Source organism: Mirounga leonina, unplaced genomic scaffold (assembly GCF_011800145.1).
Source record: "Mirounga leonina isolate KUSES-001 unplaced genomic scaffold, KU_Mleo_1.0 Mir_174, whole genome shotgun sequence".
In the NCBI taxonomy this organism is placed as follows: Eukaryota; Metazoa; Chordata; class Mammalia; order Carnivora; family Phocidae; genus Mirounga; species Mirounga leonina.
This window is the reverse complement of record NW_023270451.1, coordinates 378,384-450,472: the sequence shown is the minus strand read 5'-3', so window position 1 is coordinate 450,472 and position 72,089 is coordinate 378,384. Positions and strand designations below refer to the sequence as shown.

Genomic DNA, 72,089 nt, shown 5'->3' with positions numbered 1-72,089 from the left:
GAATACAACGGGGAGGAGCCCAATGCGGGGCTCGATCCCAGGACCCTGGGATCATGACCTGAGCCGAAGGCAGAAACTTAACTGACTGAGCCACCCAGGTGCCTCTTGTGTTTTGTTTCTAATGTTTTCAGGAATAGTTGCCCTGTGAGAGTAGAAGGTTACCCCAGTTACCACACTGATATTCTACTCTGAACTGCTTAAAATGCCTATCATTCCTAGAATCTTGAATGAGGCAAGACCTAGGACAAGACATTTTGGGGAGGAAGATGGAAAGGACCTAAGAGGGTCCTGTGCTCTCTCACTAATACAGAGTGGCCTTTCTCCTTAGAAGATAGAGGTGTAACTATGAGGTACAAAAATATAGAGGGGAATGGAGTCAAAGCATGGTAACAATAAACTTCAGGAAAGAGGTAGCACAGCCTCTGCAGAGGGAAGCCATATTAAAATGAAATGCCTTACGCAAACAGACATGATAGGCTCAGTGTGGCAGGAGTGAAGGGGACTGGGTGCAACAGCATTTTTTTCTCCATGGATATACTAGTTTTTCAAATCTTGGGGGAAATAAAGGTTTTTTATCTTCAAGGGGGCAATCTTTTGGAAAGATGAGATGGTGGGAATAAGTCCAAATTGGTTTACTCTCTGGAGACCACGGCTAAACCATCTATTTCAGCCAGCTTTCAGCTTCACATGGCCACGTAATTATAGCATAAGGTGATGGGTCATAGTTTTATGCGATCTCAGCTTCGACCATGGCTCTCACTAACCATTCAACCTCTGGAGCTCCTGCTATTTCCATCTTCTTATCCCCAAGCTCTTTGAAGGCTATTGTTCACTAGAAACAACATCTTCCCATTGAAGCTAGGATTTTGCATGATATTATTTTTCCATATTTTTACTATTAACCTATGTATTTGAAGTTTCTTATAGACAGCATATAGTATTGAGTCACATATTTTTATCCACCTTGAGAATCTCTGTCTTTTAATTTGTGTGCTTAGACCATTAACATTTAATATAATGGTGGTATTTTTGCCATTTCATTGTTTATTTTCTGTTTGTTACCTTTTTATTACATGTTTCCTCTTTTCCATTTCCTTAGGGTTATGTGAATTTTTTTTGGTGTTTAATTCTACGTATTGTAAATTCTACTATGTCTCTTCATATAGAATTTTTTATTGGCTAGTTTAAGGATTATAATATACATACTTAACTTTTCAAAGTCTACGTAAAATTAGTATTTTATCACATCAAGTAAAAAGTAGAAACAATACAATAATATGGGTTTTACCCTCCTCTCTTTACATTGTAGTTGTCTTTTGTATTATATCTATACATACTGAAAATTCCATCAGACAGTATAAATGGTCTGTCACTTACAGTGGTTCAACATGCAATTTTTTGACTTTATGATGGTGTGGAAGTAGTATGTATTTAGTAGAAGCCATACTTAGAATTTTGGATTTTGATCTTTTCACAGCTAGTAATATATGATACAACACTCTCTCATAATGCTGAGCAGTGGCAGCAAGCCACAGCTCTCAGTCAGCCATGCAATCACAAGGGTAAACAACCAATACACTTACAACCATTCCATAACCATACAACTATTCTGTTTTTCACTTTCAGTATAATATTCAATAAATTACATGACATATTCAATAGTTCATCAGAAAATAGGCTTGTGTTAGATGATTTAGCCCAACTGTAGACTAATGTAAGTGTTCTGAATATGTGCAGGGTAGGCTAGGCTAAGCAGTTATATGTGTGGTGTAGGTTAGGTATGTTAAATGCATTTTTGACTTATGATATTTTCAACTTATAGGTTTATCAGGATGTAACTCCATCATAAGTTGAGAGAGATGTATATTACAATTTTTGCTCTCAACGATCAAACATGTTTGAATGAACTCAAGAGAAGAGAAATAATTAGAATTACCCAGATATGTACCATTTCTGTTGCTCTTCTTTCATTCCTGTAGTTCCAAGTTTCCTTCTGTTATTATTTTCCTTCTATCTGAAGAATTTTCTTTAGCAATTCTTTTAGTGCAGGTTTACCAGTAATAATTCTCTTAGTTTTCTCTCAGCAGACAATGCCTTACTTCATCTCCATTCCTGGAAGATATTTTTGCGCATGTAGAATTCTGGATTGACAGTTCTTTTCTTTCAGCACTTAAGAATTGTTGGGCCACTTTTTTTGTGGTTTCTCCATGGTTTCTGATGAGAAATCCAATTATTAAAATTACTGTTACTTTGTATATGATGCACTGTTCATCCCTGGCTATTTTCAAGACATTTTCTTTGCCTTTAGTTTACAAAACTTGGTTATGTTGTGCCTGGGTGTGGATTTTTTTGGCTTATCCTGTTTAACTCACATGGGAAGACAACAGAGGCCAGTGCTGAGATGACACAGGTGTTGGAACCATGAGAGACTATGGACTCCGAGAAACAAAGTGAGGGTTTTAGAGGGGAGGGGGGTGGGGGGATGGGTTAGCCTGGTGATGGGTATTAAAGAGGGCATGTACTGAACAGAGCACTGGGTGTTATATGCAAACAATGAATCATGGATCAGTACATCCAAAACTAATGATGTATTGTCTGGTGTCTAACATAACATAGAAAAAGAAAGAAAAAGAAGAAAGAAAGAAGAAAGAAAGAATGAAAAGAAAGGAAAGAAAGAAAGAAAGAAAGAAAGAAAGAAAGAAAGAAAGAAAGAAAGAAAGGAGAGAAAGAAAGAAGAAAGAAAGAAAGGAGAGAAAGAAAGAAAGGAGAGAAAGAAAGAAAGAAGCAGTCCCAAGAAGAGTAGCAAGCACCCTTCCTGGCAGTGCTTAAGTTTTAGAAATCCCCATTAATGGGGATCAGTGCTATTCTACAAAGCAGTAGTGGCAAAATCCAAAATTCTCTCACACTACACATAGCACTTCCCTTGTTCTGCAAATAATTTTTAACACACAATTTCCATGGAATAAAGATCTCAAATCATTAAAATAAATAAATAAATAAAGCCTTTGCAAAGCTCTTTAGATCTGTCTTGAATGTGTGCCACCCAGTGGCCAATCTGGGACATGGGCAGTGGACTATCTCTTCTTTCAGTTCTTAACTGAACTGTTGGTGGGCTATTTAAATCAGATTCATGTATGTGCAGGGTGGGAGTGAGCCCAAGAGTTTATAAATTTACAGGGGTCACTTACCCAAGCTCCTCTACCTCCATGACCTATCTGTCACATTTTGGTTTCCTGTGGCTCCCTTTTTCAGTCTTCCAGACAGAAATCTAGGGTTTTATCCGCCCTGCTCTGCTGCACACTTTCCATAGCTACACCTGTATTTCAGCTAAGAGGTAGGAGAACAGAGAAGAAGAAAAAAGCAATGAGAGTTCACCTCACTCCCTCGAAGCCATGGGTCTTCTCATTGGAGAGTTAACATCCTCTTCCCTCAGAATTGAAGGCACCTGCAGGCCTCTGCTGCTGTGGCTGTCCTTACTGCCAATGCCATAGAGATGGGGTGTGAGAGAAAAAAAATAAAACCGAAAGAAAAGTAAGGGATTTTCTCAACTCCCTCTGAGCTCTCAGACATCCATTTCTCATGTCTTAGACCAGAACTGGAGGACTTTTCCTGTAGCTCTCTCTGTGTCAACATCCACCTCTGGGTTTCAGGCTGTCTTGAGTCCAGACTGTGGGATAGTGGAAAACAAAAAATGGTAAACTCACTACTGGTTTTGTAGTGTTTCAAATTCTGGTCTTCCCCAATCTCCCTGCTATTTTCTACTTTCAGTATCTTCAAATAGCTGCTGCAGACATTCTGTACAAGTTTTATGAGTGCATTCAGTTGGAGAGATAGGGTGGAATGTACTTTGTCTTAGTCCAATATTTTTTTAATAACATGACACAACATAAAAGCAAGAATGAAGTGAACAGTGTTGCATGCCAGAGTCAGTTGCAAGTAAAAAATTGACATTTTAGTTCTAGAAGCTAAAACTATTTGAATGTTTTGCTTTCTACACTGTAAGTAGTGACAAGAGCCAGATCTGGATTTCCTAGTTCCTCAAGGTCGTGGAATTCCCTATAAAACCCAGCATTCATTAGGTTAACTAAATTAACTTACCTGCTTAGGTTTCCTGAGTAGTTTTGTCTTGCTTTGGATTTGCTCTATGCTGGGCACTTTCACATACCAGAAATCATTTGATAATCACAAATCCCTGATTAGGTGGTGGGAATCACCTTCAGATTAAGTGACTTGCTTATTAAGTGACTTATTAAGTGAAAAATGCTGCCAGATGGATGGGGGGGGGGATGTGATTGACCTACTGAGTGGAAATCTGGGAACTAACAGAAGTAGGAGGATAACTAAGCCTTTTTCTCACCCATGGAATTAAGAGGAATTTACTTATTGGCATTTATTTTCTATAATAATGGGCAGTCCATATGCTGCATACAGTATAAATGGATAGAAAACTAACTACCTCTACTGGATCAGAGTGTACTGACCTTGCTCACCACCCCAATTTTTCCTTAGACTTCTAGACTCTAAACTCTCCATGTCTGCTAGCTTCTCTCTGCCTTAACTTGATCTGCTGTTTCACATGATCGACTTCTCTAGAACTAAATGTTACTCAGTACGTAGTATTTTCATGGTCACTTTTGTTTAGTGTTTAACAAGGAAAAAAAAAACTACTCTGGGTTAGAATTAAGTGCTTATGAAACCAATGAAAGCCTAAAGTAGAAAAAGTTGGTGGTTTTAGGTTTGCTGCTACAGAGAGAGAGAGTTGCTGCCACCCACACAGCAATCTGCAGAAATCTGCCACAGGTTTCAGAGCTACTTCATGGCATCTAGAATGGTGAATGGCAGTAGAATGCAGAAACTGCTACAAAAACTCATGCTTGGGAAATCCACACCTTCACGCATGCTCACAGAGTAGAGCATGAAAGTATATCTCATTGGTGGAATCTTGAACAAATTCAATACCCCGTTGGTAAGGGAGTCTTGGAAGTGTAGCTCCCTCCCAGGGCTCCTGGCCCTGACCATGTAAGAGAACTAAAGCGGTATGAAGAATATTGAGTGCCAGCAGTTAATAAAACTAGTAGTGTTTAATTCTAGGATGTAGCATTCTGTTGTTGGTGTTAAATGATCTGTCTGCTACAAACTATGGTGTGGAAAACCCCTAAGATACAAGGAGTCTATAAATGAAATTAAATATCTGGAAAATAGTGGGAAACATCTGAATTGACTGTAAATTGAGTTAATGTGGATATTTGTGATAAACAGTTTTATTTAAAGTCAGTTAAAGAATAAAATGCACCCAGAATTCAGAGTAAAATATGCTAATTATAGAATTACCACAAAGAAAGCATGATGCATGTGTGTGTTTTTTCTGTGAATAAGGCCAATATTTTTTTTCAATTTTAAAAATCTGAGCAAAAATAAAGGAAAAGTATTTTTAACTTGTGGGTATTTTATTCCTATAGATGTACAAATTCCAGTGGTTTTGAGTAACACTCACTGCACACTTGAATTTAACTACTTAAAATCTATTATGATTTAAAATCTTGATAAATTAAAAATAATTAAAAATTATTCTAGCAGCCTCAAAATGAATATTTAGGTACTTTCTCAGTCTACTAAAGTAGGACAGTACCTCATTTTCTATTATATGAGAGAATTACTGAAACATTAAGTACAGAATGGAAGATGTATATACATACATATATATGTAATACGCAGGTGATTTTGAAATTAAAATACCTTCTGGAGGAATGTTAATACTGAAAATAAGATGCAGTGATTTCACTTCAATTAGAACAGTATAAAATAACATTTAGAAAGAATGGATATCATATTACTAAATTTATATGTACATTGATTTTTTTTTAGGCTTTACATATCTTTATTTTGTTTACAGTTTGCTTCAATTTAGGGTCAAGGACTTCTACAGAAATATTTTAGGGGGTCCATGTAGGAGAAAGACTTCCGCAGAGATATTCATGTACATTTTTTTTATTGTTATGTTATGTTAATCACCATACATTACATCATTAGTTTTTGATGTAGTGTTCCATGATTCATTGTTTGCGTTTAACACCCAGTGCTCCATGCAGAACGTGCCCTTTAATACCCATCACCAGGCTAACCCATCCCCCCACTCCCCTCCCCTCTAGAACCCTCAGTTTGTTTTTCAGAGTCCACAGTCACTCATGGTTCGTCTCCCCCTCCGATTTCCCCCCCTTCATTGTACATTGATTTTTTAAAAGGGACTATAGCAACATGAAACATAATTTGTGTCTCTATAGATCAAAGTAAACTAAGCAATGGACAAACGTGTAAAAATTTTATTTTGGTGTAAATACGTTCCTAGACTTTAACTTAAACAAAACTATACACAGCTTGACATTGTCTGTTATATATTGACTTAATTGATCTTGGCAGTTTGTTTATTCAATATGATCTTCACAGTAAAATTGCCTTCTGGAGTCATTTCATACTGTTTGCCCTAACCACTCTACAGCAAGTGTTGAATGATCATTTTCTACTCTGCATTACTAAAAGTCTAGGTGAACCATACCTTGAGCAAATTGCTAAAGATCATTAAAAAGAAATTGTTACCCAAGTTAAAAAAAAGCCATTCAGGATACAATATATCAACCAAGACAGTACTAACTAAATGTGACCTCTAAAAAAATTTCTTAAGTTAGTATGTCATATTTCACATTTTAGACTTCAGCCTATGCATCCTAAATCTTGCTACTGTGGTTAAGTTTGGAAATGAGGTTGGCAGAGTTGTTAAGATGGCATACAAAAATTAACATATTAATTCACAGAAATAGTCTCATATTCAAAATAGAATCTTTTGGATATACTTAACTAGAACTATTTTTATGCTTCATGCTTCTTTAGTTCTCCCTGTGAAGAGGTCTACACACGCCATATCCACATGACCTGTGTTCTGTCTCTACTCTTCAATTTCAGTGGATGGTCCACATCTACTAGGGTTTCAGAGCATGAAACTCAGAATTGAAGGGACTGGATCTGAAGCTAAAAGTTCTCATATGGCAGTCCAATAAATGGTGGTTGTAATCATCACTATTCCTTTAAGGACTGTTGGACTTCATGGAAAAAATCTAGCATGGGCCCAACCTATGAGTTGTGGTGTCAGTGCGTCCACCTGTACACAATCATTATGCCCTTTGATTTATTGCTTAACCCAAAGACCTTCCTCCTTAATTTATAGATCTTAGTCCATCCAGGTAGGCAGAGCACCTTGTGATCTTACACTACAGACTTCTATAGCCTCAGCAGACCTAGCTCTGACCCAGGACTCCCAAAAGTTTGAAAACTCTGTTAACATTGGTGGTGACAAAGAAGAAAACATTTCAGATGAGAAGTGTCCTGTTTTTTTTTTTTTTTTTCAGAAATATGAGCATATAAAGTTTCAGTTAGAGGAGCCTTTTCTTCCCATTGATTCTAGAGATTCTGTGAGGCAAATGTTTACCTGATAACCCCTCCAAGAAAGGGCAATAACTTAATTATCTGACATTAGATAGCAAATAATGGTTGGTCTTGAACATAGAGCTCCTAACTCAAAGATCTCATGATCTGTCCACTACTGATAGTGGTTTTCAGATCTTGTTTCCATTTTGCTGACAACTCATATTTAAATCCACTGAAAGAGGCATTAATATTTCCCTACTCTACCTTTAAAAAATTCCCCTAAGAATTTCTTTTAAGCATACATGAAAACTACCCACAAGTCACAACTCCAATGAAGAATGCTTTTCTATCACATGGGGATGCCTCTAATCATGTTCCCAGTAGGGCTTGGGGAGCTATTTGGAGTGTGTTTATAAAGCCAACAATCATGGAATTACTGTGGCTAGCCTCTCAGTCTTGACACATGATGACCTTCTACTCTACTCTGTAAACAGCACTTTGGTAAATTTCTGAATGTCACCCCTTTCCTTTGTACTTTTAGAAAGCTGTGGAGAGTTCACAGAATCTGGTTCAATGAAAATGAGCTCCTAAGCAGCAAAGTAATTACACGATCAGAAGAAGCTGGCACTTCTGATTACCTTCCAGTTACCTTCTAATAACGTAGTGATTAAGAATCCACGAATTCTTCAGAATTCCCAGACCCAAATCAAGTTTTAGTCATGGCCTGCATTCATATTTTATTCCAACCTTCAATGGGAATATTTCCTATATTTTATTGTTAAGGATAATATTAAATGTTGACTGGTTCTTTATCATGTTAAGAAAAGAGCTCTCCATTCATTTTGTATAAAGTTTACAAAAGGAATGTTTGTCTTATCAAAGGCCTTTTTTTTTTAAAGATTTTATTTACTTATTTGAGAGAGAGAGAATGAGAGAGAGCATGAGAGGGGGGAGGGTCAGAGGGAGAAGCAGACTCCCCGCCGAGCAGGAAGCCTGATGCGGGACTCAATCCAGGGACTCCAGGATCATGACCCGAGCCGAAGGCAGTCGCCCAACCAACTGAGCCACCCAGGCGCCCTCAAAGGCCTTTTTAGGATCTTGATTGACTTATACATTGTGCTAAATTCCTAATCCTAAACCATTTTAGTAGTAAATCTTTACATAATCATATTTTCATTATTTTTTTTTAGATTTTATTTATTTATTTGAGAGAGAGAGAATGAGAAAGAGAGCACACGAGAGGGGAGAGGGTCAGAGAGAGAAGCAGACTCCCCACCGAGCAGGGAGCCTAATGCAGGACTCGATCCAGGGACTCCAGGATCATGACCCAAGCCAAAGGCAGTCGCCCAACCAACTGAGCCACCCAGGCGCCCATATTTTCATTATTTTTTTTAAAAAGATTTTATTTATTTATTAGAGAGAGAGAGTACGAGTTGGGGGCAGGGACAGAGGGAGAAGGGGAAGCAGACTTCCCACTCAGTGGGGGGCCTGATGCAGGGCTAGATGCCAGGACCCCAGGATGAGATCAGAACCGAAGGCAGATGCTTAACCGACTGAGCCACCCAGGTGCCCCTCATATTTTCATTCTTTTAATATCCAGCTTCCTTTATGTCATTTGTGCCAGCTTCATGAAATAAGTAGGAAACTTCCAGATTTTTATATTCAGCAACATTTTCAACATTGAAATTATTTTTTTAAGATTTTATTTTGATGCAGTTGATATCAAAAACTAATGATGTATTGTATGGTGACTAACATAACATAATAAAATAAAATTTAAAAAATAAAAGATTTTATTTGTTTTTGAGAGAGAGACTGTATGCGAGCTTGAATGGGGGGGAGGGGCAGACGGAGAAGGAAAGAATCTCAAGCAGACTCTGCACTGAGACTGGAGACTGATGTAGGGCTCAATCTCATGAACCTGAGATCATGCCCTGAGCCAAAATCAAGGGTCAGATGCTCAACTGACTGAGCCACCCAGGCGCCCCTCAACATTGAAATTATTGCATAAACATTACAAAGAATTCATCATTAAGTCTAACCTTGGTGTATTGGATGTGCTTTTTTGCTATTAATTGTCCAATTTATATTTTCATCCTTGCTTATTATTCTCCTGTATCCTTGCCTGAGTCCCATAATACTTTTGTTTTCTGAACCTTTTATTTATGCCTTAGTTTTAGTCTCCTCTTTTGGGGGAATCCAGTCTAAAACGGTATCTTTCAACCGAGCAGGGGACTGGATATTTATTTATTTATTTTTAAAGATTTTATTTATTTGTTTGACAGAGAGAGACACAGCAAAAGAGGGAACACAAGCAGAGGGAGTGGGAGAGGGAGAAGCAGGCTTCCCGCGGAGCAGGAAGCCTGATGCGGGGCTCGATCCCAGGACCCTGAGATCATGACCTGAGCCGAAGGCAGACGCTTAACAACTGAGCCACTCAGGCACCCCCTGGATATTTATTCTTTAGAAAGAATGAACCAAATAGGTTTTAGACCATTGCACCCCAGCCACGGTCAAAGAAAAGTGAGTTTCTGTACAGAAAACAGGAGGTTTAAATGAAAGTTAACATGATGAATGGTGAAACCTGGAGGTCTTCTCTTTGACTACATACCAGGATCTATTATCTCTCCTTATACATTGTATATAGAGGATTGAAAATTTTATTTTTAGGGATGATTTTTTATGACTAGATAAAGAAAAAAAATGCTTATAGATATTGACATTGTGGATGCCCCAAAACACTTTCAGTAGAGTTTTATAATTTTCAGCATAGAGATCTTATACATATTTTCTTAGATTTATATCTAAGTGCTTCATTTTAGGGTGCTATTATAAATGGTATTGTTTTTAATTTCAAATTCCAATTGTTCATTGCTGATATATAAGAAAACAATTGACTTTTGCATATTAACTTGTACCCTGCAAACTTGCTATAACCAGTTCTTAGTTCTAGGACTTTTCTTTCTTTCTTTTTTTTTTTTTTTTTTGGATTTTCTACAGAGACAATCATGTCATCTGTGAACAAAGACAGTTTTATTTCTTCCTTCTCAATAGATATACTTTTCTTTCTTTGTGTTATTGAGCTACCTAGGACTTCCAGTACTACATTGAAGTGGTGAGAGAAATTTTTTACCTCATTCCTGATTAGGAGGAAAACATCTAATTTCTCACTATTAAGTATGATATTAGCTGTAGGGTTTTGTTTTTTTTTTTGGTAAATTTTTTTTTTAATGTTATATTAGTCACCATACAATACATCATTAGTTTCTGATGTGGTGAGCCACGATCTTGGTAAATGTTTTTTTATCAAGCTGGGGATGTTCCTGTCTATTCCTACTTTGCTGAAAGGTTTTTTTGTTTGTTTGTTTGTTGCTTTTTTTTTTTTTTTACTGAATGAATGCATGTTGAATTTGGTCAAATGCTTTTTCTTCATCTATGAATATATTATATGATTCTTCCTGTCAAATCTTCATTGTGCAAAATTTGGGGAGATCCTGGAGTTAAAACTCCTGAAGTGTGGGGGAAGCCATTAAGACTGGACTGCCAGGATTTTTTATTTTTTTAACTCTCATGCTAGTTCATCTCAGCCTCCAGCAATTTGTTAAAATTAACATTTTGATCTTGTTACTAGCATACAGCTGTAGCATACAGCTCTCTTCTTAGAGAGTTGGTTTCAGCTGTGATTCTTTATATTCACCTGTCTCTCAAGATTTCTGTCTTAGAGTGGCAGTCTGCTCTGTGACCTTAGTTCTCTGGTGAGTCTAATAAAATTCACTTTAGTTTGTTTTGATTTTTTTAAATAATGTTATCACCGGTAAATCCTATCAAACATTTAAAGAAGATTAATTCCAGTCCTTCTCAAACTCTTCCAAAAAATAGAAGAGGATGGTTCAATATCCATAAGTCAATTTGATACACCACATTAACAAAATGAAGTATAAATATCATATGATCATCTCAATAGATGCAAAAAAAGCATTTGACAAAATTCAACAGCCATTTATAATAAAAACTCTCAACAAACTGATAGAGGGAACATACCTCAACATAATAAAAGCCATTTATGACAAGCCCACAGCTAATATCATACTCAACAGGGAAAAGCTGAAAACTTTTCTTCTAAAATCCAGAACAAGACAAGGATGTTCACTCTCACCACTTTTATTCAACAGAGTACTGGAAATCCTAGCTGGAATGATTAGGTAAGAAAAAGAAATAAAAGGCATCCAAATTGGAAAGGAAGAGGTAAGACTCTATTTGCAGATGACATGGTTTTATATATAGAAAACCTAAAGACTCCACAAAAGAACTGTTAGAACTAATAAACAAATTCAGTAAAGTTGCAGGATACAAAATCAATATACAAAAATCAGTCGTATTTCTATACACCAATTACTATTGGAAAGATGAGTTAAGAAAACAATCCCGGGCGCCTGGGTGGCTCAGATGGTTAAGCATCTGCCTTCGGCTCAGGTCATGATCCCAGGGTCCTGGGATCGAGTCCCACATCGGGCTCCCTGCTCCTTGGGAGCCTGCTTCTCTCTCTCTCTCTCTGTCTCTCATGAATAAATAAATAAAATCTTAAAAAAAAAAAAAGAAAACAATCCCATTTACAATTACATTAAAAAGAATAAAATCCCTAGGAATGAATTAAACCAAGGAAATGAAAGGTCTGTACACTGAGAACAATAAGACATTGATGAAAGAAGTTAAAGAAGACACAAATAGATGGAAAGATATTCTGTGTTCATGGATTGGAGGAATTAATATTGTTAAAATGTCCATATTACCCAAAGCAATCTATAGATTCAGTGCATTCCTATCAAAATTCCCATGGCATTTTTCACAGAAATAAAAAAACATAATCCTAAAATTTGTATGAAACCATAAAAGACCCCAAATAGCCAAAGCTATCTTGAGAAAGAAGAACAAAGCCAGAGACATCACATGTCCTGATTTAAAACTATACTACAAAGCTGTAGTAATCACAACAGTATGATTTTGGCATAAAAATAGACACAGAGATCAATAGAACAGAATAGAGTCCAGAAATAAATGTATACAGATATGGTCAATTAATTTATGGCAAAGGAGTCAGGAGTATACAATGGGGAAAGGATAATCTCTTCAACAAACGGTGTTGAGAAAACTGGACAGCCACATGCAAAAGTGAAATTGAACCATGATCTTATACCTACACAAAAATCAACTCAAAATGGATTAAATACTTGAACATAAAAACTAAGCTCATAAAACTCCTAGAAGGAAACATAGGAAACTCCTTGACATTTGTCTTGGCAATGATTTTTTGGACTTAACACCAAAAGCAATAATAAACAAGTGAAACTACATCAAACTAAAAAGCTTTTGCACAGCAAAAGAAACCATCAACAAGATGAAGAGGCATACTACCAAATGGGAGAAAATATTTGCAGACCATATGTCTGATAAGAAGTTAATATCCAATATATGTAAGAACTCATATAACACAATAGCAAAACAAACAAACCAGTTAAGAAATGGGCAGAGGAACTGAATAGACATTTTTCCCAGAGAAGATGTACAAATGGCCATCAGGTACATAAAAAGGTGCTCAACATCACTAACCATCAGGGAAATGCAAATCAAAACAATGACACATCACCTCACTCCTGGTTGAATGGCTATCATCAAAAAAAAAAAAAAAAAAAAGACAAGAGGTAACAAATGTTGGCAAGGATAGAGAGAAAAGGGAACTCTTGTACACTGTTGATGGGAACATAAATTGATATAGCCTCTTTGCAAAGCAGTGTGGAGGTTCTTCAAAAAATTAAAAATGGAACTACCATATAATTTTGTAAGCCCGCTTCTGGATATACTTTCAAAGGAAGTAAAAACAAGTTATTGAAAATATATACCATATTTATTGCAGCATTATTCACAGTAGCTAAGATGTGGAAACAACCTTAGTGTCTGTCAACAGATGAGTGGCTAAGAAAGATGTGGTATATATAATGGAATATTATTCAGCCATGAAAAGAAGGAAATCTTGGCATATGTGACAACATGGTTGGACCTTGAGGGCATTATTCCAAGTGAAATAAGCCAGACATAGAAAGAAAAATACTGCATGGTATCAATTATATGTGGAATCTTTTTTTTAGAAGATTTTATGTATGTATGTATATACATATGTATGTATGTACATATGTATGTATGTATGTATTTAGAGTGTGAGAGCTGGGGGAGGAGCAGAATGAGAGGGAGAGAGAAATCTCAAGCAGACTCTGGACTGAGTGCAGAGCCTGACACAACGCTTGATCTCAGGAGCCTGAGATCATGACCTGATCTGAAATCAAGAGTCAGACGCTTAACTGACTGAGCCAACCAGGTGTCCCACATGTGGTGTCTTAAAAAAAATAAAAAGATAAGTGTGTGAGGTGATGGATGTATTAATTACCTAGATGGAGGAATTCTTTCCATAATGTATACATATATCACCATGATGCACACTTTAAATATCTCATAATTTTATATACAACTATACCTCAATAAAGCTGAAATTTAAAAAAGAAAGAGGAGAAAATTAGAGAATCTGCAGTGATAATGCTTTTTAGAAGTATTAAGGAAGAGGTCCAAAAACTAGCATAAAGGATTCATTAGATACTCAGTGTCGTAAAGGAATTCTTTTAGTAGCCACAATAGGGTGGTGTATCAGTCCTTTGTCTTCATTTCTAAGACCCTACTATGAATAGAGAAGGACTTCACAGTCTCTCATGGGTGGCCATGATTTTTCCCATCTGGAGCTGACCAGAGCTGATCATCATGATCTAGAGATATAATTGTGATGTTTCCTGGGCTGTAGAGCAGTGAAAATTACACTGTTGCTAATGAGCAGTCAGGAAAACACCAGACAACCAAGAAACATCTGTTTTCTCAGGCTCAAACCTCTGGAGAATCTTCCTAGATCTATAATGTGGTGATCATTCTAAACACCCCAATATGCTGAAACCTCTGCCAAAAGTGGGTAGGGGCACATAATTCACATTTCTTGATAAGGCTCCTGGAAATCTAAAGTCATGATAATCTTATTTAGCTCATTCCGATGTTAAGCTTTTTTCCTGCCATACCTCTTTTATCTAAAATACTGCTGTATCGCCACTCACTTCCTTCTCTACCTTTGTGTTACCTGGAGTCTATTTTTTCTTAGTGTTAATCATGTAAGGAAAGTTTAAAAAGCTAAAGTAAATCTGTAGACATTGTTGCTTCTGCCAAATAAAAATCCCATACAACCCTAGGCACCTCCATTATCTGGTGTCCCATCTATTCTTCCCAAGATCTTAATATATGTCATATATTGATCCCTGAAGATCTGAGTAAAGGCTCTTCTGTCTGAGGTAACACTTACAATTTGCTTGCTCATTTTACAGCTTCTACATTTTCTTGCAAAAAACTAACTCTGGAAGTTTGATGAGATAAAATTTAAAGAATCCCAAATCCAATCCTGTCACATTCTTTTTTATCATATCTAGGTAAATGCCCATTTTGGCCTATCTATAATAGAGAAGGTAGAATATTTTTCAACAAAGGTGACATTATTTCAAACCCTTTATCTTCCGTGCTCTCTTCAAAAGCACCACTAAATCACCTGTTCACACACATCTCTTCTTATGGAAAGAAAGTTATGGTACAGGGCAGCATTTTAGGTGACTATTGAATTTTTTCCCTCAGTTTTTGGTATTTCAATAGTAGTTGGCCTCAATATTCACAATGCTTTATCAGTGTCTCAAGTTATGTTTGAAAAAGAACTTGTCCAAATTCTCCACTTCGCCTCCACATCATGCAGCTGGTGGTGTCATGGAAATTCTCTTCCAGGTAAACATGAATAAACCCTAAGGCCTTGCCCTTCAGTTGGAGTAATTACCTGGCCTTTACCAATTGTAGACCTTTGGGTGTTGAGAGGAATCATTCAACAGGTTCTTTTAAAAATAGGCAATGATCTTTAAAGGATGAAACCCCATTTCATAACATGCAATTTTGTAAACCACTCTGTTTAGAAAACCGGGCTCCCTCTGGTTTCCCAGCGCCGGTAGCTTCGCTTGACGCATGAGGTTGGGGCTGCATCGGTCATGCCACTTTAGATTACTGGATCTCACAGGATGCTACAAGGCAGACACACCCCGGGCTGACTCACTGAGTGGGAAGTTTAAAAAGATGGTTTTCCTCAGCCGTCAATTAGATAAACCACATTTTCCAGGAGAAAAACAGCATCTTGAAAAGTTCTTTACAAACAAAGCTCTCTTGCTCATAATGCCTTTGGTCATGTTTTCTTGTGAAGGGAAGTATGACTTTAACCTTAATTGCACTTACAAATTAGCAAGTAAGATATAATGCCACCCTTTTCCCTTTCCTTCCTTCCTTCCTTCCTTTTTTTTTTTCCTCAGCAGGAGACACTTTCATGATTTTAGCCCTGGTAAAATTAGAGTATTCTTCCTCTTTGTCTTTCTCCTCAAAGCTGTGGTTTTGACCAACCACGTGGTGAATAAATTATAGATGCAGGCCTGGGTTCTGTTTCTTCTGTCCTGATTACTCTTCTTTATACGTTTTCTTTCTACCCTTTATTGCAATATTCTTGAAAAGGCATGAGGAGAAGGCATTTATAGATTGTGCCTTTTTGAAAATGGTGATTTGGATTTAAGATGTATGTCAGGAAGAATCAAGAAGCAAATAGTGATTTGAATCTTCTTGTCTCCTGTTTTTCCAGTGCCGGCTGCATGTGTGGAAAGTATTGGGTAAGACTCTCCAGTTGTACTATACGATTCTCAAGGACATAGGACAGACATATTTGTGGTTTCTATCTCCTGGTGTACAATGTACCTAATGCACATTGAGTGACATATTCAAATGCAGACCTTCTTTATCATGTAAAAGAATAAGAGAAAAACCACGCACTCAAATATTTTGCACAAAATAGGACATAGGAAGCATTGTCCTGTTGGACAATAAATGGGCAATATAGTCACCTTGCAGTGGGTGCTTACCTGAAGGGAAGGATGACCCATGGACATCCTTAGGTCAGCTCACAAAGGACTCCATGGTGCTATATGGTGCTGATGGAGCAAAGGCTGAGCAGACTTTAGATACTGATTTTGCTCCTTTCCTCCAAGTTTTGAAGGTCCATCATAGGCATCCATCCTACCTCCTCCATCTTTTTCTCTCTCCCAGCTAAGATAATCTACCAAATACTTATGATTAACTGATATGCTCTTCCAGGCAGCTGTAGGAGTCTGTTTTAGAAGTCAGTGCTGAACACTGTTTTTGATGAATGTTTCATCACAACCATCCTAATATTCTCCAAGGTAATAGATGGACTGGGGAAATTCATGAACAAGGAAAAGCAAAGGAAAAAAAGAAAGTCACATTAATAGGTTCTAAAATATCACAATGTACCCATGACCCCAGAGGATCTAACATAAGCTTTTTTCCACAATACATTTGATTTTGAGTAACATGATGTTAACATCATGTTTTCAAAAATTGTTAGGTTCCCTTAGACTCTCTCCTGACTTTTGGGCCAGCATCCATAATTGGTTAAGACATCCACTAAGAGGTAACAGGTAGGTTTTTAAAAAGTAACTAAGGTGGTTTAGCAATAAATGGTAGCATTTTTGGGTCCTGGACCCCAAAACAATGACCTATTATTTAATGTTATGTCAAAGAAACAGGTGACCTTGATGAGGGACCTAGCTAAGACCTTAAATAGCTAAGACCTCTGACTGGGTAACTTCTCTTACTAGTTAGTTAATGGTTACTTTTTCTTCCTAAAATGTTACCACTCTGGGTCATAACCTATTTTGAGTTGTCTATAGACTAAGTTTTCATTTTTCTTCACAATAGAATTTTGCAGTGTCCTTGAAAAGCACTACTGGATAATAAATTGGGAAGAATGAAACAACTGACTGCCCATTCCCTTCCTGGGAGTTCCCTATACAGACCCTCAACACTGCTCACTCTACCATCCCAAATCTCAGATCCATCCAGTTGTGTGCTCCTGGAAATCCACATAATCAAGACAACTTGGCCCATTTAAAGCTTGTTGTCCAACTGCAACTTGATCCTGAATACTTTTGGAAATGATGTTCTACTCCCAACTTAGCATTCCTCCTTAACCATCCTACTTGCCTGTCATCACTGTCATTTTGTTTGTCTTTCAGAATATAGTTATAACATGACTTCCTTATTTGTTCTGGGTAATTGATATATTAAGCACTTACTACGTTCTAGTAGCTATCAATCAAATGATGCTTGAGATAGGAACCATTATTATCCATATTTTACAGATGTGGAAGCTAGTTTCTGAAGGTCACTAGTAAGTGGCAGCTAGAAGTGGCAGAGTTGGCTTACTAACCATGGTTGTCCCTCTCTAGGATCCCAAGCTCCAAAGCACCTATTAACTATATGTATCCTTCTTTATTCTCTTCTGATAAAAAATAGATGTATCTTGAGGGTACATGTGGTGGTGAGCACAGGGTGTTATATGCAACTAATGAATCGTTGAACACTACATCAAAAACTAATGATGTATTATATGTTGGCTAATTGAACATAATTTAAAAATAGATGTATCTTCTCTGAGCCCTGTATGTTACTTATATTTTTATTATATATTTGTTATCAGAATCCTGTTCTCTGAAATTCTTAGTAATTACATTTGTCTGTCATTGTGAAATGATTTTTTTTTTTTAAGTAGGCTCCATGCCCAGCATGGAGCCCAGTGCAAGGCTTGAACTCACCATCCTGAGATCAAGACCTGAGCTGAGATTAAGAGTCGGACACTTAGTGGGCTGAGCCACCTAGGTGTCCCCTGTGAAGTAATTTCTAATAAGATGCTAGGAATTCTGCTATAGAAGCAGAAATATTCAGTAATCTCTAACCACTGTTGGTGGAAATTCAGTAAGTATATTCTCTCCCGTAGATAATGATGTTGGTATAATTTGGTAAAGTAAAACTATTATGATTCACCTGCCAGTGAATTAGTGTCTCAGAAAATACCAATTTTCCTTGAGTAAAGATGATTCAAAGTCAATAAAAATTGTTTCACAAAGAAAACATCAGACCCAGACAACTTTACAGAATAGTTCTACCACACATTCAAGGGAAAAATAATTTCAGTCTTTCACAAAACTCTTCCAAGAGAATAGAGAAAGAGAAAATACATCCCATCTCATTTTATGATGAGCATTTTGATGTTCAAGCCTGACCAGAACAGTCAAATTATACAAATTACATAACAACTACACTTTTGAACAAAAATGCAAAATATTAGTAATTAAATAAAATATTAGCAATCTGTGTATAGTAAGATATAAGAAGTGAAAACATCATAAGGTAGGAAAGTTAATATTTGGGTTGCAATGTTGGTTTAATAATAAATCAATTAATATAATTTATCAAGTTGTTAAAGGGAGAAAGACAGATAATTACCTTAATAGATACAGAAAAAGCATTTAAGGGGCACCTGGGTGGCTCAGTTGGTTAAGCGACTGCCTTCGGCTCAGGTCATGATCCTGGGGTCCCTGGATCGAGTCCCGCATCGGGCTCCCTGCGCAGCGGGAAGCCTGCTTCTCCCTCTCCCACTCCCCCTGCTTGTGTTCCCTCTCTCGCTGTCTCTCTCTCTGTCAAATAAATAAATAAAATCTTAAAAAAAAAAAAAAGAAAAAGAAAAAGCATTTAAGAATTCAATATCCATAAAGACCTAAATGTGAGAGCTGGTATCACAAAACTTCTAAGAGAAGACATAGGCAGTGATCTCTTGGACATCACCCTTAGCGACATATTTATGGATAAGTCTTCTTATCCTTATAAAGGAAATAAAACTCCTGGGACTACACCAAAGTAATAAGATTTTGCACAACAAAGGAAACCATCAATGAAACAGAAAGAAAACCTAGTGAATGGAAGAAGATATTTACAAGTGATATATCTGATAAGAGATTAATACCAAAATATATAAAGAACTTACACAACTCGACACCAAAAAAAAAAAAAAAAATCTGATTAAAAAACTGACAGAGGACCTGAATAGACATTTTTCCAAATACGACATACAGATGACAAAAAGATGCTCAACATTACTAATCATCAGGGAAATGTAAATCAAAACCATAATGAGGTATCATCTCACATCAGTCAGAATGGCAAGTATCAAGAAATAACAAATGTTGCTGAGGATGTCGAGAAAAGGGAACACTTGTGCACTGTTGGTGGGAATGGAAATTGGTGCAGCCACTCCAGAAAGCAGTTTAAAGTTTCCTCAAAAAATTAAAAATAAAAATACCATATGATCCAGTAATTCAGTAATTTGAAAAGATATATGCACCCCTATGTTTATTGCAGTGTTATTTACAATAGCTGTGATATAGAAGCAACCCAAGTGTCCACTGATAGATGAATAAAGAAGATTTAGTATATATTATATATATATAATGGAACCTTAATCTGCTATAAAAAATGAGATTTTGCCATTTGTGACAACATGGATGGAAATAGAGGGATTACGCTAAGTGAAATAAGTCATACAGAGAAAGATGAATGACATATGATTTCACTTATACATGGAATCCAGAAAACAAAACAAATGAACAAACAAACAAAATCCAAAAAGGCTCCTAAATACAGAGAATAAACTGGTGGCTTCCAGAGGGGAGGAGGGTGGGAAGCTGAGCAAAATAGATAAAGGGGGTTTAGAGGTACACACTCCCAGTCATAAAATAAATAAGTAACAGAGATGAAAAGTACAGCATTGGGAAAGTAGTCAATAATACTGTAATAATGTTGTATTGTGACAGATGACTACATTTATCGTGGTGAGCACTAAGTAATGTATAGAATTGTTGAACTGATATGTTGTACATCTGAAACTACTATAACATTGCATGTTAATTATACTTTGATAAAAATATTTATTATGCATACACGATTTAAAAAATATTTTTATAGCTATAAAATAGCTATAGATGCAGTGAACGTCCAATAAAAATCACGAAAATGATTGTAGATGGCACTGTGGGGCTGCAGGGCCAAGTCAGGATGTATCAGTAGGAGGTGGTAGAAGACCCATGGAACTGGACTCTGAAGGTGCTGGATCAAGTGAGTCAGATTATAGAATTTGATAAGAGAGAGTTTTTTTATTTGGGAACACATTTCTACCTTAGACAACCTAATCCCTTAACAAGGACTCTAGGAGACAATGTTAATACACAGCTAGGATAATTCTTGGATGCCTAGAAAAACCAACAACACCTACCAAGTGAGGTAGATGTGCCAGAATTGCCATAGCAGGAAGTGGAGAAAGTGGTCAAAAGTTCACAGGAGTAGACACTCAAAAGTAGATATAGTATAAAGACCAAAAATCCTATCAGCTGACTATTCTACAGGAGGGTCTGGAGGACACTCCATTTATTAGAACAATAAAGAATGTGCTAATGAGATAGACACCAGCATCACTGAGGAGCTCTTTCTCTTTAAGCTTGAAGTTGTCATTACAGACCTGGGCTCACAGATAACAATGGGGATGATCCCAAAATACTAGAGGCCATGAGGTGTGGCTTAACCATCAGAATGGAGGTGGGCACAGTTACCACAAACAATGGCAGGTTACAGTGACAGCCAGGAGCAGCCACGGAGATATTTAATAGAAAACAGTCTTCCTAGGTGCCCAAGAGATGGACACTACTCTGACCCAGACATATTGGGCTTAAGTAGAGGCTGGGTGACTAGAAGATAGGATCCTACACCACCACAGCACTCAGTAGTCATTTTTCTAGTCTTGCCTCAAAAGATGTAAAAGCCATTTACCAGTGGGGTAAGGAGAAAACCCAAACATATAGAGGAATGTTGGGCACAGGGACTGAGTTGACATGAAGTGGTAAATAGTTCTCCTCTTGGGATGAGGGTATACAAAAGTTAAGTAATAAGAGGAATCCTGACCCAGGTCCAGCTCACAGAGTGTCCACTGAGTCTATGGATTTTCAGTCAGTGATCATTTCTCTCAGTCCTGAATTTAAAATGGAAACAGTGTACTTGGTAGTTGGCTTAACCTTCACTCTATTTTTTGATCTGTAGAAGGCCAAGTTGAAACCTCTGAATGTTCTCTCCTTTCTCCCACCAAAATAACAACTTACAAACAATATTGTGTCTTAGAGTTGAGGGCGGATGCCAGACATGAGTGCTGCCCTTAAAGTCCTAAAGTGTGCAGAGTTGCTGGTCTCTGCCATACACTCATTTTTTAAAGATTTATTTATTTTATGGGGGAAGGGGGAGAGGGAGAGAGAGAGAAAATCCCAAGCAGAATCCCTGCTGAGAGTGGAATCCCATACGGGGCTCAATCTCAAAAGCCTGAGATCATGACCTGAGCAGAAATTAAGAGTTGGACACTTAACTGGCTGAGGCTGCCAGGCACCCCTGCCATACCCTCATTTAATTCACTTTTGTGGTCCTTACAAAAACTAGATGGATCTTGGTGGATGACAATAGTCCACTGCAAACTCAACCAAGGGGTACTCCCAGTCACAGGTGCTATGTCGGATGAGGTATCTTTGCCTTAGGTACATGGTATTTTAAAAAAATTTTTAAATTTTATTTATCTTTTAAAGATTTTATTTATTTATCGGAGAGTGAGAGAGAGAGCACAAGCAGGGGGAGCAGCAGAGAGAGAGGGAGAAGCAGAGTCTCCACTGAGCAGGGAGCCCAACTCGGGGCTTGATCCCAGGACCCTGGGATCATGACCTGAGCCAAAGCCACTTAACTGACTGAGCCACCCAGGCACCCCTGTACATGGTATTTTAAATTCACATGATAACACCTATCAGTGAGCATTTCCAATATAAGAAATGCTAATGGCCAACAGATGAATGGTGTAAACAACAGACCCAGCCAGCCTCTGCCATTGGTCACCTCAGTGCTAGTGTAATGGACTCAAGAATGAAGTAGTTTGTGGTGGCAGGGATGGAGGCTGTGCATGGGTCCAACACCAAGTGCTCTTACTCACCAAGGGTGGGCAAGCTACTGCTGCTACCAGATGTTCAACCTTTTAGCAACAGAGAGCTATCCTAAACCCCCAATTCATGGAGAACATATCATGAGGAACAAGCAGCCACTTGGAGGCAAATTGATTACAGTGGATCTGTTGTGGCTTGAATTGTGGTTCCCAAATATATATGTTGAGGTTCTAACATGTGGTATCTGTATATGTGTCCTTGTTTGGAAATATGGTCTTTGAGGGTGTAATTAAGAGGTAAGTTAAGACGAGGTGGAGTAGAGTGGGTCCTTAACCCAATATGACTGATATCCTTATAAGAAGAGAAAAAGAGACACAGAGGCAGACACAGAGAGGAGAACACATGTGAAGACAAAGACACATGGGGGTAAGATGGCCAGGTGATGACAGAGGCAAAGATTAGGAGTTATATAGCCATAAACTAAAGAACGTGAAGGATTGCCAACAATCACAAGAAGATAGGAGAGAGACTCGCCACTATTGTTTAACATAGTACTAGAAGTCCTAGCAACAGCAATCAGACAACAAAAAGAAATAAAAGGTATTCAAATTGGCAAAGAAGAAGTCAAACTTTCTCTTTTCGCAGACGACATGATACTTTATGTGGAAAACCCAAAAGACTCCAACCCCAAATTACTAGAACTCACAGCAATTTAGTAATGTGGCAGGATACAAAATCAATTCACAGAAATCAGTTGCTTTCTTATACACTAACAACGCAACTGTAGAAAGAGAAATTAGAAGAACAATTCCATTTACAATAGCACCAAAACCCATAAGATACCTCAGAATAAACCTAACCAAAGAAGTAAAGGATTTATACTCTAGGAACTACAGAACACTCATGAAAGAAATTGAAGACACAAAAAGATGGAAAAACATTCCATGCTCATGGATCAGAAGAATAAACATTTGTTAAAATGTCTATGCTACCCAGAGCAATCTATACCTTCAGTGCCATCCCGATCAAAATTCCAATGACATTTTTCAAAGTGCTGGAACAAACAATCCTAAAATTTGTATGGAATCAGAAAAGACCCCGAATCGCCAAGGAAATGTTGGGAAAAAACAAAGCTGGGGTCATCACACTGCCCGATTTCAAGCTATATTACAAGGCAGTGATCACCAAGACAGCACGGTACTGGCACAAAAACAGACATATAGACCAATGGAACACAATAGAGAGCCCAGATATAGACCTTCAACTCTACGGTCAAATAATCTTCAACAAAGCAGGAAAAAATATGCAATGGAAAAAAGAGTCTCTTCAATAAATGGTGCTGGGAAAATTGGACAGCCACATGCAGAAGAATAAAACTTGACCATTCTCTAACACTATACACAAAGATAAACTCAAAATGGATGAAAAACCTCAATGTGAGACAGGAATCCATCAAAATCCTAGAGGAGAACATAGGCAATAACCTCTTTGATGGCAGCCACAGCGACTTCTTTCAAGATACATCTCCAAAAGCTAGTGAAACAAAATCAAAAATGAACTTTTGGGACTTCCTCAAGATAAAAAGCTTCTGCACAGCAAAGGCAATAGTCAACAAAACAATGAGGCAACAGAATGGGAGACAATATTTGCAAATGACACTACAGATAAAGGGCTGGTATCCAAGATCTATAAACAACTTCTCAAACTCAACACCCAAAAAACAAATAATCAAGTCAAAAAATGGGCAGAAGACATGAACTGACACTTCTCTGAAGAAGACAAAGAAATGGCTAACAGACACATGAAAAAATGTTCATCATCATTAGCCATCAGGGAAGTTCAAATTAAAACCACATTGAGATACCACCTTACACCAGTTAGGATGGCAAAAATGGACAGGGCAAGAAACAATAAATGTTGGAGAGGTTGTGGAGAAAGGGGAACCCTCTTACACTGTTGGTGGGAATGCAAGTTGGTACAGCCACTTTGGAGAACAGTGTGGAGATTCCTCAAAAAATTAAAGGTAGAGCTACCCTATGACCCAGCAGTTGCACTCCTGGGTATTTATCCCAAAGACACAGATGTAGTGAAAAGAAGGGCCATATGCACCCCAATGTTCACAGCAGCAATGTCTGCAATAGCCAAACTGTGGAAAGAGCTGAGATGCCCTTCAACAGATGAATGGATAAACAAGATGTGGTCCATATATACAATGGAATTTTACTCAGCCATCAGAAAGGATGAATACCCAACTTTTACATCAACATGGATGGGACTGGAGGAGATTATGCTAAGTGAAATACGTCAAGCAGAGAAAGTCAATTACCATATGATTTCACTTATTTGTGGAACATAAGGAATAGCATGGAGGACATTAGGAGAAGGAAGGGAAAAATGAAGGGGGCGAAATCGGAGGGAGAGATGAACCATGAGAAACTATGGACTCTGAGAAACAAACTGGGGGTTTTAGAGGGGAGGGGGTGGGGGATGGGTTAGCCTGGTGATGGATATTAAGGAAGGCATGTACTGCATGGAGCACTGGGTGTTATATGAAAACAATGAATCGTGGATCACCACATCAAAAACTAATGATGTATTGTATGGTGACTAACATAACATAATAAAATAAAATTTAAAAAAAGAATATAGGAGAGAGCCATGGCCCTGCAATACCTTGATTATAGACTTGTAGCCTGCAGAATTGTGGAGAGAATAATTTTCTGTTGCTTTAAGAAGTCCAGTTTGTGATAATTTGTTACTGTAGCCCTAGAAAACTAACACAGGACCACTTTCACCCTTGGCAGGGGCAGCGGTTTATCTCATCTAGAATTGATATATATTATGGGTATAGTTTACCTTTCCTGCCTGCAGGACTTTGGCCAGCACAGCTGAAGGCTCACAGTGACTGAGCAGCACAGAACAGAGAATACTACCTAATACTGTCTTGGACCAAGGGCTCAACTTTACAGCAGTAGACACATGTCCATGGGATCTATGGGTCCTATCACAAAATACACTCTCCAGAATAGACTGGTCTAGTAGAGCAACTGAATGGCCTTTTGAAGGTACAGCTGAGGCATGAACTTGAAGTTGATACCTACAAATGATGGAATGCCATCTTCCATAATATATCTCTGCAACTCGTAGGTCTAGAGTTTCTGTTTCCCAGAGGAGGAGTTTCCATTACAAAACAAACAGCTAGAGTTCAATTCAACTTTAAACTATGGCTACTGCCCAGTTCCTGACTTCTTGTGTCAAGACAACAGCAGACAAGAAAAAAGCATAATCAACTTTAATCATATTCAGGAGGAGGTAGGGCTGCTGTTATACATTCAAGAAAGAACAAGTTTGCACTTAGGTAAAACACTCTATAATCTTTTGCAACCCACTTACCCAGTTTTGACAGTAAATGGACAAGCATAGGAGCCACGTCCTAGGAAGGCCTTGATAATCACAGTCTCAAATATTTATGGATAAGGGTCTGAGTGATGTTTTCCGTAAGTCACCTAGACTAGCAGAGGTGCTAGCAGAGGAGGAGAGGAATCTAGAAAAGATGGTGGAGAAAGGGAATTATAAGTTACATCTTCAAGTAACTTAAATAGTTGAATAATTAGCACAGTCTATAGTCAATTTCATTAGTCTTCCTTTTGGGAATTCCCTCAGAAAAGAGGACAAGCAGAATCCTGAAAGGGCTCAGCTATAGTGGATGTTGAAGTATACTACCTAAAACCACAAAGGCACTCATTCCCCCACACTGCTGGAGTATTGAGCACTGACAGTTTATAATTGGCTCTCTCTGTAAGAATTGCTTTTGGCTGAAGGGAACTGCCTTACCCAATGTTATATTCCCTTTGCATAAGTAGTCTATGTGCAACATTTGGTAGATGTGGGCATTAAAAGGCCTGGTTCCTTTACCTCAATTTGGGATATCTCTGAAGGACACCCTAGCTCCAGGGCTCCCTATGATATCCCCTGAGGCCTCTAACAAGCTAAACCACAATTAAACTTCTTCCTCTGCCCCATCCTGCTTGTCTTGCTCCTTCTCAGGTATAGACAGCAAGGCATAAGCTCCTGCACATGAATCCCCATCTCAGAGTCTATTTCCCAAGAAAACCCAGGCAGACCAAGATAAGATTTATTGTATAGGAAAGATATTCCATGCTCATAGATTGGGAGAACAAATATTGTTAAAATATCTATACTACCCAAAGCAAACTATAGATTTAATGCAATCCCTATCAAAATACCAATAGCATTTTTCACAGAACTAGAAAACATAATTTTGCAATTTGTATGGAAGCATAGAAGACCCTGAATAGCCAAAATAATCTTAAACAAACCTGGAGGTATCACAATCCCAGATTTTAAGATATATTACAAAGCTGTAGTAATCAAAATAGTATGGTACTGGCACAAAAATAGACACATAGATCAATAGAACAGAATAGAGAGTCTAGAAATAAACCCATGATTATATGGTCAATCTACAACAATGGAGGCAAGAATAAGCATTGAGAAAAAGACAGTCTCTTCAATAAATGGTGCTGGGAAAACTGGACCGCTACATGTAAAGACCACTTTCAGGAGGAGCAAGATGGTGGAGGAGTAGGAGACCTAAATTTCGACTGGTCCCAGGAATTCAGCTAGATAGGGATCAAACCATTCTGAACACCTATGAACTCAACAGGAGATCAAAGAAAAGAATAGCAGCAACTCTCTGAACAGAAAAGCGACCACTTTCTGGAAGGTAGGTCGTGCGGAGAAGTGAATCTCAGGCGATATTCAGGAAGATAGACGGCGGGGGAGGGGACCTCCGATGGCCGCTTCTGGCAAGTGATAGAGCCACAGAGCACAAAAATCTGAACTTTTAGAAGTCAGCTCCACTGAGGAATGTCACTCCAGTGGCTAAGCGGGGAGCTGGAACCCTCTCAGGGACAGTGTGGTCTCAGGACCCTCAGGGTCACAGGAAGATGGGGGGTTCCTGAGTGCAGCAGAGCTCCCAGGTATCAGAGTGGGGAAGCTGGCTACAGAGACAGAGCTGAAGAGTGGGCTCTTAGCTCGGGATTGCCATAAACGGTGATCCGAGGCACAGTTGGGCCACTGCTCCTCCAGCAGGGACCCAACAAGTGGCAGATCCAGGGAGACTCCCCTACCTCCCCCGGGAGGAGTGGCACGGGAGCTCACCACAGGGATCTGCTGGGTTTGGAGACTCCACACGGGGTCGGGTGCCAGAGACAGAAACACTCAGTCACAGGCTAGGTGAGCATGGAGTGCAGCCAGAGACTGGGGAGACGGGAGTGATTGATTGCTTTTCTCTGGGGGCTCACTGAGGAGTGTGGCCCCGAGTTCTGGGCTTCTCCAGGGTGGAGATTGGGAGGCCGCCATTTTCACTCTCATCCTCCAAAGCTGTATGGAAAGCTTACAGGGAACAAAAGCTCCTGAGAGCAAACCTGAGCAGATTACTTAGCCCGGACCGGCAAGAGCTGGGCAATTCTGCCTCCAGCAAAGACATTTGGGAACCATGGCAACAGGCCCCTCCCCCAGAAGATCAGCAAGAACAGCCAGCCAAGACCAAGTATACTGATGGATGAGAATGGCAGAACTCCAGCCCTAGGGGAATATAGCACATAGAATTCATGGCTTTTTCCTCATGATTCTTTAGTCTTTCAAAGTTAGTTTTTTTAATTTTCTTTTTAATTTTTCTTTTTCCCTTTTTCAACCAACATCTTATCAAATCGTTTTTTAAAACAATCTTTTTTATTTTTCTATTTCAGAGTCATATTCTATCCCTTCATAGTAGTTAACCTTATTTTTGGTATATTTGTATAAGTTGTTCTCCCCTTAAAATTTTGGGATACAGTTTCTTCTAACAGACCAGAATATACCCTAAATCTCTAGTGTATGGCTTTGTTCTAGTCTCTTGTGTGGTCACATTCTCTCCCCCCTTTTTTTTAAACCCTCTTCTTTCTTTTTCAACCAACTTCTTATCAATTCTTTTTATAAAATCTTTTATAATTTTCATCTTTATAGTCATATTCCACCCCTTCATCGTATTAACCCTTATTTGTACATATATAAGTTTTTCTTTCTTTAAAATTTTGGGAAGCACTTTCTTCTAACAGACCAAAATACGCCCAAAATCTAGTGTGTGGCACTGATCTATGCACCAGCCTGATCATATTTGATCATATTCTGTTTTTTGTTTTTTTTTTAATTTTTTTTTCTTTTTCTTTTTTCTTTCTTTCCCTTTCTTTTCCCCTGGTTTCAGGTCTCTTCCGGTTTGTTTAGTGTATATTTTTCTGGAGTCGTTGATACCCTGTTAGCATTTTGTTCTCTCATTCATCTATTCTCTGGACAAAATGACAACATGGAAAAAATCACCTCAAAAAAAAAAGAACAAGAGGCAGTACCGACTGCCAGGGACCTAATCAATACAGACATTAGTAAGATATCAGAACTAGAGTTCAGAATGATGATTTTAAAGATACTAGCTGGGCTTGAAAAAAGCATGGAAGATATTAGAGAAACCCTTTCTGGAAAAATAAAACAACTAAAATTGAACCAACTCGAAATGAAAAAAGCTATTAATGAGGTGCAATCACACATGGAGGCTCTAACTGCTAGGATAAATGAGACAGAAGAGAGAATTAGTGATATAGAAGACCAAATGATGGAAAATAAAGAAGCTGAGAAAAAGAGAGATAAACAACTACTGGATCACGAGGGCAGAATTCGAGAGATAAGTGATACCATAAGATGAAACAACATTAAAATAATTGGGATCCCAGAAGAAGAAGAAAGAGAGAAAAGGGCAGAAGGTGTATTGGAGCAAATTATACCAGAGGACTTTCCTAATTTGGGGAAGGAAACACGCATCAAAATCCAGGAGGCACAGAGAACCCCTCTCAAAATCAATAAAAATAGGTCAACACCCCAATATCTAATAGTAAAATTTATGAGTCTCAGAGACAAAGAGAAAATCCTGAAAGCAGCTCGGGAGAAGAGATATGTAATCTACAATGATAGAAACATTAGATTGGCAACAGACCTATCCACAGACACCTGGCAGGCCAGAAAGGACTGGCAGGATATATTCAGAGCACTAAACGAGAAAAATATGCAGCCAAGAATACTATATCCAGCTAGGCTGTCATTGAAAATAGAATGAGAGAGAAAAAGCTTCCAGGACAAACAAAAACTAAAGGAAGTTGCAAACACAAAACCAGCCCTACAAGAAATATTGAAAGGGGTCCTCTAAGCAAAGTGAGAGCCTAAAGGCATCATCGACCAGAAAGGAACACAGACGATACACAGTAACAGTCACCTTACAGGCAATACAATGGCACTAAATTCATATCTTTCAATAGTTACCATGAATGTAAATGGCCTAAGGCCCCAATCAAAAGTCACAGGCTAACAGATTGGATAAAAAAACAAGACCCATCGATATGCTGTCTGCAGAATACTCATTTTAGACCCAAAGATTGAAAGTGAGGAGGTGGAAAACCATTTACCATGCTAATGGACACAAAAAGAAAGCTGGGGTGGCAATCCTTATATCAGACAAATTAGATTTTAAACCAAAAACTATAATAAGAGATGAGGAAGGACACTATATCATACTTAAAAGGTCTGTCCAACAAGAAGATCTAACAATTGTAAATATCTATGCCCCTAACATGAGGGGAGCAGCCAATTATATAAGGCAATTAATAACAAAAGCAAAGAAACACATCGACAACAATACAATAATAGTGGGGGACTTTAACAGCGCCCTCACTGAAATGGAAAGGTCATCTAAGCAAAAGGTCAACAAGGAAATAAAGACTTTAAATGACACACTGGACCAAATGGACTTCACAGATATATTCAGAACATTCCATCCCAAAGCAGCAGAATACACATTCTTCTCCAATGCCCATGGAACATTCTCCAGAATAGATCACATCCTGGGTCACAAATAAGGTCTCAACCAATACCAAAAGATTGGGATTATTCCCTGCATATTTTTAGACCACAATGCTTTGAAACTGGAACTCAATCACAAGAGGAAAGTCGGAAACAACTCAAATACATGGAGGCTAGGGAGCATCCTACTAAAGAATGAATGGGTCAACTAGGAAATTAAAGAAGAATTTAAAAAAATCAGGGAAACAAATGAAAATGAAAACACAACTGTTCAAAATCTTTGGGATGCAGCAAAGGCAGTCCTAAGAGGAAAGTATAGAGCAATACAAGCCTTTCTCAAGAAACAAGAAAGGTCTCAAATACACAACCTAACCCTACACCTAAAGGAGCTGGAGAAAGAACAGCAAATAAAGCCTAAACTCAGCAGGAGAAGAGAAATAATAAAGATCAGAGCAGAAATCAATGAAATAGAAACCAAAAGAACAGTAGAAAAGATCAACAAAACAACAAGCTGGTTCTTTGAAAGAATTAACAAGATTGATAAACCCCTGGCCAGACTTATCAAAAAGAAAAGAGAAATGACCCAAATCAATAAAATCATGAATGAAAGAGGAGAGATCACAACCAACACCAAAGGAATACAAACAATTACAAGAACATATTATGAGCAACTATATGCCAGCAAATTAGACAATCTGGAAGAAGTGGATGCATTCCTAGAGATGTATCAACTACCAAAACTGAACCAGGAAGAAATAGAAAACCTGAACAGACCTATAACCACTAAGGAAATTGAAGCAGTCATCAAAAATCTCCCAACAAAGAAAAGCCCAGGGCCAGATGGCTTCCCAGGGGAATTCTACCAAACATTTCAAGAAGAATTAATACCTATTCTTCTGAAACTGTTCCAAAAAATAGAAATGGAAGGAAAACTTCCAAACTGATTTTATGAGGCCACCATTACCTTGATCCCAAAACCAGACAAAGACCCCATCAAAGAGGAGAACTACATACCAATATCCCTCATGAACATGGATGCAAAAATTCTCACCAAAATACTAACCAGTAGGATCCAACAGTACATTAAAAGGATTATTCACCACGACCAAGTGGGATTTATCCCTGGGCTGCAAGGTTGGTTCAACATACACAAATCAATCAATGTGATACAATACATTAATAAAAGAAAGAACAGGAACCATATGATCCTCTCAAGAGATGCAGAAAAAGCATTTGACAAAGTACAGCATCCTTTCTTGATCAAAACTCTTCAGAATATAGGGATAGAGGGTATATACCTCAATATCATAAAAGCCATCTATGAAAAACCCACAGCAAATATCATTCTCAATGGGGAAAAACTGAGAGCTTTCCCCTAAGGTCAGGAACACGGCAGGGATGTCCACTATCACCACTGCTATTCAACATAGTACTAGAAGTCCTAGCCACAGCAATCAGACAACAAAAAGAAATCAAAGGCATCCGAATTGGCAAAGAAGAAGTCAAACTCTCACTCTTTGCAGATGATATGATACTTTATGTGGAAAACCCCAAAGACTCCACCCTAAAACTGCTAGAACTCATACAGGAATTCAGTAAAGTGGCAGGATATAAAATCAATGCACAGAAGTCAGTGGCATTCCTATACATCAACAACAAGACAGAAGAAAGAGAAATTAAGGAGGCGATCCCATTTCCAACTGCACCCAAAACCATAAGATACCTAGGAATAAATCTAACCAAAGAGGCAAAGGATCTGTACTCAGGAAACTATAAAATACTTATGAAAGAAATTGAGGAAGACACAAAGAAATGGAAACGCATTCCATGCTCATGGATTGGAAGAACAGATATTGTGAAGATGTCAATGCTACCTAGAGCAATCTACACATTCAAAGCAATCCCTATCAAAATAACATCCCCTTTTTTCAAAGAAATGGAACAAATAATCCTAAAATTTGTATGGAACCAGAAAAGATCCCGAAGAGCCAGAGGAATGTTAAAAAAGAAAAGGAAAGCTGGTGGCATCACAATTCCGGACTTCAAGTTCTATTACAAAGCTGTCATCATCAAGACAGTATTGTACTGGCACAAAAATAGACACATAGATCAATGGAACAGAATAGAGAGCCCAGAAATGTACCCTCAACTAATCTTTGCCAAAGCAGGAAAGAATGTCCAATGGCAAAAAACAGTCTCTTCAACAAATGGTGTTGGGAAAATTGGATAGGCACATGCAGAAAAATGAAACTGGACCATTTCCTTACACCACACACAAAAATAGACTCTAAATGGTTGAAAGACCTCAATGTGAGACAGGAGTCCATCAAAATCCTAAAGGAGAACACAGGCAGCAACCTCTTTGACCTCAGCCGAAGCAACTTCTTCCTAGAAACATCACCAAAGGCAAGGGAAGCAAGGGCAAAAATGAACTATTGGGACTTCATCAAGATAAAAGAAACAGTCAGCAAAACCAAAAGACAACCGACAGAATGGGAGAAGATATTTGTAAATGACATATCAGATAAAGGGCTAGTATCCAAAATCTATAAAGAACTGATCAAACTCAACACCCAAAGAACAAAGAATCCAATCAAGAAATGGGCAGAAGACATGAACAGACATTTTTCCAAAGAAGACATCCAAATGGTCAACAGACACATGAAAAAGAGCTCAATATCGCTCGGCATCAGGGAAATCCAAATCAAAACCTCAATGAGATAGCACCTCACACCAGTCAGAATGGCTAAAATTAACAAGTCAGGAAATGACAGATGTTGGCGGGGGTGCAGAGAAAGGGGAACCCTCCTACACTGTTGGTGGGAATGCAAACTGGTGCAGCCACTCTGGAAAACAGTATGGAGGTTCCTCAGAAAGTTGAAACTAGAGCTACCATACAAGCCAGCAATTGCACTACTGGGTATTTACCCCAAAGATACAAATGTAGGGATCCAAAGGGGTATGTGCACCGTGATGTTTATAGCAGCAATGTCCACAATAGCCAAACTATGGAAAGAGCCAGGATGTCCATCGACAGATGAATAGATAAAGAAGAAGTGGTAATATATACAATGGAATATTATGCAGCCATCAACAGGAACAAAATCTTGCCATTTGCAACAACGTGGATGGAACTGGAGGGTATTATGCTAAGCAAAATAAATCAATCAGAGAAAGACATGTATCATATGATCTTACTGATAGGAGGAATTCTTTATCTCAGGAAAGAAACTGAGGTTTGCTGGAGTGGTGGGGGTGGGAGGGATAGGGTGGCTGGGTGATGGACATTGTGGAGTGTATGTGCTATGGTGAGTGCTGTGAATTGTGTGAGACTGTTGAATCACAGACCTGTACCTCTGAAACAAATAATAAATTATATGTTAAAAAAAAAAAGAAGATAGCAGGAAGGGAAAAATGAAGGGTGAGGGGAATGGAGGCGTAGACAAACCATGAGAGACTATGGACTCTGAGAAACAAACTGAGGGTTCTAGAGGGGATGGGGGTGGGGGAATGGGTTAGCCTGGTGATGGGTATTAAAGAGGGCACGTACTGAATGGAGTACTTGGTGTTTTATGCAAACAATGAGTCATGGAACACTACATCAAAAACTAATGATGTAATGTATGGTGATTAACATAACATAATAAAAAAATAATAAAACTTAAAAAAAAAAAAAAAAGAAACGGGACCACTTTCTTACACCACACCAAAAATAAATTCAAAATGGATTAAGGACCTAATGTGAGACATGAAATCATAAAAATCCTAGAAGAGAACACAGACAGTAATTTCTCTGACAATGGCCATCGCAACATTCTTCTAGACATATATCTAGAGGCAAGGGAAACAAAAGCAAAAACATACAAACAAAACCTCTTGGGACTACAACAAAATAAAAAGCTTCTAAACAGCAAAGGAAACAATCAACAAAACAAAAAGACAACCTACTGAATGGGAGAATATACTTGGTATATATACTTGGAATATATTGGTTAATGGGTTAGTATCCAAAACATATAAAGAACTGATACAACTCAATACCAAAAAACCCAAACAATCCAATTAAAAAATGGACAGAAGGGGGCTCCTGGGTGGCTCAGTCGGTTAAGTGGTTGCCTTCGGCTCAGGTCATGATCCTGGGGTCCTGGGATTGAGGCCCACGTCCACCTCCCTGCTCGGCGGAGAGCCTGCTTCTCCCTCTCCCTCTGCCTGCCACTCTGCCTACTTGTGCTCTCTCTCTATCTCTCTGTCAAATAAATAAATAAAATCTTAAAAAAAAAATGGATAGAAGATATGAAAAGACATTTCTCCAAAGAAGACCCATACAGATCACCAACAGACACATAAAAAGATGCTCCACATCACTAATCATCAGGAAAATGCAAATCAAAACTACAATGAGTTATCACCTCACACCTGTCAGAATGGCTAAAATCAAAAACACAAGAAACAAGTGTTGGTGAGGATGTGGAGAAAAAAGAACTCTCGTGACTGTTGGTGGGAATGCAAACTGGTATAATCTCTGTGGAAAACAGTATGGAGGTTCCATAAAAAATTAAAAATAAAATTACCATATGATTCAGTAATTCCACGACTGGATATTAAGTAAAGAATATGAAAACACTAATTTAAAAAGATATGTGCACCCCTATGTTTCCTACAGCATTATTTCAATAGCCAAATTATGAAAGGAACCCAAATATCCATTGATAGATGGATACAGAAGATGTTGTATGTATGTTTGTATGCATATATTGAGTTGTCTATATTTACATACACAGACACACACACACACACACACACACACACTGGAATATTACTCTGCCATAAAAAAAGAATGAAATCTTGCCATTTGCAACAACACGGATGAATCTAAAGGGTATAATGTTAAGGGAAATAAGTCAGTTAGGGAAAGACAAATACCATGTGATCTCTCTTATATGTGGAATTTAAAAAACAAAACAGACAGACATAAAAGAGACAAACAAAAAAATGGACTTTTAATATAGAGAACAAACTGGTGGTTACCAGAGGGGGGATGGTTGGGCGCATAGGTGAAATAGGTGATTGGGATTCAAAATTACTCTATTGTGGTGAACACTGAGAAATGTACAGAATTGTTGAATCATTATATTGTACACTTGAAATTAATGATACTGTACATTAATTATATTGGAATTAAAAACTAAAAAAAGAAGAAAATATGGGACAATACATATGAATAAAAAGATTTACTGTGGAACTTGAGAAACTGATCCCAAAATTTATATTAAAGTGCAAAATCCAAGAATAATCAAGAAATTCTTAAACATAAACAAAATTGGGAAATGGGTGATGGTGTTGAGGGGGACTGCACTATCAGATATCAAAACTTACTATAAAAATGTAGGAAATAAGACAGCTAATTTTGCTACAAATAAAATCCAAGTGGATTAATGATTTAAATGTAGAAGACAAAGCTATAAAACTTTCAGATGACAACATGGAGAATATCTTTATGAATCAGGGTAGGGAAGAATTTCCTAAATAAGACACAGAAAAGCATAAACCATAAGGAAAAGATTAATAAGTTTTACTATATTAAAATTAAGAACTTCTTGTCTACAAAAGTCACATAAACAAAATGAAAAAGTGATTCACAAACTAGAAAAACATAGTTGAATTCATACGACCTCAAAAGATTAGTATTCAGGATATATATATAAATAAATGTATAAATATATAATATTACATATAATATATGGATATATTTATATCTCTAAATATAGATATATTTATATCTCTCTATATTATATATATCTATATATAATATTATATATAAGTATATAATTATATTTGTATAAATATATCTATTCATATAAATATATTATATATTATATATAAAATATTTATAAATTTATACATATAAACTCTACATATATATACATATAGATGTGTATATATATAAACTCTATATACACATATACATATATATGTGTATATATATAAAAACTCTACATATATACATATAAACTACATAAATATATATTATATATAATATATATTTATACATTTAGAAATTTATATATATAAACTCTACATATATGTATATATAACATACATATGTAACTACATATATATATAAACTCTACATATATATATAAACTCTACTCTCTAGAGATACATAGAGACATATAGAGATATATCTATATAGAGATAATATAGATATATCTGTCTATATTATATATAATATATACTTATATATTTAGAAATTTATATATATAAACTTTATATATAAGCTTATAGAGCAATAAGGAAAATGAAAACCTCCATTTTGGAAACAAAAGTCATGAGGAGGTATCATTTACAGCATGAATACAAATCTTTTAAAGATAATTTACAATAAATTGATAAGTATCTAAAACTTTTTATACCACCAAGATACATACAAGTTTAGCCAGAAAAGGTGTTTGTTGGTTTTCATACTCTGAATATAGACCACCACTTATATATTTTATCTATGTACATTTCTTTATACTTTTCCCATGATTTTAATCCTCATTAAAATAGCCATCAGGGAAATTCAAATCAAAACCACATTGAGATACCACCTTACACCAGTTAGAATGGCAAAAATGTTGGAGAGGTTGTGGAGAAAGTAGAACCCACTTACACTGTTGGTGGGAATACAAGCTGGTACAGCCACTTTGGAAAACAGTGTGGAGGTGCCTCAGAAAATTAAAAAATCGAGCTACCCTATGACCCAGCATTTGCACTCCTGGGTATTTACCCCAAAGACACAGATGTAGTGAAAAGAAGGGCCATATGCACCCCAATGTTCATAGCAGCAATGTCCGCAATAGCTAAACTGTGGAAAGAGCTGAGATGCCCTTCAACAGATGAATGGATAAACAAGATGTGGTCTGTATATACAATGGAATATTACTCAGCCATCAGAAAGGATGAATACCCAACTTTTACATCAACATGGATGGGACTGGAGGAGATTATGCTAAGTGAAATAAGACAAGCAGAGAACATCAATTATCATATGGTTTCACTTTTTTTGTGGAACATAAGGAATAGCATGGAGGACATTAGGAGAAGGAGGGGAAATCAGAGGGAGAGATGAACTATGAGAGGGAGAAATCGGAGGGAGAGATGAACCATGAGAGACTATGAACTCTGAGAAACAAACTGAGGGTTTTAGATGGGATGGGGGTGGGGGGATTGCTTAGCCTGGTGATGGGTATTAAGGAGGGCACGTACTGCATGGAGCACTGGCTGTTACACAAAAACAATGAATCGTGGATCAGTACATCAAAAACTAATGATGTATTGTATGGTGACATAACAATAAAATAAAATTTAAAAAAATCATCTTAAAAATATTTGTAGTATATTATTTAACTATTAAGCAAAATGTGGCTCCATTTCAACTAGATTTCAAGCACCATTCTTAAAAAATTAAAATTAATCAAAATTAATTTAATTAAAACTCAGTCTTTATTGTGCTTAAGAATCATACACACACACGTGTGTGTGCATATAATGTATGTATAATAGCTGTGAATGTCTATTTTATACGTTTATAAATTATAAATATTGGAATGGTTTTTAAAAATCAGCCCACAAAGAATTCCTGATTCAGTGGATTTCATGTATGATATAAACTACCCAGAAATATCAACTAGATATGAGGTATCTGGCCATACCCCTCTCACTTCCCATTAGTCTAGAAATATCAAACATGTCACGTATGTCCCAACTCTCCTCTCACACTCAGTCCTGGGCAGTTATCACGAATATTTAGCATCTTTTCTAGCAGGGTACCAACTCGCTATCCCAATTCTTTTCCACAGAGTGCTCCAGGCAGCTACTGTCAATTCCTCAGAGCTGGCAAGACGAATGAAACTTACTTGTCATCTCTACTCTAGACCAAGCAGCATGATAAAACAGACATTTTTCATTTTGTTTTTTAGAAACTGTTCCTACAAAAAACAGAGACAAAGTATTTTTCATTCATCCATGTGCATCCCTATTTGTAATCTTAAGCATCAAACCTGGAATCAGAAGGACTCTGGATGAACACTGGCACACACTGCCATCTCCGAATACTAGAAGAGTTTGTTTTTGTAACAGCCAGTCTTATTTTAGTCCTAGTCATTTTAGTCACTGTAACCAAAATTATGTAAACTTTCTAAATAGGCTAAATATTCTAAAAATACAGTGAAACACCAGCCTCCACACCAACCAAGTCACAATATGGGTGTCCGACCTAAACCCACAAAATGAGGATGATGGGAAGGTCATTTATCAAACTGCAGTGACCATCACATGCTCCCACCACTGTGTTAAAAACAAAGGCAACCAAATGGCTGTTACTCAAAGTTATCCCATTATCTTTGGGAAAGTATTTCATCCCTGCATACCCTCAAGGCTTATCATATTAGACCTACTACTTAAGTTCCATAATTATATCAACATGTCTTTTGAACATCTTCCCATACTTTGAAAAATGGTAGAACTATTTCTAACTTTGTTACTATGTTTTCAGAATCTCCCTTGAAGAAATATGAGTGTGTTCCATGGAAAAAGAATTTGTCCAAGATATTTGTTACCACTTATAGTGTAGCCTTGAGTATTCTGAACCCTAAATGAACTGCTTTGACCATTAGGAGGAGTTGTGAAGATAAATACGTCAAACATTACGATGCAGGCACAGTTTGTCCATATTTGCTTCCCACCTGCAAATATAGGTTTCCCAAGGCCTTTTCTCTAAGCATTAATGCTATACCCATGAGCTTATGAACATATCCACTCAGCTGCCATATTCTGGCTGCTGTCTTTCTTTCTTCTCTCCTCCTATAGTCTTGGCTAATGGAGGCCCCATGACTGATGCCTTAAAATTACTGAAGCATATTCAGTAAAATAGAGAAATGTGTTTTGCTTTTTGTTGTCACTTGCTATTGGAAAAGCAGCAACATCAAGCTGCTGCCTTATACCTGCTATACTGTATTTATTTGACAATATTCCAGTTTGGATAATATAATGTATGTGTTAAAGTTATCTGTAATCTACAATCTGGAGAAGTTGGTTAACATTTGAGCTTCCCTACTCCTGAATTCACACTTTATGGTGGTCAGTTAGCCTTTGAGAGACCCTATCAAGTCCACTCTCCAGAAGAGAATATATAAAATACTTTAAATTGTGGTCTAAATCTCCATTATTGCATTTGCTGACTAGATATGAGTTTTCATTGGTGAAATGAGTGATAATCAAGATGTGTGATCAGCAAGGATATTAATGTGGGCTCCTTTGCCCTTCCACAAATAGGGCATAAGAATCTGGTGAGCCCAACATACTAACACTTCCACAGCAAACAGAGATTTAGGGCTATAACTATATTTCCCACCACAGCCCCACCCTTCCACCACAACCACTTAATGGAGGATTTTGTCATCTTTACTGATTGAAAAAGAAGCGATCTTGTTGCCAAAGTTTTTCCTGCATCTCCTTTGGAAAACCTGTAAAGCAAGGGGCTCTCAGAGTGTGGTAAGGACAAAGAGTAGAAATTTTAGACTGTCTAGAGGAAGAGCTAAACTGTTTTGGTGACTGTTAATAAAGGCACACATGGAAAATTCAGTTTAAGACGTTTTCCTTGTAACAGATCACTGTGAGGTTTGGAGGAAGGAGTCTTAGTTCACTACCATCTCTAGCGGTTAAAGGCCACTCATAGTTATCAAAGATTCAGAAATTGTGACAGTTCTCAACAGCTCCTATATGACTATAAAAATAGAAAATGAGTGATATCTATTATTGATGCCATGGATGTAGTGGAAATATAAACGGTTACTATTTTTTTGGAAAACAACTAAAAATACATATTAAAATTAAAAATTTGCATACACTTCAGCCCAATAGTCTACTTTTGGAAATCTATCCTATGGGTCGGAATGTCAGAATATATAAAGGAAAATATATAAAAAATTATTGCAGCATTGTTTAAAGTGGCAAAAAAAAAAAGTAAAATGGAAGCCAGATGAATGCCAACCAAATGGAAAACACTTAAATAACTCATGGAATGTTATGCAACATTAGCAACTATTATTAAGGAATAATTAAGCTATGTGAACTGACATGGGACTTGGGGGTATTCCAAAATGAGCTGAATGAGGAAAATGACCTGTAAGGAAGAGTATTTAATATTCCACTTTTGTAAAATAAACAGTGACAAAAAGGTGTATGGAATGTGCAGGTACATTGAATTACAAAAGGATACAGAATGTGGGTGTGAGAAGGGCAATGAGAGCAAAGGATAGGGTGGGGAAGTGAGGTAAGCAGAAAATCAAAGTCGATGTAGTGTTCCATGACATCAAAAACTAATGATGTAGTGTATGGTGATTAACATAAACTAATAAAAAAAGTGGAAGAAAAAGTAAGAAGTTCTACCAAACATATAATTTGCTAAATGAGGGAAGAGAAGGAAAGGAGGGAAAGAATACAGCAGAGGTAATGTCTGAAGAAACAAGTCTGATACTTTTTTTTAGAACTGGTGAAAGATGAATTCAGATTCAGAAAGCCTAAGGTAAGACAAAAAAAAAAAAAAAAAAGTGAAATCCAAGTTTATCCACACCATAGTGAAATTGCAGAACATCAAAGACAAATTCAAAATCATAAATGAATCCAGAAAGAAAAGAGTGATTACTTTCAAGAGGGGAACAATAAGGCTGGCAACTAACTTCTGTCAAAATGTATTAAGGAAACAACCCAAACCTGATTCAGAAAGCCATGAAGGGAGGGATGCCAAGCATGCACCACTCATCATGTCTTACATAGTCCAGCAGGAAGAAGGAAGATTTCCTCTAGGCCAGGCAACAGCAAGCTGCCCTCACAAGCAGCCAATGAGAGGCCACCACCACTTTGACCACCTGCAGCCAATCAGAAACCACCAATACTTCAAACTCTCATTTTCCTCTAATGAACTTTTGCTCAAAATAACTCCCCAAATCTCCTCCTTTTCTCTATGAAAGGATGCTCCCCTTCTTTGTTCTCCAGACTTTACTATCCTCATTTCTCTGCTATTGTTGAATAAATTTGATTTTACTGGCAAAAAAAAAAAAAAAAGAAAAGAAAATCAAAGTTGAGAAAAGACTACTAATGAAGAATCCATAATAGGATATGATGTGTATGAAATTATATGTGTATATATATGCTTACAAAAATTAGAGCAAGATGGGTCTTTACCTACTGACTTACGAGGATGTCCATTATGTATTAAACAGAAAAAAGAAAGAAGTAATGGGTACCTTCTGATTCTGTTTCAGGATAAAGGAAATAAACCATACCTCTATACAGATATATCTATGGCTATATGGGTTTGCCTGAGAAAAAATAAGGATGTGGAAAGATACGCAATAAGATCTTCAGGGGCTGACCTTACGATGGGGTGGGTTAATAGGATTTGGCTGCTGGGGTGGGTCATTGCAGCTTTGACCACTTTTGAACTGCATTATGTTATTTCACTATTACACAAAAGTATTACTTTTGCAGTTTGAAAAGAAAACAGCCAAATGGTGGAAAGAGCCAAGATGCCCTTCAACAGATGAATGGTTAAAGAAGATGGGGTCCGTATATACAATGGAATATTACTCAGCCATCAGAAAGGATGAATACCCAACTTTTATATCAACATGGATGGAACTGGAGGAGATTATGCTAAGTGAAATAAGTCAAGCAGAGAAAGTCAATTATCATATGGTTTCACTTATTTGTGCAACATAAGGAATAGCATGGAGGACATTAGGAGAAGGGGGGGAAATCGGAGGGAGAGATGAACCATGAGAGGGAGAAATCGGAGGGAGAGATGAACCATAAGAGACTATGGACTCTGAGAAACAAACTGAGGGTTTTAGAGGGCAGGGGGTTGGGGGATTGGTTAGCCTGGTGATGGGTATTAAGGAGGGCACGTACTGCATGGAGCACTGGCTGTTACACAAAAACAATGAATCGTGGATCAGTACATCAAAAACTAATGATGTATTGTATGGTGACTAACATAACATAATAAAATAAAATTAAAAAAAAGAAAACATGCAAATTATAGATTCTGGCTATTTGAACAATTTTCTAACTAATTCTTGGGGAAAAGAGTTCTTAAATATTTTTGAATAAATTTTTACTTAAATAATTTATTTTGAACCATTAAAGCTTCATTAAATTCACCCATGTACTGAATCCTTATTGGAAACCCTTAAGTTCCTTATTTTGGTCAAAGAGTTAAAGTGAATTCAAATATCGCAATGAAATTCTTAAACAATGACTTAAGCTCTCAAAGTAAATCATGTTCATTGTCATTTAATCTTCTTCGCTGTCATTTTTGCATAGGAGTAATAGTTCTGGCTTTTGAGAGCTATCAAAAATAGCATTTTATGGAGCTGTTACTATATGGCAGGCACTATGCTTTTTTTTTTTTTTTTGAGCTATAATTCACATACTATAAAATTTACTGGCTACTCCCCAAGAAATAGATGTCAAGATGGGAATAAGCATGCATTATATTGGCAAATGTTGTTGTTGTTTTTAATTTTAGCTCTTGTAATAGTTTAGTTGCTTCCCATTGATATCTTTTACATAGAGCTACATGAACAGCCCTATTCAGCAGGTGGGATCTGTACAGCAGATTTATGTTAAATAGCTTGCCCATGGCAACTCAAAGCTGGTTTGAGCTTTCAAATGCTGCCTGTAACCACATGTGACCTATTGTCTCCAGGATCCTGAGTCTTCCTTCACTGATGGTTGGTTGTGCATGTGGTTACTTAAAGGCTATGAGGCATGAAATATATTTCCTGGCTATTTCCTCAATTTATAGGAGGTAATCAATATCACCAAACCTTTTGAAGCCTTTTGCAGGCTTATCTTTGGGTAGTGGGATGACAGAAAGTGTAAAGAAATAGAAAATAGAAGTGAAAAGTCATTCAAATCTATTTAGTAAGCATGTAAGTTTAAACTGAGTTTGATGGAGGTTGAGGAAAAAAAATTACTGAAAAATAACATCAATAGTAAGCTGAGTGAGTCTACTATAAAATGAGTTAAGTTTATCGAAATTTTCTCTGATGTGCTTCGTATGTAGTGATGACACATTAGCAAACATCCGTTTTTGTGTTTTAGGAGTATAGCATAAAATGCAGAAGAAACAAAGATGCATGAATGATGTTCAATCCTCTATATTCTGATTTTTGTTAAATTAGTAGAAAAATTCTACTGAAAACTAGCATTATTAATCATGATGTGACTTCTAAGGAATTTGTTTGATGGAAAGTGGGGTGAAAAGGAAGTTAAAACCTCTGTGGGGGTTTTCTTTGATGTCATTTCTTTTTTTTGGTCTTTTGTTTTTGGCAGGGGTTAGAGTGCAGTTAGGGAAAATAAGTGGTAGAGAAATGGGACTGTGTGATTTAGGAATGAATAACCGAGTAATGTGGCCCCAGTGAGACCCAGAGGCTGGGGTTGGAGGGTGGGTGTGAAGGGATGTGAACTGAAAGCGAGTCCATTTTTACTTTGCGTATTTTTGCTTTTTTAATCTAGGGTTACATTTGAGGCTGTATTTATCTCTCTAGAAGATTATCAGTAGAATACAGAAACAAAGAATACAGAAACTAGGCTTTATTTCAGCCCTCTTGTGTGTGTGTATGTGTAAACTGGCAAGCTATAAGCTCTAATGAGCTTAGAAATGGCATACCAGCTTCTATCTCACCATAGCATCAGTGTTTATCTACCTCCCCCACAATTAAAATCAGATGTCTGACCACAAGCAACGAGTGAGGCTTTGCTTACCTTAATAATGACTGCTTGTAACCTCACTATGTGGCCACTTAAGTGCTACTGGCCCTGTGAATCAAATCAGCAGGGAGGAAGAAAAGTGTCAGTGTCAGAATCCACTTCAGGCATTTAAGCTGACTCCACAATTTACAAAAATATTCATATAAACAAATTCCAACCTCAAATATTTTTCTCCTACTTCAAGTCCATAAGATTGCAAGTTAATGATTAATTCTAGTTGACTGCATAACTCAACAGACCAAACACGTGTAATCATTTGCTTAAAGGGCAAATGATTTGGGAAATTTCACCTAGATGTTTTTATTCATGTCATGCAAAATTATGTATATTACCATTATTCAACCTGTAATCATAGCCATTTTCTAAGTAGTTTGAAATATCAAGTCAAATCTAAATTCTCTGTATTTTAAAGTGTTTAATTCCACTAGGAATAACAAAACAGGAAGAAATTATTCAGAGCTAATTTTGTAGACCATTGCAAGGAGAATGTAAATTGCAACCGTATTTCCAATAGGTTTAAAATCAGAAGTTAATTTTATTTCTCAAGTGAACAAAACTTTTTATTAAAATGCCAATCTGTTCACAGAATCATAAGCTTACTGTATGCTAGAAAAATGCTTAAGGAATTAACACAAACAGTTAAAAGTAAATAGTTGACAAAATACAAAATGAATGCATTCTAGATAAGTGATTCCATTCAATCACACATTTAAAATTGAGACACTGGATTCCCAAACATAAGCTTAATTTTTCCCTCTGACGTTTGGTCAACTTTGATTTAATAAGTACTGCATGCCTTATTCTACCTCTTCACTCTACTCAGATAGATATCATATTAATGTAAACTTAGTATTTATTTTAATTCTGTAACACACTCTGTCTTATAACATCTTTTGTCTTTATGCATCAGGCAAGAGAATATTTGCAGACCTTAATTCTTGGTTAGGTGGATGGAAGCATTTCTCCAGAGATGTCTGATTTATGGTAACAAGCCCATGACCAGTTTGATAAATATTCACCAAAAGACCTCAAGACATTTACCCATGTGGAAGAAAACACAGTGCATTATAGGAGGAAGAGAAAGAGAAGAAATAAAATGAAAGTAGCTCAGGGGCTCCTGGGTGGCTCAGTAGGTTAAGCGTATGACTTTGGCTCAGGTCATCATCTTGGAGTCTTGGGGTCCTGAGATGGAGCCCTGCATTGGGCTCCCCGCTCAGCAGGGATTGGGCTTCTCCCTTTCCCTCTCCCTCTGCCTCTTCCCTCACTCATGTTCTTTCTCTCTCTCTCTCTCAAATAAATAAATAAAATCTTAAAAAAAAAATTTTAGGGGTGGCTGGGTGGCTCAGTTGGTTAAGCATCTGCCTTCAGCTCAGGTCATGATCCCAGGGTCCTGGGATTGAGCCCTGTGTCGGGGCTCTGTGCTCAGTGGGGAGTCTGCTTCTCCCTCTCCTTCTACCCCTCCCCCTGCTTGTGCTCTCTCTCTCTCTCTCAAACAAATAAATAAAATCTTAAAAAAATAAAAAATAAAAATTAAAAAAATGAAACTAGCTTATATAGAAATAATTACTTTATTGAAGCAGTTTGTGTCTCGACCTATTTGGAGGACACTGTTTAGAATGATCGTATAGGAAGCAGCCTTCTTTCTAAAGTTAGTGAACCCAGTTTAATTTTCAGCAGGCTCTTAGTATTTGTAAAAACAGAGCTTAGTGTTTTTCTCCCTTTATTACATAATCTACACTTGTAAATGGCATGACTTCATTTTCAGTGATTGAGGTCTGTACTTAAATTCATCAGTTCATTATTAATTATATTTTGTCAAGATAAAGAAAAGCTTAGTATGATTCCAAAAGTAAATAATTCGTTTTGATGTAAATCACTGAGAGTTTAAAATTAATCTAGAACAGAAGTTTCCGGTTTATTAATGAAATAATTAATAGAGGAACAATAGTTTTCACATTCTTTTTGCATCACAGATCACTTTTGGAATCAAAATCTGATGAAATGTCCAGACTTACCCAGAAAAAAAAAATATATATATATATATAGAAACTAAATTTTGTATACAATTTCTCTGCAAGCTTGTCCTTTGACACCAAAGTTTTAAAACCTTTGAAATAAAAGCTGGGGCCAAGTTCAAGAATACATGCATGTGTTAAGGATCCTGTCATAATTATGTTTATTATTACAAGACTGAGCCACAATTTGGCTCAGATTTCCTAGCAGCCATAAGGGTTATGGTGACTCTCATTAGAAAAAAGAAACATAGGTCTTAGGGAAAATAAAGCTTTGCCCAGCAATGAATTATAAATAATTTCGCCTGGAACTATTTTGTAAACTTTACTTTGGTAACTGTGCATAATCTCAAATGCAATCATAAATTTCATATAATTTCTTATTTTAGCCACTTAGGAAAATAAGAGGACATAAGATTACATGTAGTCTGTTGGTTGTCTGAATCATAGGAGAATAAACATTTGATTCACCTGGTAGTTCATCATCCTATCTTTAGACTATGTTCCTCAACATTTTCCTGCTCATTTAAAGTTGGGCTTTTAATAGGTATAGTTCAGGTAGAAGCCCTCTGGAAATCTCTGATACATTCAGCCTTATGAAAGATAGGAAAAGAAGAAATAACACATGTATAATAAGAGTCCCCAAAGAAGAAAACCAAAATAAAAGAACAATAAAACAAGAGAGATATGCTAAAAATCTATAATGAAAAAAAACTTTCCTAAAATTAAGAATATATAGAAAGTGCACACTGTGTACTTGGGAAAAGAGAATGAGAACAGTGAAGAAAGTCTACTGAAATTATTGGTCATTAAAGAAAGTGAGTAAACTCTCTTGACATCTGGAAAAAAAGTTTAAGTCACTTATAACTGAAAGAAAATAAAATTGTGAAGAATTTTCAGTAACAACACTGTATGTCTTCTAGGGTAAACCAAAAAAATAAAATCCAAGCCATGTGTTCTATATTCATATAAGCTCCTTTTCTTTCTTTCTTTCTTTTTTTAAGGATCGTTGTTCTTTTTCTTTTTAAGTATTTTTTAAATTTATTTTTATAAAAGAGAGAGAGAGAGAGACCAAGCATGCACGAGTGGGGGGAAAGGGCAGGCAGAGAAGCAGGGAGCCCAATGCGGGCCTCAATCTCAGGACCCTGGGATCATGACATGAGCCGAAGGCAGACGCTTAACCAACTGAGCCACCCAGGCATCCGATAAGCTGCTGTTCAAGTATAAAGTCAAACTCTCTTCAACATCCCATGAGTTATTCCTGGGGTATCTATTAGAGAATAACCTTCAGACAATTAAAATGACTGGAGATATGTCAATATAAGGACTGTTGGTGAGCATTAGCATATAGTTAATTATAGCACTATGGATAAATGATGGTAATAAGGGAAGAAATATAATATGTAATAGTTATATGTGCAAATTCTAAAGCTGACATCTCTCTTTTTCAGCTTATATATATATATTTTTAATTCTTATGTTAATCCCCATACATTACATCATTAGTTCTAGATGAAGTGTTCCATGATTCATTGTTTGTGCATAACACCCAGTGCTCCATGCAGAATGTGCCCTCCTCAATACCCACCACCAGGCTAACCCATCCTCCCACCCCCTCCCCTCTAGAACCCTCAGTTTGTTTTTCAGAGTCCATCATCTCTCATGGTTCATCTACCCCTCCGATTTCCCCCGCTTCATTCTTCCCCTCCCGCTACCTTCTTCTTCTTCTTTTTTTTTTTTTAACATATATTGCATTATTTGTTTCAGAGGTACAGATCTGAGATTCAACAGTCTTGCACAATTCACAGCGCTTACCAGAGCACATACCCTCCCCAGTGTCTATCACTCATTCACCCCATCCCTCCCACCCCACACCCCACTCCAACAACACTCAGTTTGTTTCCTGCGATTAAGAATTCCTCATATCAGTGAGATCATATGATACATGTCTTTCTCTGTTTGACTTATTTCGCGCAACATAATACCCTCCAGTTCCATCCACGTCGTTGCAAATGGCAAGATCTCATTCCTTTTGATGGCTGCATAATATTCCATTGTATATATATACCACTTCTTCTTTATCCATTCATCTGTCGATGGACATCTTGGCTCTTTCCACAGTTTGGCTATTGTGGACATTGCTGCTATAAACATCGGGGTGCACGTACCCCTTCGGATCCCTACTTTTGTATCTTTGGGGTAAATACCCAGTAGTGCAATGGCTGGATCATATGGTAGCTCTATTTTCAACTTTTTGAGGAACCTCCATACAGTTTTCCAGAGTGGCTGCACCAGCTTGCATTCCCACCAACAGTGTAGGAGGGTTCCCCTTTCTCCACATCCCTGCCAACATCTGTCATTTCCCGACTTGTTAATTTTAGCCATTCTGACTGGTGTGAGGTGGTATCTCATTGAGGTTTTGATTTGGATTTCCCTGATGCCGAGCGATATTGAGCACTTTTTCATGTGTCTGTTGGCCATTTGGATGTCTTCTTTGGAAAAATGTCTGTTCATGTCTTCTGCCCATTTCTTGATTGGATTCTTTATTCTTTGGGTGTTGAGTTTGATCAGTTCTTTATAGATTTTGGATACTAGCCCTTTATCTGCAAATTTGCATTTGTCATTTGCAAATATCTTCTCCCATTCTGTCGGTTGTCTTTTGGTTTTGTTGACTGTTTCCTTTGCTTTGCAAAAGCTTTTTATCTTGATGAAGTCCCAATAGTTCATTTTTGCCCTGGCTTCCCTTGCCTTTGGTGATGTTTCTAGGAAGAAGTGGCTTTGGCTGAGGTCAAAGAGGTTGCTGCCTGTGTTCTCCTTTAGGATTTTGATGGACTCCTGTCTCACATTGAGGTCTTTCAACCATTTGGAGTCTATTATTGTGTGTGGTGTAAGGAAATGGTCCAGTTTCATTCTTCTGCATGTGGCTATCCAATTTTCCCAACACCATTTGTTGAAGAGACTGTCTTTGTTCCATTGGATATTCTTTCCTGCTTTGTCAAAGATTAGTTGACCATAGAGTTGAGGGTCCATTTCTAGGCTCTCTATTCTGTTCCATTGATCTATGTGTCTGTTTTTGTGCCAGTACCATGCTGTCTTGATGATGACAGCTTTGTAATAGAGCTTGAAGTCCGGAATTGTGATGCCGCCGGCTTTGCTTTTCTTTTTCAACATTCTTCTGGCTATGCGGGGTCTTTTCTAGTTCCATACAAATTTTAGGATGATTTGTTCCATTTCTTTGAAAAAAGTGGATGTTATTTCGATGGGGATTGTATTGAATGTGTAGATTGCTCTAGGTAGCATTGACATCTTCACAATATTTGTTCTTCCAATCCATGAGCATGGAACGTTTTTCCATTTCTTTGTGTCTTCCTCAATTTCTCTCATGAGTATTTTATAGTTTTCTGAGTACAGATCCTTTGTCTCTTTGGTTAGATTTATGCCTAGGTATCTTATGGTTTTGGGTGCAATTGTAAATGGGATCGACTCCTTAATTTCTCTTTCTTCTGTCTTGTTGTGGGTGTATAGGAATGCCACTGACTTCTGTGCATTGATTTTATATCCTGCCACTTTACTGAATTCCTGTATGAGTTCTAGCAGTTTTGGGGTGGAGTCTTTGGGGTTTTCCACATAAAGTATCATATCATCTGCAAAGAGTGAGAGTTTGACTTCTTCTTTGCCAATTTGGATGCCTTTGATTTCTTTTTGTTGTCTGATTGCTGTGGCTAGGACTTCCAATACTATGTTGAATAGCAGTGGTGAGAGTGGACATCCCTGCCGCGTTCCTGACCTTAGGAGCAAAGCTCTCAGTTTTTCCCCATTGAGAATGATATTTGCTGTAGGTTTTTCATAGATGGCTTTTATGATATTGAGGTATGTACCCTCGATCCCTATACTCTGAAGAGTTTTGATCAAGAAAGGATGCTGTACTTTGTCAAAAGCTTTTTCTGCATCTATTGAGAGGATCATATGATTCTTGTTCTTTCTTTGTTAATGTATTGTATCACATTGATTGATTTGCGGATGTTGAACCAACCTTGCAGCCCAGGGATAAGTCCCACTTGGTCATGGTGAATAATCCTTTTAATGTACTGTTGGATCCTATTGGCTAGTATTTTGGTGAGAATTTTTGCATCCATGTTCATCAGGGATATTGGTCTGTAATTCTCCTTTTTGATGGGGTCTTTGTCTGGTTTTGGGATCAAGGTAATGCTGGCTTCATAAAATGAGTTTGGAGCTGACATCTCTCTTAAGGGTACAGAGTGAATAAGATGAAGGAACAGGGATAGAAGGTAGACTTCTTTGCATATATCTTGCTCTATGGAATTGACTTTGAAACCATGTAAGCATTTTTATAATAAAAAAATTAAATCCCTAAAAGCTGAATTAAAATGAGACAAGTGAATCTAAATAGGTAACTAGTGCTGTCATAACCACCCAGAAACTAATCCAAATAACTTTTTAAAAAACAGCTTTTGATTGCACATCTCTAATAATATATGCCTTAAGGGCAAAAAAAAATAAAAGCTAGAAAAAAATCGTAAAGTTTTCAGTAATCATAGCATAGGTGGAAGCAATGGTTTTGTAATTCAAGAAATGTTGTATTCATGAAGTATAATTCTGCAATATTACAATATCCAGTGTCCTTCACAAGCAAGATTCTTGGCAAGGGAGAAAGGAAAAAGTGATGTTAGAAAGAAGAGATTAAGAGCTTTTAGTCCTGAATTTGAAGTATCAATATAAACTGACATTTTCTACTTGAAAGAAACTATTTCTAATTTTTTCAACTGAATAGTCCTAGAAACACTGATGCACCTAGTAGCAATAAGTACCTTTAGCACCCAGACTTTGGTGTTGAAATCCAATCTCCTTCTGAAAGGAACAAGAACTCCTTGGAGAAATGGTTAATTCTAGGTCCAGATCCGGGACAAGAAATATATGAGATTATCTTGGAAACTCTTGTCACATCAAATAATGAGGAAGCTATCAAAGATTAGTAACTCTGTGTCAAAGACTTGAAAATCAACTAGCAGAGACTACCAAAGATGAAGCAATATGAAGATCAATGAGGAAAAAACTTCAGAAGACTGAAATTTATCAAATAAGTATTGTATTTCATCAAATAAGTATCACAATGATACTTAAAAAAAATAATTGGTCAGCCATTGGAAGATGGTAGTGAACATATTATTTTGAAAATCTGTAAACAAAGAACCACTGGGTAGTCAAACAGTAGATAAGAGTAAGATTTTCTTTATTGTGGTATGTGAGCAAATAAATGAAAAAGAAATGATAGAATTGGGATATCATCTGTTTGTAACCCAAAATGAGTTAATGGATCTAGGCATTAAGCATCAATTATTGCTAATATCAAAAAGAGAAAGATAACCAGATATTAGATGTCTCCTGATAGAAGAAGGAGTTTTTTGTTTTTGTTTTTGTTTTCAAAAAATCAAACCTGAATCTGGTCAGTCCTTCAGATCCAATTACTAAATTGCAGACAAATCACAGGAAAAAGGAACATGTTAAACTGTCCTATGGAGATGTAATCAGGACAAACAATCCTACAGGAGAAATAATCGAGTTTCTTCAGCAAATAAATTAAAAAGAGGAAAAGAAAGATGGAGGGGAAACCAATAGGTGAAAAGAGACTTAAAAAGAATGTATTAACCAATCATTACATGTAGGCCTTGTTTGGATCCTAATTCAAACTAAAAAACCTTGTGACATTAAAGATATAGTTGGAAATGTAATCACTAACCAAATATTTGATGATCTTCAGAATTATTCATTTTTAAAGATACTATCATGGTACTGTGGTTATGTAGAAAGAAGAGAGTCTTCTTTTAGAGTTACACATTGAAACGTTTGTTTATAAAATTAAAAGTCTGAAATTTGCTACAGAATCATCTGGGAAGGCGAATGTGGGTAACGGTACCTATGAAATCATTTTGTTGGGGGTGCCTGGGTGGCTCATTCATTAAGCGTCAGCCTTCGGCTCAGGTCATGATCCCAGGGTCCTGGGATCGAGCCCCGCATCAGGCTCCCTGCTTGGTGGGAGGCCTGCTTCTCCCTCTCCCACTCCCCCGCTTGTGTTCCTGCTCTTGCTAACTCTCTCTCTGTCAAATGAGTAAGTAAAATCTTTAAAAAAAAAATCATTTTGTTGAAGCTGCGTATTGGCACATGGGGAGTTTATTACTGTATTCTGTTTTATTTTTAAAAATAAGACATTTAAAATAAAAACATGCATTTGGTAGCTTTGCCGGCATGGCATCACTATGCCCTGAGGGCCCTTGAGAGACTTGAAATTTTCTGTATCAGGAGATATTTCTTTTCCCTCTGTGCCTGTGAAAAGCAGTCCAGCGAGAGTTAAAGAGAGCTAGCAGCTGATACATCTGGGGAGCATTAACTATATTAAGGACAAGCCAGCATGAAAAGGTAACCGGAAGAAGCAGCTGAGTACTCTCTGGTCAAGCCTTGAGGTCATCTGAATTAAGGGATTGCGGTTCCCAGTCTAGCAAGGGACATGTATCATTTCAGCGCTCTGTTTTAAGCCCCAGCACAAGAGTTCCTTTGGTTTGGAACTGGATCAAAACACAGTTAAAGACTTGTCTATTTTCAATAAGCAAGTTTAAATGTCTTGTATCACAACACCTTTCAGGAAGGAATAGACAGGATTTACATTTAGAGTAACAAAAATTCCAGGTCTTTTGGATTTTTCTGTTGCAAAATCTTCTATTAGCCATATACGTGTTAAACATTTCTTTTGACTGTCATATCAGCCAAAAGATACCTAAGTATTTATTATGTGGTGGTACTGTAAAAAGCATAAGAATTCCTATAAAGGCATGGTAAAATTATAGGGCTATTATAGCTTCAGGAAAAGCAGGACTTTAAAACTGAACTAAAATAGTCTAAAATCTGACTCTGCCATTTCTCAGCTTGTTGGGTTAGGCCATGTCTATACTTTAGTTAGTATAGTTCTCTCACTTGCCAAACAAGACTGTAATGACGTTTAAAGATAATACAGAGTACATATTCAGTATGTGGAAGAACTGTCATTTGCACACTTGTTTTCTTATGAACAGCAACTTCGGCTACTTGCCTTTGCAGTCAAATGCTCTGCGGCTACTTGCCTTTGAGTAAAGGCATGTTTGAATATCAGACATCTTTCGCACTCACCTAGCCTACCAGCTCAATCTCTTTTGAAGAAAAACCTCAAACAGGTCAATAATTATTACAGATTAATTTTTCTTTTATGGTAAAACAATTTTTATTAAAAGTTAAAGGTTGTTAGTATAACAATGTGTCAGAAAGACTCAAGTACTGGTTTTAATCTAAGTGTAGTAGATTATGCTATTAGAGAAAACACAGTTTTGCCTCAGTCCTAATAAACACAGAATACTGAATATGCTACACTTCAGCCATCTATAGTTTGAGCTAGAAGATGGTCTCTCTTCTGGGTCCCTTGTCTTTTACACTTAAAAACAGCACTGAATATTTTAAACTTTTAGGCCATTTTGATGTAGTATTAATACACATGTCATGCTTATAACCAGCCATATCTATATTGTAAATTTCATTCTGAATATATGATAAAACGAGCCCATTTCACTTATGGTAAAAGCTAAGGCCAACAAGAGTTTTCCATCAACTAATCTGGCATTTGATATAGGACAGAAGTTTCCAAAGCAAGAGAGCTGGTAGCTCAGGCAAAAGTAAGAAAGACCGTGAAGGCACTATATAACACTGTGGACCTACTTTCATTTCTACTAGTCATTTCCTTGACTAGAAGCTGGGACATTGGGAAGTATACTTTCTAGTGTAGTCAGCATATTTATTTATTTATTTATTTATTTATTTATTTATTTATTTATTTAATTTTTTTTTAAAGATTTTATTTATTTATTTGAGAGAGAGAGAATGAGAGAGAGAGAGCACATGAGAGGGGGGAGGGTCAGAGGGAGAAGCAGGCTCCCTGCCGAGCAGGGAGCCCGATGCGGGACTCGATCCCGGGACTCCAGGATCATGACCTGAGCCGAAGGCAGTCGCTTAACCAACTGAGCCACCCAGGCGCCCTAGTCAGCATATTTAATACAGAATCAATCCAAGTCCATTGCAGAAAAATTAGAAGTAGTAAAGAAAAATAAAATTGCCTAATGCCCTACCATTCGTTATTATTACATATTGATGTATCTCTATCTAGATTTTGTATGAATACATAAATTTATTTTTATAAAAATTTGATCAACCAGGTGTGTTCCATAACTTTTTTTTTCACTTGGTATTCTTTTGTAAATATTTTATGTAGTATTTAGTAAAGATCTATGTTAAGAAGTGTGATAATTCAGTATTATATTATATGGAAGACTCCTGTACTTAACCAACTTTCTGTTGCATATATGTCTTTGGTTTTTTTTTTCTCTTATAAATGTGTCTTGAATATATATCTTTATACTAAGGAAATACCATGTATGAAAATTCCCACAAGTGAAATCTTAGTATGTTTTAAATTCCACTTCCTAATATCCCAGCTTGTGCTCCTTACAAAGATTAGTACTTTATTCACTTTCCATGGTGGACTTTCTTATTTCCATAACCGACTTTTCTGTGTTAGCAACACAGCATATTAATGGGAAAGGCCACAGAAGTTTGATGGAAAAGGTATTTTTTGGTCCATAATTCCTCTTGAACAGGTCTCCTGTTAAATGAGAAAATGTTTCTTCAAATCTATAGTGTGGCCATGGTGACGAAGCTAGGGAACATACGAGGACATTGAGAGGAGATGCATGTGGTCTGCAGCTGTGGCTTCACAGGTACAGCTGAAACCATCTCTGTGCTTAAGAACAAGTCCATTTGACCAGGCATTTCAGCAAACTTTTCAGCAGCCAGAAGTTCAACTCAGATATAGCTTAGTTTTTACAAAGCCAATAAACCCTTTAGCCATCTTAAATTGTATCTATTAAATTTGATTTATCAAACATTGTAATGGGTACTTTATGCATTATATATTTTTGGTTCTTATTCATAAGCTTCTAACTTTCTATTTCTACTCTACCAAAGTCAGTCATTTCCCATGAAGAAAACCAGAATAAAATGTCTTGCTTCAATTTCAGAATCAGGTTACATTTCTGGTTTCAGTGATTATGCATAAGAAATACATTTTGGGTGACTGAAGCTCTGTAATTTTTAGTGACTAACTATAAAGAAAATATTTACAAAGAAAAGTTTTAGTGAAAGTCTAAGTAGCTTATATACACTGATATCTCCCAGAATCTATTCTATGTGTGTTCTCATTTTATATTACATTATTGGCAGTACCTACTTCGGGCACCAAATTCAGGAACAATCCACATGTCAAAGGAGTCAGTTTCTGGCCCAAATTAGGATGAGGCCAGATTCTCAACAGGCCACCTGTGTGAGCATCTCTGCTCATGGTTTGGATTCATCTGTGTTTGACAGGAGGCAAATAGTGCCAACCCTGGCAAGTGAGGAGGTAAAGTAAGAATCCCAGAGTATAGAAGAATATTAGGATACTGGAAAATCGGACAGGAGAGAAATGCAGAAGCACACACAAACAAGGTGGATGCCAATGTAAGTGTAATCTGGATCTGGTATCAGAACAGCTGCCTCGATAAATAGTAGCCTCTTTTGAAAAAGGCTTCAGGTCTGCCCTGTCTTGTTACACCAACATGTATACTCAGGGAAAGTTCAAACAACCATTTGCTGGCCATCTGTTAGTTGTGTTAAAATTGATGACATATTGCCTCTGGCAATACTTGCTGGAGCACAGCAGGAAAGATGGAAGCATGACTAAAACAAAACAAAACAAAACATCAGTACTCCTGCAAAGGTCAGGCTCCTTTTCAATCCTGATTGGGCAGTGCACTGGTGAGCAGCTGGGGACATGGTTTGCTTGGCTATGGGAGTCTCCAGGGGCACCGCTGGTAGGAGTTTCATCGGGAGGAGGAGTCTCAACAAGTCAGGTGGGTACCTGAGCAGCCCTTGCAGCAGAGATCCACCGGTCACCCTGTCGTTGCTGCTGGCCTCACTCTACCTTGGTAGGAAAGCAACGACTTGTGTTAAAGAAAAGGTCAGAAGAGATTTGATGTATCAGCTGGGTGGGTGTGCTTAAAGGAGGGATGCAGTCTCAAAGCAGGCAGGGCCACAGGTGCCTGAACTGAGGGCCTCAAGATCAAGTGCATATTGAATCCATCAGTGGCATGGACCCACAGTGGGGGAAATCCCAGTTAGCTATTGGGACTGAAAGCTGCAGCCCCTGAAATCTGATTGGTTAACATCATCCTAGAATTTGCTACCAGCATAGAGAATGAGAGTTTTATTATTAATACACAACATCATGTTGACCCAGGAGAGGTAGTTAAGGGCCCAAAGAGGCAGAAGTAGCAACTAGGTAAAAGCGTGGGTGAAGGATTTTGAAACTGACAAATAATCCAGGCAGTGCCCCTAAAATATGTAATGAACTGGTGTACCAAACCCAGTCAGGACATACTGTGCCTCCACTCAGCCCTGATGTCAATTATGGATCTGTAAAATTCCCTGGGCCCTCCAGGGAGGGAGTTTTACTGCCAAGGTAACCACCTGCTGGAATACAGAGCTCAGGCTGCACTGCAGGTCAGTCCAGGATGACCCAAGTGAAGAAGAGTGGTGGAAGCATACCACAGGGCTTTATAGAGACCCAAATCCAGGCTGCTCCATAGGATGGGAATAGATTTTGCGCTGGCATCGCTGTGGTGGTGGTGAGAGGACTGAATACAGCCCAGAGGAAGCCTCTGTTAGGGCAAGCCCCTGGGGAGCCGCAACTTGTCCAAGCAGAAGAGGCAAAGTGGAGCCCAGTAGTCAACCCTGAATTATAGTGGAGATGGAGGAGTTAAAGAAAGATCTATTTTTGACAATGAAAAAGTGAGGATAGTCTGCCATATGACAGTGGTTACACCTCAGTGGGATGGTAGAGCCACCCAAGGACATTTTGGAAATTTTAGGAGGCTTTTTTGTCCCTCTTGTCACACTGACTGGGAAACACTGTGGACATTCAGTGAGAGGGGTCAGGGATACGAGGTGTCCCGCAGTCAGATAACTGTAACAGCTCCCACACAACTTCCACTCTGTGTTGCTGGATATTTACATAGATGAAAACACCTACCTAGAGCCTACCTTCCTTTATACTAACACAAACGATTTCTGTACAGCTTGAATATACATTGAATCTTCCAGTGATAACTAAATGGAGAGAAGATTGCATTTGTTTTCCCTGCACTGAGTCCACAAACTGTTCATTATCTCAGAAAACCACATCACTGACAGCAATGCTGTGCACGATGTTGAGGCCACTGGACAACACACCCGGATAGTCAGAGTCTGCAGCCTTCACATCCATGATGTTTCTGCACATAGCTACAAATATCTGGATCCTGAACTACGTGTTATGGTGCCATCAGACCTGAGTCATTATCAATTAAAAGTGATCAAATGAAAAGAAACAAGTAGGTAAAATAAAGCCAAAAGTTAATTCCGAGAAGAGATGAATAAAATCAATAAACTCCTAGCAGGACTGGTGAAAAACAGAGAAAAGGCTCAAATTACCAATATCAGAAATGGAAAAGGAGACATCCCTAGAAATCATGCAGGCATTAAGAAGATAATAAGAGGCTATTATTTAGAACCCTACATCAATTAACTTGAAATTTCATTTTTTAAAAAGGTCAAATTTCTAGAGCAATTCAAATTACCAAAGTGTCACATATAGAAAAAGAAGACACAAATACTTCTGTATCTACTAAAATTTGAAGTTAAAACCCTTCCCACAGTATAAAATAACATACGTTTTACTCAAGGTCTTCCAGAAAATAGAGAACCCCTCCCAACTTCTGTAAAGAGCTGAGCATTTCCTTGACCTCCATAACCTATCAAGGACTTGTCCTTTTCTAAAAAGGAAAACTAAAACCTAAGCTCTCTCTTCAAGTTAGGTAACAATTCTAAACAAAATAATTGCAAACATAATCAAGTTCTGTATACCAAGGATAATGTATCATAACCAAGAGAGAGTTATTCTGAAAATATAATGTTCGGTTAACATTTGATAGTCAAGCAATGTAATTTAGCAATTAACAGAAAAGGAGGAGAAAAATAATATGGTCATCTCAGTAGAGACAGAGAAAGCATTTGGTAAAACTCAACACCCTTTTGAGATAATGACTTATAGTACACAAGAAATAGAAAGGTCTTCTTTATCTGATAATCTCACAAAAAAACACAAACCACACAAATAGTACAAATACAAACCAAAAAAAGAATCTTATCAAATTTAGAGCCACAATATTGAAAGCTTTCATCATGAGATTGTGAATGAGACATGGGTGCCTGCTATCACCATTTACAATATCAGGCAATCATCACAAACCCCAATGTCTGTATGGTTCATGGCATTAGGGAGGGGTGGGGTCTACAGAATTTGAGAAAGAATCTTCTGCCAAAAGTCATTCAAACTCAATTACAAAGCAAAACCAAACAAAACCAAGACAAAACAAAACAAAAATCACTGAGCCAGCCAAATAAAATATTTGCAGTCTGCAAATTGGTGAACTTGGTTGGGGTTGTTTTGGGCCCAGCTGATAGGATAACAAACTTCATGTCCTAAGTGAAAACAGTCATCAAGTATATTACTACCTGAAGGAGACCTGGTGTTTTAATAGATGTCAAAGCCTCAAGCTAAACTTTGTGTAATTTGGAGGAGAGAGCTGAAAAGGCAAGTCACACAATAGGGAGAATAAACAATATTAGGGGTATAATATGGAAAGAGAGGCTTACACTGTGGGACTTTAGGAGGAGCAATATAACAGCAAAACCACCGGGTTATGAATTATTCCAAGAAAACCCCAGGGCACCTTTGTTCGAATTTGTCACATTGTACAAATGTGAAAGAAAGATTTAAAAATGCATTTGTGAGATGACTGTTTTTACTTGTTAAATCCTCTTCTATGCTTTGCTATTAGAAGTACTTTGCATATAAGCCGCTGGTGAAGTCTTTGAATTACGAGTTCTCTCCTGATAGCTGCCAACTTAGATGCCCAACAATGAATAGGAAAGGTCCTCCCTGCCCTTAGACTGATGTCATCAGCTTGCTCCTGGGCCCAGAATTGCAAATGCAGGAAGGCAGAAGGCACACAGGCCATTTTGCTCTGGAAGAGCCACCTCTTGGGTGGTCGGTCCATTTTGCACATGTGTTAAGAAATGGCTTGACCCAGAACTGCCTGCCTCATTTCTGCAGGGAGAGGTTTATGGAATTTTGGTGCAGTGATTTTCTGAATCTAAACTGACCTTGCCTTTTATGTTTCCTTGGATAATTTTGTCTCACCTTTGCAAAGCAGATGAGCTCTCTGCCTCCTTCCCAGAATGAGGTGGATATTGGAGAAGATAACTAAAACTTTAAACCCAATCCCTCTCTGGTACCTTTGCTGCTTGGTGTGGGTTTCCCAGGTCAGCCAGTTAGCTCCAAGAGCTCATCCCAAGTTCTTGAAGGAGATCTTAGCCCTGAAGAAAGACTCATGTCAGTGGAGCCTCACAGAACGGACTGTCCACACAGTGGTCAGTCTGGCTGTCACCCACACGCCCAGTGCCAGGCGCGGCACCTGGATATGCCTATTTTCAGAAATGCCAGGGTTTGGGGAGTCCTTGACTGTTTGTATTTATGATCACAACTCTATATTTTAGATGATGTGGCTTGGATTCTTCGTAGTTGTCTTCAGGCTTTCTTGCCCTTCAGATAACTAGGAACACTGGCTGCCACCGAGAGCCTAAGCAGGGGATACCAGCAAAAAAGGGAGAGAATTAAATGCTATTTCCTACTGGGCGCCTGGGTGGCTCAGTTGGTTAAATGCTATTTCCTACAAACTCCAACTTACCTTTGGACTCAATCCTTGTAAACCGCCTCCAATCATCCCTAATTCATTAAGTTGCCTTTTACTTCTTCCTGAAAAAAAAAAAAGGATGACCGAAGAAAACATTTTTTCTTTTACTGTAAGTTGTTTCAAGAACAGCACCTGGCAGCGCCACATGGGTTGGAGCTTCTGACACAGGCTAGTTTTAAGGATTTTATCACATTCACTATTTTAATTAAGTGGCAGAAACCATGCCTGGGTGTCAAGAGTTCATATTCATGTTCTATTTACTAAAACATGACTTGAAACTGCAACTTTCTTGTTGCTCTTTGTTATGAATGGTATTACTTGTATCAGACCACACTTACTAGTTAGTATGTACCTTCAAATACAGCTTTGTTACCATGAAATACTGAAGTTGTGTTGATGAAATTTAAATTTCCTACATGGGAGAAAATCTAAATCAGGTTAGGGAGCGAAGAAATAGACCCAAAATTGGGGAAAGTCCAGAGACTCTAATTTACTGGTTAATTAACATACCCTGTACATAAATAGTTAGAGCTTAACTGGCAGGCACTTAGTAAATGGCTGTCCAATGGCTTTAGTGGTGGGGATCTTTACTTTTGGAGTTAAGGTATCTCATAAAGAATACTTTCGGGGATAAAAGTAGCCCAAAACAGGGGCGCCTGGGTGGCTCAGTTGTTGAGTGTCTGACTCTTGATTTTGGCTCAGGTCATGATCTCAGGGTCCTGGGATCAAGCCCTGCGAGCCCCACGTTGTGCTCTGTACTCAGCAGGGAGTCTGCTTGAGGATTCTCTCTCTCTCTCTCCCTCTCTGCCTCTGCCCCTGCTCATATGCTTGTGCTCTCTCTCTCTCAAATGAATAAATCTTAAAAAAATGTAGCCCAGGACATCAGCTAAGTAATTATGGGCCATATCTTAAAAATTCACATATATTAAGTATTTTATTAAATTTTTAGAAAAACAGAGACTTGAAAAATAGCACTCGTTTTAAATCACCAAAGTTTCCATGGGGGAAAAAAACCATGTTACACCACAGGTTCCAGTGGGCTTCACCCACTAGGAAGTGTGAATACTGGCACAGGAGGCAGATTTCAGTAGTGAAGATAACCCGACTCTCTTCCAGGCATATTAGCAAGACCATCATGTCAGAAACATGACAAATACTTCCTTAGCAATAGAGTTGATCACAGCTCCATTTAGGAAATATTTTGCAGTGGAAAGTGTTCATCAGCATAGCACCACTTTGGGGAAACCCCCTTCCACATTTATTTTGTCTATGTGTTTACGGTGGGGCTGACCCCAGCCCCAGTCACACAGGTCTGGAAAACTAGAGTCAATCCAAAGATTTTTACCAATTATATCAGAAAAGGGGTGCATTTGTTTGCACTGCTAAGAGAGTAGATTTAAAAAGTTCTCATCACAAGAAAAACATGTGTGACTATGTGTGGTGATGGATGTTAACTAGACTTATGTGGTGATCAGTCTGCAGTATATACCAATATGCAATTGCTATATTGTATGCCTGAAACTAATACAGTGCTGTATATCAATTATATCTCAGAAACAAAAAAAAAACAAATAAAATTGAAAGATAAAGTAAACAAAAAAGAAAAAGAAAGGGGGTGCATTTGTTTCACTGGAGTTGTGAAGGTGGTAGAATGAAGACTTGAGTTACTCATGTGCATCTTACTACCAGCCAGGAATAATCTTTTGGAAAATGAAGATAATGAAAAAAAATTCAAAGCTAAGAGATGAATACAGATAATCTTCTGATCATATGGTGAGAGCATTTAGATCCAGCTATACCTGAAGCAGCTCTCTGTAGTTTTCATTTAGTGGAAAATTTTTCTAAATCCATTGTTTTCTGACATCCTCTCCATTGCTTTTCTTCAGTTTTCATCCAGCAAAGTAACGTTTTCCTTAAAAAGATCATGTCAAAAATAATTTTTAAACTTTACTCACAAATGACCCATGTCTCCATTAGGTACCTTCAATGCTCTACTTTTTAAAACAAAATCTCAAACATCTCAGAATACTTTTATACAAACTAGTTAAATGAGAGCCTGGTCTAGCTCTTTTTGGAAGGCAGAAGAGCCATCTTTAAGAATAAAAAGGTGAACTTGCATGTAAAAATAGAGTTTTTCTGAATTAAAAGGAATAACATAGGCACTAAGAACGTCATTTGCCTTGTAGTCAGCCCTGCATTTTTAGCCCCTGCCACACAGAGGTCAGGGGAACTGAAAGCTCCACTCTCTCATCTTCACCCATCCACAATTCAAGCATTTATTTAATTTCTGATTATAAAGTCACTGACTGCCAGTCCAGCAGGCACTTGAGAGAGCTTCAGGCCTTCTTTCTTCCCCGGGGTTATCCATGGTCCCTGGAGGGAGGCCTTCCTCTTGCAACACATGGATCATAGACAATTCTCCCTTTGCTATTTCAGCTTCCTTTAAAGATTTTATTCATCCTTACAACTTTGCTGCTTTGTGCTCGGCACTTGGCTACCAGACTTGGGAGCTGGTGGGGATCTATCTATTTCTTATATCACACAACAGTGTGTGATTTATTTAACCCAAAGCCCTACCAGTTGAAATTAGAGGTTTAGTAGACAGATTCAACTGATAGGACTTGCCCATAAAAATTGTCCCCAAAGAACCAGCTTCCTACCATTGGGTTATTGTGTCTAAATCTGTCATCCTCTGGTTCCCTTCTCTCCTTGAGAATCTTGGCATTTGTCTCCAATTCTAGTGAGACTGGTGAATTCTTCACACCACAAACATTTCTGAAAAATACATAAGATGAGCTACAGATTTACATTTCTAGACAAAGGCACTAAAAATCAGTGGAAACAAGGTGGCCACACTGAGCAAAAGTAAGTGTGGAATAGCTCAACACAGCTTTCCTGGGTCCTGGAAACCCTAGTCAAGATACTGCCCATGCAAAGTGGAGTCTAGCCAGATCTGAGAGCTTTACTTTGGAGGTCTGTTTCAAACTGTATAATAAATTTTGGTATCTGAGAATTGGTCCTCTTATCTTATGTTTCTTCTTTAAGAAAGTCTTGACTCTCTTAAGTACTTTGCATTTTCTTATAGACTTTAGATTCAGCTTGTCAAATAAAAAAAAAAAAATCCACAAGAGTTTAGATTACAATTGATTGAGTGTTCCAATCCATTCATATTTTATAACACAATTTAGATTTGGTTTTTCTTCAATTTTTTTTAGTGCTTACAGTTTTTTTGTATAGAAGTCTAGCACAACTTTGGTTAGATTGATTCTAGGTATATGATATCATGATGCTATTATAAAAGCATTTAATAAATTTTATTTCCTAACACTTTCTAATATATAGAAAAGAACTAATTGTGAAATATTGATTTCCTATATAGCAACCTTGCAAAGCACTCTTTAAGTCTCATGATATATCTGTGAATTATTTGAAAATTTCTTCATATATAAGCATATTATCTTCATATAGTAAAAGTTCACTTTTATTTTTTCATTTTCAAACTTTAAATCTTTCATGCCTTTTTTGTTGACTTACTGTTCTACCATGAACTTGAGCAATTGTTGATAGAAGTGATAACATCCCTGCCTTATTCCCAATTTCCAAGGGTCTAATTTCATTATTTCATCACTATATATGTTTGCTGAAGTTTTTTTGGTAGATATTCATTATTAGATTATTAAAAAATCTGTTCTAATCTGGTTTGCTAAGAGTATTTGTATTTTTAAAATTATAAATGAATATTAAATTTCATCATGTACATTTTCTGTATCTGTCAAGATTTTCCTGATTTTGTCCTTCAATTCATTAATAGGACATGTTACTAGGAGCCAGAAACCACTCAAGTGCTAAGGGTAAAAAACTTAAAAAGTTCTGCAAAGGGGCAGGGCTCAGTTTTGTCAAGGAGATGTCATATTGTTTGTACTAATAGCAGTTATAAATAAGTGCATATAAATCAGAGCATAGGTTACAAGGTGCTTTTCAAACACAAAAGACCTGGATATAGTTGTTGAGAGGAAAAATTACAAAAAGCAAAGGCAATGGCATTTTAAAACATGTTATGAGAGCCTTAGTATTATTATAACTATTAAGTCCTTACTACATGAATTATCTGTCATATCCTCAAAACAACCCTATCATTTCCACTTAAGAGAGAGGAAACTGAAGCCCATAGTGGTTAAATAATTGCCCAATGTTATACAGCTAATACATGCTATTGATGGAATTCCAACTGGCTCCAAACCCAAACTCTTAAGTTTCTTTTGGAGGAAGCAATGTAATATAGTGGGTAAGGATTTATACAGGGTTTGGTTTTGATAAATAATGTTTTTAAGTGACAGTCTTATAGATGGAAATAATCAACAAGAAGGAATTGTACTCTGAACTATTTTATAGAAATTATTCATGGAGCACTGGATGTTATACAAAAACAATGAATCGTGGATCACTACATCAAAAACTAATGATGTATTGTATGGTGACTAACATAACATAATAAAATAAAAATTAAAAAAAGAAATTATTCATGTGAAGAATTATAAAGTCTGAAATTCTTTTATTCTGTATATTCTCTCATAAGTTTCCTGAAATGAAAGAACTTAATTGTGTGCCTTTGGGACTGTGGGCGGAGCAAAGGGTTGAATGTTTGCATATCTTGTGGTGAAATGAATTCTTCAGTTCTCATTCCTTCCTACGCGAAAACTCTAACTGTGCTCTCAGTATTCCTTAAAATAATGTCACTTTGGACACTGTTAACTACTCCAATACTTTGATGATGCCCTGTGATAACACCGCATTCTTCTATTTTTCTTCTGCACTCTGTTCCCTCTAACTTCTTTGTGGGCTGCTCCATCCATCTCTTAAATTTTGATGTATAACTTCACTTCCTGGAAATCTTGTATTTTGGAATCTCAAACCTTATCTATCTAGTAGTTCAAACCAGAAAATAAAAGTGATGAAATTTACACATCATTATACATATGTGTGTGTATGTGTGTGTGCGTGTCTTTTCGATCCAAATGGTTGTTTATTCTAAAGCTGGAAGCTACTGTGCCTACATTTTCACCTGAATGTTTTAATGAGAACAGGAAAGGGAAAAGTTACAGATGTAAACAATGACAGTTACTTTAAAAAAAAAAACGTTAAAACCCTTTTTACTAAACACTTCCAAGAATATTTACAGGTTATGCAAAAACAATTTACAGTCTCCATGTGGTGTTTGTTTTTCTCATCTACTACAACAACAGCAGATGTCTGATAATATATGTATTATATATTACAATTACATTATTAATATTATATTATATATTGTAATACATATATAATCAGTATATATTTTTATATATAATAATACTGTTACATACTGATATACTGATATATTACATGCTGATATTATATATATTATACTAGATGTGATCAGTACATAATATTATATATATATATAATCAGTATTATTATCAGAATTTTTTTCGCTAATCAGGCTTAATTTTTTGACTTAATTTTTTAAATTAAAACTTCATTTCTTGGGCGCCTGGGTGGCTCAGTTGGTTAAGCGACTGCCTTCGGCTCAGGTCATGATCCCGGAGTCCTGGGATCGAGTCCCACATCGGGCTCCCAGCTCGTCGGAGAGCCTGCTTCTCCCTCTGACCCTATCCCCTCTCATGCTGTTTCTCTCTCTCTCTCTCTCTCAAATAAATAAATAAATAAAATCTTTAAAAAAAAAAGACTTCATTTCTTTAGAGCAGTTTTAGGTTCACAACAAAATTGAGGGGAAGATACACATATTTCCCATATATCCCCATTTCCATAAATGCACAACCTCCCCCATTATCAGCATCCCCTACCAGAGTGGTCCATCCATCAGAGTGGTCCATCTCTTACAATTGATGAACCTACACTGACACATCATAATCACCCAGAGCCCACACTCTAGTGTTTTACATTCTATAGTTTTGGACAAATGTAAAATGACATAAATTCATCATTATGGTATCTTATAGAATATTTTCACTTTCCTAAAAATCTGTGCTCTGCCTTTGAACCCCCAACTCCTGGCAACCTGTGATCTTCTTGTCTCTAGTTTTGCCTTTTCCAATATGCCATATAGTTGGAATCATATAGTATGTAGCCTTTTCAGATTGGCTTCTTTTACTTGGTAATATGCACTTAAGGTTCCTCCATGTCTTTTCATGGCTTGGTAGCTCTTTTCTTTTTAACCCTGGATCATATTCCATTGTCTGGAAGGACCACAGTTTATCCACTGACCTACTAAAAGACATCTTGACTGTTTACAGTTTTTGGCAATTATAAATAAAAGTACTATAAACATTCATGTGCAGGTAAAAATCTGTGTGGACATGTTATCGACTCCTTTGGATAAATACGAAGGAGCATGATTGTTGGATCCCATTGTAAGAGTATATTTAGTTTTGTAAGAAACCACCAAACTATCTCCCAAAGTGGCTGTTCCATTTTGCAGTCCTATCAACAATGAATGAGAGTTCCTGTAGCTTTATATCCTTATTAGCATTTGTTGTTCCCAGTGTTCAGGATTTTGGCCATGCTAGTAGGTATGCAATAGTATCTCGTTGTTTTAATTTGCATTTCCCTGATGACATACGATGTGGAGAATCTTCTCATGTGCTTATTTGCCATCTGTATATTTTCTTTGAGGAGGTGCCTGTGGCCCATTTTTTAAATTGGGTTGTTTGTTCTTTTATTGTTGACTTTTAAGAGTTCTTTGTATATTTTGGATAATAGTCCTTTATCAGATGTGTCTTCAGCAAATATTTTCTCCTAAGTCTATGGCTAGTCTTCAGTATTATTTTTTAATTCTTCATTACACAGAATTCAAAAATTGCAGAAAATACAAGAATTACAAATAGAAAAAAGTTTAAATGCATGAAAAATAATGTCATACTCACATTTATGGATAATTAAATATGACTTAAAAGCATTAAAACATATCTGGAAATGATAAACAGCAAACAGAATGGTTAACTCTGAGGAGAGAGACAGAGAATCGGTCAGTGAAAAGTACATAGGGTTTTAAAATTTAGATTAAAAATTGTTGAATAAAATATGGTAAAATTTTATATCAAGAATGTTCGATTATATTCTTGTCCATTCTTTCCTATGCATTTCAAATAATTCATAATTTAAGGAGGAAAAACTGAAATCAGAATAGTTTCTAGTGTTTTGATACTGATGACATTAGTGAATCCATTACTTCTGTCTAATCTCTTTTCAGGGTCAATTTCTTTATAAGATTCCTTTCTATTCTAATATTCTGAGAACACTTTTATGATGGTGTGTTTCCTTAGTTTTTTTGGTATATCCTAATTTACAAAATATGAAACTTAAAAAGGTTTTCTTTAAGCCATACATTCAAATTAGTTATTTTATAAGAGGAAAGCAAACACATTGTTATTGCAATAATTATTGTGTTGAAACAAATGCCCTCATTGAATTTGGACTCTTCTGTTAACTTAGTAAGTGAACTCACAGTCAGTAGCTTAAATCAACTCTAAATATGGATGTGTTACACCATATCCAGATTGGGTCAACACTAAAAGGAGGTATGTACTTCTCTTGGAAACGCATATTTCCATTCGGCTCATAAGTCGGGGTTTGCCATATGTAGTGCACTTCACCCCAAGCTAAGATTTCCTAGAAAATGTTTCCAAAATGATGTAGCAAATCATGACAACTACATTTCTAAATGGCCCGTGGAGTGGACAAAAGAGAAAACATGGGCATCTGGGCTCTTCCTGACTGAGGCTTCCAGCCATAACCCGGGGCAGTTGGAGCAATCAACTGGGCCAGAACTTTCTTTCCCAACACTGACCCAAACTAGAACCACCTACAGCAATCGAGCCCTTTAAAATATTTCCGAAAGTGAAAGTTTACATAATGAAGCTGGGATGTGAAATGTTCTCACAGGCCCCAGATGTGAGGGACTGAAGAACTTCTGACCCTGCTCAGTTTCTCAGTGGATAAGCCAGTCTCAGGGCATCCTGATTATCCTAGTCAGAATTTGCTTTCCATGGAGATGTGAAGGAAATGATAAGACTCTTTTAATTACCTACATGAAGGGAATCACTGGGGGCACTTGAGCTGATAAAAGGGAAAATGAGGGAAAAGAGAGAGACAATGGTGTGAGAGTTAGAATAAATCACTGGCTGCTTTTTCTCTGTCCCCATGTTCCCACTCACTCCAGTATGGATCCAAGATCCATACAGGAACTCTCATTCATTGTTGATAGGAATGCAAAATGGAACAACCACTTTGGGAGGTTCATGTGTTGACCTCTATTGTTTGCTCATCGTCTCAGCAGACACAGGTCCTTTTGAGGTCTTTCTTTGTTTGCTCTTTGCTCCCTCTGTCATCTCATCCTCCACTTCTTAAGTTCTCTAAACCCTAAAATGTTGACTCTCTTAGAAGTTTGGAGTGCCATAGCAGTTTGCATACATTAAAAAAAAACCCAAAACACTTTAAATACAATGACACAGTTGAGGGTCCTCAACAGATAGAGCAGGGAGAGTTTTAGTTTAAGAACAAAGGCACAGGGCGCCTGGGTGGCTCAGTTGGTTAAGCGACTGCCTTCGGCTCAGGTCATGATCCTGGAGTCCCGGGATCGAGTCCCGCATCAGGCTCCCTGCTCGGCGGGGAGTCTGCTTCTCCCTCTGACCCTCCTCCCTCTCATGCTCTCTGTCTCTCATTCTCTCTCTCAAATAAATAAATAAAATCTTAAAAAAAAAAAAAAGAACAAAGGCACAAGGGTTCTAAGCTACCACTTCCCATGATTTTTGCCAAGTGATGTCACTTAATTATTCCCACTTTGCCAGTGAAAGCAAAACCTACCCTGTATACCTCATGTAGCTTCAAAGATGATAGAAAGTGAGGCCTTTAGTCAGCATTATTGTTTTATCCTTCCATGCAAATTCAGGTTTCCTTTCTCCTTGGCACTCTATTCTCAATGACCTTTAGTAAAATGCTCCATTGTTTTCTTCACCGTGTTCTCCTCAAGAAACAAAAGGTTAATTCGGAATTTTTGTAAAATAGTGAAAAAATAACTTTGGGGATTTTATGAGGTGGCTTTCAAATCCAGGCACAGCACTCCAGTCTGAGTCTGTGTTTAGAGAGAAGTTTTTCACAAGCTGTTTCTCCACAGATGGCACTTTGGTCCCTTTATAGTAACCGAACCTCTCTCTGTGGGGAGATGATCATGTCGCGGCTCTTCCAGCCAAGCAGTTACATGGCTGTTCTTCCTGCTGATTGCAGGGAAGGAAACTCACGTTACAGCTCAGTGTTTTCTTTTCAGTCTCAGATCCCTACAGTCCCATCCCGTGAAGTCTAATAACAAAGAGGGGCTGTTAGTTCTGGAATGTTAATTGTAGAAGAGCTAGAAAGCACACAAGCAAAATGTTAATCACCCAAATTCAACCACTGGGGTAATACTCTGTTATAGTGTTGGCGACTATCAGATAGCTTTCTATATATACAGTTCTATATATGAACTATATAGAACTATATATATAACAATATATATAACAATCTGAATCTCAGGCATCCAAAGCGTGTTATGTCTCTGTGAGATAGACACACACACATACATATACACACATTTGAGTGTCTTGTGTATTTTACAAATATGAAACCCACATGACCTATCTTATCTTACAGTCTTTTTCTTTTCATTTAAGAACATATTACATATTTCCTAGCCCAGGTGTCTGTAAAACAGGAGAATGGATGAAGAAACTGTGGTGCATTTATACAGTGGAGTAATACAATGGAGTAGTACTCAGCAAGGAAAAGGAATAAACTACCCATATACACAAAAATATGGATGAATTTCAAAAAAATAATGCAGAGTGAAAGAAGTTTCCCCCAAGAGTATATATTCTATGAGTTCATTCATATGAGTAGGGAAAGCTCAGCTGTGATGAAAAAAATCAGGAAAGTGGTTGCCTTGGCAAAATGGGGCAGGGAGAGAGGAAGAGGCAAGAGTGAAATTTTGGGGTGGATACAATGCTCTATATCTTGATAGAAGTTTGCGTTACACAGTTGTATACATGTGTCAAAACTGGTCCACTTAATGGTCCACTTAAGATTTGTACATTTCATTGTATGCAAATTTTTACCTAAGGAAAAAACAACAAATATTGAACTCTAGTTAATAATATGCATGCTAAAGTACTTAAGGGAACAGAACTGATGTCTGCATTTTACTTTGAAATACATTCTTAAAAAAGATCAATGCATACAGAGATGGATAAATATGTGATAAAGCAGGTATAGTAAAGTGTTAATTACCATATTTAGGTGGTAGTTGTGTAGGTGCTCTCTATACAGTTTGTTCAATTTTCTGTAGGTTTGTAATTTTTTCATATTAAAATATTAGCAAGAGAAAGAACATATGACATGTTCCCATGTCAAATATGCTTCCACAATGTTTTAAAGGACTGATTAAATTGACATATAATTCAATCACTGTTAAACATTTAGATTGTTTACATTTTTATAGTATAAGCTGTCTTATAATAATTATCCTTATACTTGGATATTTAGATACCTGTCTTATTAGATACTTAGGATTAATGAGCATAATTGCTAAGTCAGTTAGGAATTAAGGACTTAGGTTCCTATTTATCCAGAAGATTTGGGACAATTTTCTCTTACTAAAGAGATGGATTCTATTTCCTCATATTTCTTATAAGATTTCCAGTTACATAAAGATTTGGTTCTTTGTTCATCTTTGCTAATCAGTTCGATATCTTTAATGGAACATTCTTATAATTTATTTTCTGGTTATCTCCATCAGCACTTTAGGATCAAGGGAAAAACAGAAGAGAGAATTTTTTTCCTTAGTCAATCTAGCTGAAGTTTGTCAATATTTTTGATCTTTTTGAAGAACCATCTTCCAGTTTTTAGTTTCACTGAATTTTTCTATTATTTTCCTATTTTCATTTTATTTACCTCTGCTCTAATCTTTATCATTTCCTTCCCTTTGTTATACTTGGGCTTACTTTGTTATTTTTTTTTCTAATTTCTTAAGTTGTAAATTTAGGTTATTGATTTGAGGTTTTTATTTTTATTTTTTATATTTTTTAAATTTATTCAGTTAATTAACATATAATGTATTATTGGTTTCAGAGGTAGAGGTCAGTGATTATGTATTATCCAGTGCTCATTACATCACATGCCTCCTTAAATTTCCCTCTCAGCAGTGCTTTCACTGCATTCTATAAATTTTGGTGTGCTGTACTATTATTTTCATTTGTACTTTAGTATTTTTTTAATTTCCCTTGTGATTTATCTTATTCATTGGCTGTTTAATAGTGTATTATATTAATTTCCACAAATTTGTGGGATTTCCAATTTTCCTTCCTAACTTCATCTCATTGTGGTTGGAGAAGATGCTATGGAAAGAGCCAAGATGTCCATCGACAGAAGAATGGCTAAAGAAGATGTAGTATACATATACAATGGAATATTATGCAGCCATCAAAAGGAATGAAATCTTGTCATTTGCAACGACATGGATGGAACTGGAGAGTGTTATGCTGAGCGAAATAAGTCAAACAGAGAAAGACATGTATCATATGACCTCACTGATATGAGGAATTCTTAATCTCAGGAAACAAACTGAGGTTTGCTGGAGTGGTGGGGGGTGGGAGGGATGGGGCAGCTGGGTGATAGACATTTAGGAGGGTATGTGCTATGGTGAGCACTGTGAATTGTGCAAGACTGCTGAATCACAGATCTGTACCTCTCAAACAAATAATACATTATATGTTAAAAAAGAAGAAGAAGAAGAAGAAGATAGCAGGAGGGGAAGAATGAAGGGGGGGAATCAGAGGGGGAGATGAACCATGAGAGACGATGGACTCTGAGAAAAAAACTGAGGGTTCTAGAGGGGAGGGGGGTGGGAGGATGGGTTAGCCTGGTGATGGGTATTATGCTTTGTATGACATAAGTATCTCTAAACCCACTGAGATTTAATTTGTGGCCTAATATGTTATCTATCT

At 37.2% G+C, this 72,089-nt stretch overlaps 1 long non-coding RNA gene across 1 annotated transcript; it reads right to left on the bottom strand.

Moving 5' to 3' along the window:
- Nucleotides 1-61,876: 61,876 nt before the first annotated feature.
- Nucleotides 61,877-68,968, bottom strand: LOC118020603. Its single transcript, XR_004681951.1, has 3 exons — nucleotides 68,920-68,968; nucleotides 62,721-62,835; nucleotides 61,877-61,972 (listed from the first exon to the last, which is right to left on the bottom strand). It is a non-coding gene; the product is annotated as an uncharacterized LOC118020603 (long non-coding RNA).
- Nucleotides 68,969-72,089: the final 3,121 nt, after the last annotated feature.